The 60948-nt window shown below is 36.2% G+C and overlaps 2 protein-coding genes across 8 annotated transcripts; both read right to left on the bottom strand.

Annotated features, from left to right (window-relative positions):
- Nucleotides 1-34020: 34020 nt before the first annotated feature.
- Nucleotides 34021-42018, bottom strand: LOC113763253 (uncharacterized membrane protein C776.05-like). 7 transcript variants are annotated; one of them, XM_027307009.1, is made up of 12 exons: nucleotides 41597-42018; nucleotides 41385-41504; nucleotides 41127-41184; nucleotides 40905-41005; nucleotides 40556-40651; nucleotides 40374-40467; nucleotides 40061-40281; nucleotides 37192-37679; nucleotides 35728-35858; nucleotides 35269-35479; nucleotides 34897-35128; nucleotides 34021-34327 (listed from the first exon to the last, which is right to left on the bottom strand). In XM_027307009.1, the coding sequence occupies exons 1-7, from the start codon at nucleotides 41633-41635 to the stop codon at nucleotides 40181-40183; spliced, it is 609 nt and encodes a 202-aa protein (XP_027162810.1). In that variant the 5' UTR covers nucleotides 41636-42018; the 3' UTR covers nucleotides 34021-34327; nucleotides 34897-35128; nucleotides 35269-35479; nucleotides 35728-35858; nucleotides 37192-37679; nucleotides 40061-40180. The 7 variants fall into 7 exon arrangements, 2 of the variants coding, with proteins under 2 accessions (XP_027162810.1, XP_027162811.1); XR_003467318.1 differs by lacking the exons at nucleotides 40374-40467; nucleotides 40556-40651; nucleotides 40905-41005; ... (1 more) ...; nucleotides 41385-41504; nucleotides 41597-42018 and adding an exon at nucleotides 36878-36986 and having other exon boundaries at nucleotides 37192-37297; nucleotides 37591-37679; nucleotides 40061-40167; XM_027307010.1 differs by lacking the exons at nucleotides 34021-34327; nucleotides 34897-35128; nucleotides 35269-35479; nucleotides 35728-35858; nucleotides 37192-37679 and adding an exon at nucleotides 36968-36986.
- Nucleotides 42019-43104: 1086 nt separating this feature from the next.
- LOC113762004 (uridine 5'-monophosphate synthase) lies at nucleotides 43105-49473 on the bottom strand. The gene is made up of 7 exons (XM_027305233.1): nucleotides 48893-49473; nucleotides 48213-48549; nucleotides 46354-46437; nucleotides 44893-44975; nucleotides 44717-44804; nucleotides 44378-44632; nucleotides 43105-43474 (listed from the first exon to the last, which is right to left on the bottom strand). The coding sequence occupies exons 1-7, from the start codon at nucleotides 49363-49365 to the stop codon at nucleotides 43346-43348; spliced, it is 1449 nt and encodes a 482-aa protein (XP_027161034.1). The 5' UTR covers nucleotides 49366-49473; the 3' UTR covers nucleotides 43105-43345.
- Nucleotides 49474-60948: the final 11475 nt, after the last annotated feature.

Genomic DNA, 60948 nt, shown 5'->3' on the forward strand with positions numbered 1-60948 from the left:
ATGCATTCAGAGTAGAATATAATGGCCACAAGCAGAAAGCATTTTGCAGGTACAAGTGCATGCCAGGTAAAAACAGTTTCGTTACGATAACGATCGCTACTTCGGACTTTTCCTATATATATATATAATTCGTTGGGCCATTATGTGTGTGTGTGTGTCAAATTGGCTTTATGTTATTCTTACTCCATGATCGCTAATCACCTTTCACGTACCAAGTGAAATTGGAGAGATGAGCACAGAAACAATTGAATGGTGCATCAATATGAAGCCGAACTCTTGTTTCGAAAAGTAAAACGAGAAATACAGGACCTACACACATATAATCGGCCACCATTTATGATGCTTGAGCGGGTGTCCACTAATTTCTTGAATCATCTGTTGCCCAAGAGTTCTGTGGATACATGGCTTTCTCAGCCTCTTTACCGCTTAATCTCTGATCCCGTTTCAGCTCCTCACCAGCTGGTGACAACCGCCACTCCTCCACGTCCTCCGGCAGCAAGAAGAGGCATCAAGGCACCAAGTGTTGGGGGATCTTGCGACAATGTGGAAGAAGAAAGTCCTATACTGTTGGGAAAGGGGTACCAGTATAGGCACAAAATATCAGAGTTAGCCCAGGATAAATTTCTCTTTCCCCAAGTACCAGTCAAAATAGGAATAAACCAAATCACCAAGTAATAATACCAGCAGTGATAATAAAATGCAAGGAAAAATAAAAGGCACAGGACACCAAGATTTTTACGTGGAAAACCCAAATTGGGAAAAACCACGGAACCTAATCCAGTCAAAAATCTCCACTATCACAGTAATGGGAATACACAGGTCTATCCGAAATATTCGGATGACAATAATATCACCAATACCAACCAAGCCAATCTGCTACAAAATCACCCCCCAAAAACTACAACAGTCAAAGAAGTGGGTTTGGAAAGGTGTTACCAAACGAAGAGGAAATCTGAAATCTGAACCGATAGATGAGTAGAGCTTGTCGAGAGGATCACGTGTGTAAAATTTCGTCTCAATCGGGTTTCGAATCGCCCTCCAATCAAGACCTTGAAGTCTCTCTCTCTCTCTCTAGCCTTTCTCTCTCTTCGTCTCACTCAAAAAAAGAATGCCGGCTGGCTCTTTTTCTTTTTGTTGCACAAGCACTGAAGAAAGCATTACATCTTGCGGCTGCCGTTTTCTCTTTTTAAGCTTGAGAAACCCTCAAGCTTTGTACATGTGGGTTGGCCCACAAATGGGCTGGCCCACCCAACAATCTCCCTCTCCAGCTCATTTGGGGGGCTCCACCAAACCTGCTTCTTGTCTACAAAATAAAAGTTTCTCCTTAGGTAATGCCTTGGTAAACATGTCAGCACCATTATCATCTGTATGCACTTTCTCAAGTGTCAACAACTTGGAATCCAGTACTTCCCGAATCCAATGATATCTCACATCAATATGTTTGGATCGAGAGTGAAATGTGGAGTTCTTACACAAATGAATAGCGCTCTGACTGTCACAGTAAAGACTATACTTGTCTTGTTTCATACCCAATTCCTGAAGGAATTTTTGCAACCAAAGAGTCTCCTTGCATGCTTCAGTGGTTGCAATATACTCTGCCTCCGTACTAGAAAGAGCGATACACTTCTGTAGCTTACTTTGCCATGACACTGCTCCTCCTGCAAAAATCATCAAATACCCAGATGTGGACTTCCTATTATCAAGATCACCTGCCATGTCTGCATCTGTGTATCCATCTAGTATAGTTTTACCATTGTCGAAACATAGACACAATCTAGGAATTCCCTTGAGATACCTAAGAATCCATTTGACATCATTCCAATGCTCCTTACCAGGATTAGAGAGATACCGACTGACTACTCCAACTGCGTGAGCAATATCTGGCCTGGTGCAAACCATAGCATACATCAAGCTACCAACGGCCGAAGCATAAGGAACCTTTTTCATGTCTTCTTTATCTTTCTCACTTGTAGGACACTACTTGATATTCAATTTAAAGTGACCTGCAAGTGGAGTTGAGACTTCCTTAGCATTGCTCATGTTAAAACTGTTGGGAATATTAGAAAATGGATTGGTCAAAGTATTTTTCAACATTTTGCTAATGACACCAGAGCTGATATATTATGGAAAAGGCTTGAGAGTATGTATGAAAGAAAGACAGGTTTGAATAAGGCTAGTTGTCTGAAGCAGATTACTCCAATGAGATATAAGGATGGGGAAGATATGACTGGACACTTGAGTAATTTTTAGGGATTGATAAACCAGGCAACTACATTAAATTTGAATCTGGATGATGAAGTGCAGGCTTTATTATTATTCAGTTCACTACCGGATAATTGGGAAACCATGGTGGTCTCCATCAGTAATTCAGCTCCGAATGGTGTGTTGACCATGGCTATTGCAAAAAAGGCCGTGATGAATGAAGAGTTCAGGAGGAAGGAACAAGGAATTGTCTATGAGTCCCAGGCCCTGGTAACAGAAAAGAAAGAAAGAAGAGGAAGAAGTAAAAGTAGAGGATTCCATAACAGCAATGACAAATTCAGAGGCAGATCTGAGTCGCGAAAAAATGTTGCATGCTATTACTGTAAAAAGAATGGGCATTATATGAAGGAGTGCAGAATCCTAAAATGGGATCAGGCTGAGAAAAAGGGTAAGGCGAAGGAAAAAGATGATGAGGACACTACAGCAGTTGTGGCAGCTCATGATGACATGTTTGTGTTCTGTGATGATGGTCAGGTGAATATTATCCAAGTCACGCCTTACCACTCCCACTGGCTTTTTATCCTGGAGTCACTGCCCAACTGAACCATCGGCTCTGATACCACTTGTTGGGCTCTGAGAGAGCCAAACTCGGGGAGAATTTAACCATGAGCTAGAATGGGAACCACAACCATAAGTTTGACACCACATCCAACCCAAAACCTTAAGGCATTGGGTCTATGGATCATTCCCAGTTATATGTTCCTTATTCTACTCATCTCTTTCCGATGTGGGATATTGATTCACATTTGATATCCCAACAATCTCCCCCTCAATTGTGAATCTCTTCCACATCGGACCTCTCTCCCTAGCCCATCCACTCCATCAAGCCCACTTCAATCTGGAGTGTACGATTCTTGCTCAGAGCCCAATAAACTTGTAGCATCATTCCGTTACTTTCTTCATCCAATAAACTTGACACTTCAGTTGGCCATCTCAGTACATACAAGGGTGTACGATTCATGCGAAGTGTAACAGAATTGGTAGGAGACGGTTATGGGAGGCTCTGGAGCAATTTTCCACGTCTATTACTCTTCAATGGATTGCCGTAAGAATGATCCTTCACTTTGACGCTTATATACAATAAATTGGACTTTGTTAGTGTTATAGAAAGAGTAAAACACTTGATTCTCTCTCTTAGTGGGGTCAACTGACATTTGATTTACGTGTTTGCCCCCCGTTTTTATTATTTCAGGGGAGGGGCAGGTCTTGAAACATAGATGAAATTCCACATAACTTGAAAGCTATTTTTAAAAGTTGAGGAGAGGCAATTGCCCACCTTCATTTACATGTAGCTCTATCCTGGGCGACATGAATATAAATGCATCAGGTTGAATCAACCTATGGTTAATGTTGATAGACTCGAATCGGACCGATCGATCCAATCGTGAACCAACCTTCTTTCCGAACTGGTTAATAGCATAAAATCGCTTTGGTCAAACACCAGTCCAAATCATAAACAACCGGCCAAACTAGTGACTGGGTTCTCAAACTTTCTATGTTTTCTTGAAATATAATTTGAGTTATCTAAATTGTAAACCTTTCATTTATTAATAAGAATAGGAATACACCATCTACTTAGTGTCAACATTAAAATCACTCACTTACCTAAATAATCTGTAAATAAAAGTGTTCTAATCCCTATCATCTTATCAATATATCATCAGTGATTCCAACTTACATTATAAACACATATTCCCAACAAAAAGATCTCGAATTAGGTATAATTTATTTTAATTTAGTTTTTCAGGTAATTTTGAAGAATTGACATATTTTAGACATGAATTAACATTTTTATATATAATTTTTAAGTATATATAAAGTCTAATTTTTTTAACATTTTGTACGGTTGGTCGAATATAACCAAGAATTTAATTGCAATATTTGTGAAACTACTAAAAATAAAAAATAATGATGACATCATGCTGATGTTAGTGGGTTTTTGAGAATGGTTCATCCGATCCGACCAATTGACCCTTGACACATTAATTTAGTCAAGCCGCTATTAGATTCGAGTTTAACAATATTGCCTATGGATTGACACACTAACTCGACAAAGTGGCTAATTTATAATATTTAAACATTAGAAGAGGCTATTTTAAGTAAGTAATTACATCTGATAATGATCAAATTTAGCTTGAAGATTTCAATTAGGATTTTTAAACACTCATTCATTTTATACCCTATCATATGGCATTATTAGGCTGTGTATCTATCAAATAGTCAAGATTAGGCTGGAAACTAGTATCTTGCAAGCGTTCAAGATCAAGATATGGCATTGTCAAATCCAATGATCAGGAGGTGACTGATTCAGCAAAGAGAAAATTAGACATTGATCAATTTGGAAGCACTAATAATTTGAGAACTAACCCTACTGATTCATCTGACGTGCAGGAATTGATTATATCAGACTCTAGTGCTAACGATTGCTTTGATTGGAGTACTAGTATGGTACTCAGTACTAGTACTCCACCTGCACCATTAAACATGAACAACGAGGAGCTAGATATTGCCGGCAACAGTGGAACTGTTGTTGATGCAGCCCTTGGAGATATTGTGTATGACCCTTCCAGTTTTAATGTTTTACCAGTTGAAGACGATCCTAATGGTTGGATCACCATGGATGAACTGGATCATACACTAGCGAATGACGGTTCTGCAATAGATGGAGAACAAATTAATGGACCAATCCAGGAAATTGCAACAAGTGTTACAAGTGCAACAAATTTTCCACGTGGCGAATCCTTGATTGCTCCTGAACCTGAAGTATCAAGTTTATTGGATGAAGAAAGTAACGAAATGATGCTACAAAGTATAACAGAATCGTACTGAGATGGCCAATGAATCACACGCACAAATGATACAAAAACAAACATTTATCAGTACTATTATTATTTGATGTTTTTTCTTACATTTCAAATAGCTCCGTGTAGATTTTGTCTTAACACCCATATATTATCTCTAGTCTCTTTTTGGTAAAAATTTGGGATGGAGCTATTTATTTATATATACTCTATATATATATCTATATATATATATATATATATATATATATAAAGAGTCATATCTGTTGTAAACCTATTGAAGGTTTAATCCTACTCTCTCTTTAGAAAGTTAACACAAATTATCAACCAATCAGTTACATGAACTTTTGTATATCCATATGCAATAGCACTATCACTAGTTTTACTATTTTATTCTTGTTGGATCGACAAAGATTTGGATATTTATTTGAATAAGTATAAAATGTCTTTTCTACAAATGATATTTGATTAAACTTGAATATGCATTATAATTCTCAAACATTCTTATATAAGCAACAAATATAGTTGAGGCTTGTTAGGGCATCCTTCAAGTCTTGAAAGTATTGATATTTAATTATTATTCCTTTTTCTTAATTCTCATTAGTAGTTTTGAAAAACATTTCATAGGGATTGCATAAGAACAATGTGTCCTCACAAGAATCTCTATGATCTTTTATCTCACCCTTGAGATCTCATTTTTGAAAAGACCATATTTAATATTCTTTAAAAAGCTTCATACTTTTGCTTCTTTGCGAGTGTGTAACAATGATTCTAGAAAATTGTGTATCATGCTAGCAAATTATGGATTGACATAGTTTTACAGATCTGTAACCATATTTGTGGCGTTATATCCTATGAAGTAATTTGAATAGATCAAAGAATTAGTCGTTTGAAAAATAATAGATTTTCCAATTAGCAAAGTACTTGTATTACGATGAGTGCAAGAGTCATAGTTGCTATTATGGTGTTTGGTTGTAAGCTATGGTGGAAGTTACAGAAGAGGGACTCGATATGGGGAGACTTTATGCATTCCAAATACATAAAGGGTGTGCACCCCATGGTGGTTCAGGTTTGTAGACCGCCGTTATCCTGGCGGCGGCTGGAGAAGGTTCGTGAGGTCGCCGAGAGTAAAATTAGACGGTGTTTGGGTAAGGGGTTCATGGACTTTTGGTTTGATCATTGGTTATCAGATCGGCCTCTTGCTGAAGTTGTGGCTCTAACAGATCCTCCACATATGTTGCTAGCAGAATTCTACAGAGATGAAGGGTGGATTCAAGAGCTGCTATCATGTTGGTTGCCTCCCCATTTGGTTCCGCAAGTCCAACAAGTTCAGTTGTTCCCCGACCAAGAAGATTGTATGGTCTGGGGAGATTCGTCGTCTGGTGAATTTTCAATCAAAGCAGCTTGGACTGCTATTCGGTAGAGGAGGAACAAGTCAGTAGTGGATAACTTTACTTGGAATGCGACTGTTCCCTTGAAAATTTCCTTTTTTTATGGAAGGTCCTACGGTGCATGGTCCCAATGGACTCAGTTTTGCAGCATCGCGGTCTTAGTCTAGCTTCTTGTTGCTCATGCTGCTCCGCCCAGGGGAAACGTTGCTGCATCTTTTCCTCGATGGTCCTGTTGCCGTACAGGTGTGGAATCATTTCAAGAAGAGATTTGGAATATTGAGCTCTAGCTCTCAATTGGTTTCGGCTATGTGCTTGGCATGGTTTTACTCGTCATCGTTTGTGTTGCGGGATCATATTAGGGTGGCGCTTCCTTGCTTAATTTTGTGGTTCTTATGGAAAGGCCGCAATAAAGCAAGGTTCGAAGGTGTAGCCTTTGATGCTCAAGGTGTTATTTGCATGGTGGAGAGTTTTGTGGAACAGCTAGGACGGACGAAGGTTCTTAGGACAGCTCACTTCAGAGGGGATGTTGGTGATCCGTGGAGAGCACTGGCTACCCGGTGCCATAGAAAAGTTTGATACTTGGGAGTCTCATGGAAGAGGCCACCCTTTCAGTACGTGAAGCTGAACACGGACGTGAGTGTTGGCCATGGACAGGGAGCGGGGGGAGGCTTGCTCCGTCACCAGGAAGGGAAGATCATCTTTGCTTTCTATAAGGAGTTCGGGGAGGTAGATGTCCTAACAGCGGAGAGCCTGGCATTATTGCATGACCTCCAGTTGTGCTCAATGGATTTTCAGGGGAGACTGCTGGTAGAAGTGGACTTGGAATCCCCCGTCTCTTTGGTTAAGTCAAGGGGTACATCACAATGGCCTCTATGTAATTTTTTGCAATAGATCCGAGATTTGATTAAGACCTTGTCCGCTTCTGTACTTCACATCTTTAGGGAGGCAAACAGCCTAGCTGATATGTTAGCTGGGTCTAAATTGAGGAGGGAGTGGATCACTACATCCTTTGCTAGCCTCCCAGGGAGAGTAAGGGTAGTAGTTTTACTTCTTTTTTTTTTTTTTTTTTTTCGACGGAGTGGGTGTCCGGATCAAGTCCTTAAAGGCGGCCCGACTAATCCCACTTCGGCCCGGATCTAGTAGTTTTACTAGATAGTAGAGAATTCTCAAATGTACGGATTTAGCTCTTCAGGGAGTAGTATCACTATGCTCTAGCCTCTGGTTTTCTTTAGCTCCACGTAATCTTGACAGCTTGTTTTGAATAAAATTGGGGTTGGCATCCCCACCCCAATGACGGGGTTTTGCCAAAAAAAAAAAAAAATAGTTTGCTACTATATTGAAGATAGTATCTCATCTTTATTTATCATTTATTACCACTTTAAACTTAAATGTATGTATGTTCATTCAAATTTTCTAATCCAACACATACAAAATAACTAACTTACTACTCTTAGTTTACATTCTTGAAAGGTTTTGTTGTGAATTTGCAAATTAAATTTATGGGGTGATTTGGAGAACTATTGTTTTTATTAGACATCAAATGAATTTATGCTTTCTTTATATGTGGTGCTTTTCCATCTTCATATTTGGTGAAATGGGAAACTGTTGTTGGCATGTTTCATTGCCTAATTAAGTAGATATTAAGGACAACTATGCATTTATTTGATTGATGATTTGTGTCATATATATATATATATATATATATATATATATATATATTCTAGCATATGTGATTAAGTTCAATTTTAATATGATTATGTGTAAAAGTTGTCAAAATTATAGTTTTTGTTAGGTTTTTTGTGTTATAAGTATGGTTTGAAGTTAAAGTGTAAAAATAATAACTTAAAGTGGTGTTTAAACTTGTTTTGATAGATTTTGGAGCAAGCAATTAGTTCATACTTAAAAGTACTTAAAGAGCTATTAAATGAAGGTTCTTAGGGGGAAGGGATGGGTTGGGTGGTAAGGGGAGAGGACATCTAAGTGGGAGGTTTCGGGTTCGACATTTGAGCAGTTTAAAGGAAGAAGGTAATCAAATTGAAACCACCTTGAAAAAATTAAGAAAGTTAGTTTCTAAATCCAACTAAGATTCTAGAATGACAATTTTTTGTAATTTGACTATAATTGAGCTATAGACCTCGTATTGAGGTAATTCTTGACATGTTCTAAAGTTAAAATCAAGGGTTATAATTGCACAAATCTAAGTGAAATTGTTAGTTCTTGGTTAAGTTTAGCTTTAATTAATTACTGTTCTTTATTTGATATCTTCATATGATTGTGTAGTCTAAATGATAAAAAAAAGTTTGATAAACATTGGTAATCAATGCATCTTCTCTATAAAATAGGACACTCGAACACTCTTCCTGCCTATGTGTGATCCATGTACTTGGATTTGATTTAACTTCTCATTTGGAACTTGATTTGAAGTGAGTTTTTTGACATGTTGCTTACTTATGGTTGATAAATTTGACATTCTTGATATATAAAGGTCAAGTTGTGGGATTTCTATTTTTTTTTTATTTCTTTTTCTTGTCAGTTACCTACTTAAGTAGTTTATCTCTTATTAGTTTGTTTACTATGTTTTAGATTATAACTAATGATTCCACGAAGTTATTTTTCTTGTTGATCTTTTGTAGGTAGCCAAATTGCAAGCTAAGCACCAACTTATGAGCCTCGCTTTGATTGGACCATGCTTCTAAGCAAGGAAAATATTAGTTTCTATCTTTTATCTATTTCACATTGAGAACAATATTTACTTTAAGTGTAGGGCACTAGCGAACCCAAGAATTGGAGTTTGGGGGCAAGGCACAAATGACAAGTATAGGAACATGTCGAATGAAAATTTCAGTTACTAGTTAAAGGAATTTAGTACAATGCAACATGTGTAATGGACAAATTCTCAAATATTAACCAAATATAGCATAAATACTCAAAATCAAAAAGTGAAACCTAACAAAATAGGTTTCAACTTACTTTATTTATGAAATTTAGGCATTCTCGGTATGCACATTCTTCTTTCACAAATGATAAGCATCAACTGATACTTGTATAGAAACTTTTTCATGATATTCTTTCCTACATAAATTATCAAAGCACTTGCATGAAATTCATCTACCATTTTATTATTTTATTTCATAATAGAGTCTTAATGAATTTTTTTGGAGAGAATGCACAATCTATAAAAAAAAAAAAAAAAAAGCCATACTTTGATACACAATCCCATAGAGCAGTTGCAAAATCAAACTCGTAGATATAACATCAGTATGGCCCCATGCCACTAGTGAATAAATGATTAAGAAATAAGAATCTTTAATGAATCAATAATTAAAAAATTAAAAAGATGATATTTCTCTAATATAATCTCTAAAAACTATTTCTAAATATCATTTCTATCACTCTTTCTTGATCTAAGACAAAAAGAAGAAAAATAAATGCTTTTTTTCTCAGGCAAAGTTTAGGGGGTTAAGTCCAATTAACCCTCTTATTTAATCAATCAAGATATGATGAAATTCAAGTTGAAGTGATTTACGAAAAAAATTAAAAAGAGATAACTAACCAGAGATAAAGAAATTCATGTTCTTGAGTTTGTGGTAAATTTTCTTGTCTTGAGCAATAAACTAATCTCAATTCTTATAGAGCAACGTCGTCATTTGCATTTCTTATTGGATAAACGCCACACTTCTGAGATTCTATATAGTATACTAGTGCATATCTTCCATCTTCTAAGTAAAAAGGAGAAACTTCTATATTTATATTTAATTTTAAAGTTGATACCATTATATGAATATCACTAAGTTCTAAAGGGGGTTTTATTTTTTTTAAAAAAAAAATTGTAGGAGAGGGAGCAAAAACTTAAATAAAAAAAACCCCAAACTCTAAATACCTATAGAATCCAAATAATTTTAGAGTTCTTGAAGGACAATTGCCTCTCCTTGTCCCTCTATAGTTCTATTGGTGATGTGGGGGAGTGGACTTTATGTTTGATATTGACACTTTCTTTGCTATGATTATTGTGTGTGAGACTTATGTCATTGTGTATGATTGTGCTTTATTTAAAACTAGTTACTGGATCTCACGTCAAGATATGATGATGCCCAACTAGAGTTTGAAATTGCGCATAGATATATACCACTGAATTATATAAACACATAATAAAAACGGGATTGTGTAAGGTCACAGCTTCCCCATTCGAGTTTGCCAAAATGCTATATTGCAGCTTCCCCATTATGTAGCACAAGAGATACATATAATTCACGTGGGAAACAACAAGTACACAAGCAAAAAAATCAATAATATTTTACATAGCCAAAACTACAAGCAAAACCAAAAGGGTATTTATCTTGTTAAATTATTGAAAAGCTCTAGTGCTAAGGAACTTTTATGTTCTATTTTAAACGAAATATGAATCATAGCAGAGTTGATCAAGAGGACCAATTCCAACTTGTGTCTCCTAATCATGAGATGATATGTATAGCTGAGTTAAAAAGAGATAATACTCCTAAATTTTATATGGTGGCTAGTGGTGTTCATGGACCGAATAACCAATTCAATTGCAATTTCGCTGACCCTAACTGCAAGTAGTGGTTCAGCAAAATTGTATTACATACTCTAACCCTATTCAATCGGTTAATCGCCAGCTTGTAAAATGGGGTCGGGTATACAAACTAACCTAACTCTCTTGTACTTGTAGGAAGATAGAAAAACAGAATTGAATTAATGAAAATAACAATACAATAGTTGTCCAAATTAATAAAAGTGTTTAATCCTACAACTCTAAAAAAATCACTAAGAAAATAAAAAGTCAAAACACAATAGATAATTAAAACATAAAATATTCCAAATATTTATTTTCATTTTTTCTACTTCTTGAAATCTTTTAATTCATTTTTCATTGAGGATGACAAGTTGCTTTACAACAAAAAATGTAAGCTCTAAAAATTAAAAATAAAATAAACAGAATGGTGAAGTGGATAGAAATTATGAAAAAGAAAAAAGAACTTTGAAGACAGAAAAAAAAGAGTAGTAGAATAAATGAAAATAGTGGCAACAAAGATAGGAAATGGAAGATAAGGTTAAATATACATGTTTATAAGTTGTGGAAAATAACATGTATAATGGCATGGGGTTCATAACTTAAATTATTACTAAATAACTAAATAATTATGGATTGAGATTTGCCTATTAGTTATCTTAACTAACCTTACATATATGCCGCTAGGTTCAGGTAACTGTGGTTTTTGAAAATTGAAAAACTATAACCTAATCTAATTTTTCAAATAGTTTCGGGTAACCTAACCATTTTAAAAATTACAAATTGGTTACCCTACTTTTCAATTTGGACCAATTCGATTTTCTTGGTTACCTACTTTTTCATTTATTTTTGAACACCCCTAATGGTGGCATAAAATATGCTAAAAATATATTCTTCCAAGATGTTGTTTCCTTGCCAGGTGCTCAAACTCAACTCTAAAACTCCATACAAACCCAAAATAATATTGCATACAGCATTCTTCCCTTTGAGTGCCCAGCCTTAATAGATATATATATTTATGATTTCTCCTTCTCCTTTGATCTATGTAAATAATGCCAGGATCCTTGTCAATCTCCTCGTCTTGGTCATCCATTTTGGAGAGAGAAAGTCTAAAAAGCACAATGGAAAAATCCTCAAAATAAAGAGGAAACTATCTGCCTAACCCCTAAACTATTCCCATAACACTCTTGTAGTCCCTCAACAATATATTATCACAAACAAACCCTCTCAATATAAAAAAGGTGTCACGTTGAAGGACTCCCAACAAATTTAGCCATTAGTGTTGAATGAATGAGAGGTAAAATTGACTAAACATAAGAATTTCTTAACAATAAAGTACCTACAAAGTTCTTAAACTATTCCCTTTTATCAAGTTTTTGCCTCAAATTTATTTTGTATTTCCGAGTAACCCTTGAACAATTAAAAGTATATACTTTCAACTCTGCTGGCCACTTGAGTCATAAGTACAACCAAAATCAAAGGACATTTATGTCTAACAACTTAATATAACCATCGAGACCATAATCAAAAGGGTTAAGAAGAAAAATACACTTCATTTTACTATCATTAGATTCAGCCTTTTGTAACACTAAATAATAAAGCATATTCTTCATTTTTAACTCTTCTGATTCTAGTCCCAATGTTTATATTAAGTGATTGAACAAAAATATCTTTTGGCTCCAGCTGTATTTATGACTAAAATGGCGAGAAGGGCTAAAAGTATACACTTTTAATTGTTCAAGGGGCCAAAACTTGACAATGAAAATATTTTAAGAGCTTTTACCCCTTGTTCTGTCAGCACTAATAGCTAAATTTGACAGAAGTCCTTAAACATGACCCTTTTTTGTTGAAGGGCTTGTTTGTCATAATATATTGTTGATGGGCCAAAATAATGCAAAGGAAATAGTTTAGGGGTTGAGCGAATAGTTTTCTTCAAAATAAATATGTAGCAGAAACTTATCAATGCATGTGACATGATTGATTAATGAGCAAAGTTGTTTACAACATTTTCAAACATTTTCAAGTGTTTTATGTAATTGGGCTTTGCAAATCTTAATTAAGTTGAATTTTAAAATAGCAACAGTATATTAAATATTTTAGTTCTCATCTCCCAAAAAACAAAAGGAAGTAATCCAAAGGTATGGAACCATATGCTGGTTGATAAGTTTGAAGCACTAAATGGATTTTTTCAAACAAAGTACATAAAAAGTTGTGTCTCAAAATCACCCACATAAATAGCAAATGAACTTTCCCTTGTGCTATATGATATAACTTCAACAAGTATTCATATTTCTAGCACAGTATAAAATGCCAATCTTATTGTTAGTAATACTATTACATGTAACCTATTAATTTAAGTTTCACATGATTCACCTTATTAAAAGCAAGTTTTAAACAAAATAGGGTAACATTATCCAATTATGAGATATAATCCATACCGAAAAATTAACATTAATTCAATCAATCTTTGAAAAGACAGTTGAAAATTCCTATCTGTGTCTATAATATCGAATTGAACCATACACGGACTACAATAGGAGAAACATTAATGACAAGATTGATATCCGTGGATAGATAGAAAACTAATGCAGTAGAAAATCTCCTAGAACCAATCCACCTGACTTTATTAGGAGCATAAGCACAAGAATTCATCCATCGTTCCTTATTAAAAAAATCAATTAATTTTCTTTTAACAAAGAGAATAAAAAAAGCAATAAAAAAAATAGCACCAAATTATGGATGTTATCTAGGCTAAGAGGATATTTACTCTCACGGGTATTAATCTTTGCAAATTCATTTATTTTAAATCAGATCAAATCAAAAAAAAAAAGAAAAGAAGAAAGAATTTACCACTTTAGCTACATTAACTTTTACCTTGAAGTGTAAAGAGAAAGTAAAAAAGAGAGGTAAGTAAAAAGTAAAAGTAAAAGAATATAGCTAGGTGGAGGCCATGCAAGAGGGTTAAGTGTGATGGATAGGCATTAGATAAGTGTCCTCATTTTTTGTTGACACCACAACACTTGATAGATGAGGTGGTAGGACACTTGCTGATTTGGGAGATTTTTGGAGAAAATCTAAAAACAAAAAGAAAGAAAACAAAGGGGAGGCTTGGCGGCTGGGGGTTGAAAGAGGAAGCTACGGGAATCAAGAGGAAAAAAGGGGAAGCAAGAAAGGGAAAAAAAGTAGCTACGGGCTGAGGGAGAGAAGAGGACTGAAAAAAAAGAAACAAGGAAAAGCTACGGGCAAGGGGAGACGAAAAACTAAGAGAGCTGAAGGAAAAACGCTGGTGAGGGCTTCGAGAAAGAGCCGAGAGGAAGAAAAGGGAGAAGGGTTTCGGGAAAGCAAGAAACGGAGCAAGGAAAAAGAGGAAAACAAAGCAAGGAAAGAAGAGAGGGGCGGAGGATGAAGAGAAAACAGAGGAGCTGAGTGAGGGTAGGAAACCAGAGAAAAAGGCAAGAAAGAAAGAAGGAAAGGGTTTCGGCTGAGGAAAGAAAAAACGAAAACTGAGAGCAAGAAAAGAGAGAGTAGGAAGAGGAGAAACTACGAGGAGAAACTGAGAGGAGAAAGGAGGAACTTCACGAGGGAACAAGAAGTTGTCACCATCTCACCGAAATCCATCATCATCGCCGTCAATCATCGCCGGAAAAGCACTGTAATGCTTTCTTTCTCCTGTTTCTTTAGCTTTCACTGGTGAATGTATGGGAATGGGGGTTATTGACCTGTTTGTTTCTCTCCCGTTTCTTTTAGTAAAATTTCTTAGCTCTTTCTGATGTTATGCATTCATGTTGGGATGTAATGTCTGCTGTTGGTGAGGAAGTTTGTTGGGTTGCTGTAAATTTTAGGTTTGCTGTTAGGAATCGGTCTAGTGAAGTTCTGTGTGTATGTGAGAAGAGCTCCGACCAGTCCAAAGCTGGTCGAAGCCCATGAGTGTAGCCGGAAATTGGGAGAGACAGTTTACTTTTTGCTGTTTCCTTGCCTTTTTACTTGCATTTTTACAGTCCAAAGCTGTTTCCTTTTGCTATTTATTTGCATTTTAGGTACGTCAGTGTCTACTGGTTCTTTCTTTTCTTACCATCTTGTTCTTACAATCTGTTTTTTCTCCCTAAAAGCGAGGAACCTGTCTGATGTTGGGTGTTTTGGCTGTGAGAATGAAAATGAATGTTTGCATGGGTTTTGGTTTCAAACAATGTTTTGGTTCCTCCCTGTTTTGATGACCTGCTATGCTTAAGACAAAAACCAATGAAGTTGCAGCAAAGCCTCGACTAGGCTGCATGAAAGTTTTGGGAAAATGCATATTTTTGGCCCTTCTCTACTCTAGATTTCCCTTGTTGCATGTTCAACCGTGTGTTCATGATGGTTTTGTGGAAGCTAATTGATGTGTGCATGGACCTTGGCCCACGCAATGATCCAGTCCGAGTACCATTAGGCCCAGTTACTCGTGCGCAGGCTAAGCAATTCAAAGAGTCACTCCAGACCTTTGTACGAAATGTCCAAGACCAGCAAGGAATCCATAGGGACATTGAGGGCCTGGAAGGGAATGATCAAGTGGTCTACACGATGATCCAAACCCATGAAGAGTTAAGTGGGCCTCCAAGTGGGGTGGCCGACTAGGCCTTAGGGCTTTAGTGCTAGGTTTCAATTGTTAGAGTTAGACTAGATTGTTTAGTTAGTCATGGACCGGCCCACCTTGCCTTGTAGTGGCCGAACCTTTTTCCCTTTCCCTCTAGGTTTTCATTAGCCCTTAGTCAATTTCAAGACTCACTTTGTACGAATTAAGGGTTACACATTTTATCAATAAAAGTTACTTTATTTCGGTTCTTCTTGTTGTGAGAGAGTCGGCCTTTACTTGCTTCTTCGCAAGGGTTTGTGAGCAATCTCGTGTGGTCCTTGATTGTTCATCCGACCTATCCTTTGAGTATTCACCTCAACTGGAGGCATCGTTCTACCACATTCAATCAAATCGTGTCATCCGTTTTGATTTTAGGTTCCGCAATCCAAGCGTTGGACAACCTCGCTAGATCCTTGGGCAAACGTGCTACGTGTCTCGAAATGTGTTGATCGAGGACCGTATCAGTTGGCTTCAGAGCCTAGGTGGAGGTATCTTCTGTTATATCCGTAGTTTTGTCTTTGATTTCTTTATTCCGCTGCCTTGTTTTACAAAAAAATAATAATTATGTCCACGTCGTATTGTTGCTTTCTCGTGGAAATTCTGTCCGCCGTTTGTGTCTCCATCGTGCGTGGGTTGTTGTTCATCAAATCTGTCCGCGACTTGTTGTTGTTGCCGGGATGTTTGAAGTTCATCAAATCTGTCCGCACTTGGTTCTTGGTATTGAGTCGTTAGTTATCTTCAATTTTGTCCGAAGTCTTGCTCATTGTTTTGTGTCAAATCTGTCCATGCATGTGTGGCTATTGCCGTTACAAATCTGACCGTGTCTTGTGTCCCTTGTTACATCAAAATTCTATCCAAGTCGTGCGTGTAGTAGTTAGCCCCAATCTGTCTGTGGTCATCATAGAAACAAAAGAAAGTTCTAGGGGCAGCGGCTAGGGTTTCTACTTGCGGCTAGGGTTCCACCTGCGCTAGGGTTTCTTGTTTCTAAATCTGTCCAAGTTGGTTGTTGAGTCATCCAAGTTGTTTTCTTAATTTTCTAATCTGATTTTGGCTAAACTAGTTGGTGTTTGTGAGATCTTGAAGAGAACCTACAAGATTCTAGGGTTTCTTGGATTTCTTGATTTCTATCTTGAAGTCCTTGAAATCCTTGATAATTTTCTTGGAAGTTCTTGAAGGAACTCGGTTGTGTTTGGGATGTGTGTGTGGCGAAATCCAAATCTGGAAATTTCCCTCATTCAGCTAAGAGTTCTTGTTATTTGTTGAGTTTTAAAGAAAAAAAAAACAGAAACGGAAAGGAAAGGAAAGAACAAGATTCGGGTGGCAAGAAAAACAAAACAAGGAACCGCACTTTTATTGCCAAATCAGTTTGAATACACCTTGTCTCTACCCAAAACAGAAAGTTAAACAAAGGAAAGTTTTGATCTACCACTTCTTGAAGTTCTTGAACTACTTGTTTCTTGGGAATTTGACTCACCTTTCTCTTAAACATCTTCTTGTACGTTCTAGCGTCGGTGAAGGGTTTCCTTGGTTTTGGTGTAAATTTCTTGGGTACATCTTGAGTAACCCGTTAGGGGGGAACTCGAGTAGGCTTGTCTACACCTTTTTGTGGAGAAACCATTGTTGCACCAAGAAATCGAAATTGCCCTGTTCTTGAAAGAAGGGAGAGAAATCGAACAGCCTTGTGTCTTGAACAAAAAAAAATTTTGGAAGTCCGAAACTGATTTGTGCATGAAAGTGCGGCTGTGAGGAAGGGTTTATAGAGTCCCAACCGACCTTGGTGAGGGAGTTTAGGAAGGAGAAAATCTCAAATTTCGGTTTGAAGAGGTAGAAACCAAATCTGATTTACAAGTCTTCTTGGAAAGGAGTTTGGAAGTTTCTAAAGTTGTTCAAGAAAGGTTTTCTAAGGAATTTCCAAAACTAATTTGTTTTCCAAAGTCAATTAGGAAACTAAGTAAAGCACTTGGGTAACTCTTCTACTTCCATTTGGGCACACTTCTACATTTTAGGAAGTTAGGATCTCCTTAGATTCCATTCACACTAGCACCTCTCCAAATCTTACCACCACTTCATTCTTTTCAAACCGTGTCTCATTCCACCTCCTTTGCATTCTATTTGTGTCTTGTTTTGTAAATACTCTTGTGAAAAAAGTTGGTGGTACTCTATTGGACTTGTACGAAATTTCTCAACTACCTAATCTAACAGGTAAAGGTATTCGGTAAGATCATTAGAGTGCTTTGAGTGGCAAAAAAAATACAAAAAAAATACAAAAAAGACGAGAGTGAGAGAAAACACTAAGGGAGTGTAGTGAGGTTATATTTGTTCTATATTCTTGTGCACTAAACTTTTGCAGGATTAAGCGAAAGACATGGAGCAAGGGCAACAAACTACTGACTATTCATTGCTGTTCACCGCCATGAAGCATGAGCTCAAGCGCATTAGTGACCAACAAATGGAGGAGTTGCACAACCGGTTTGACGAACTCTCCAAGAGTCTCATGCGAGGCTCTCGTTTGAGATCACACAACCGGAGTAGTCATGGCACCAAAGGAGCAAATAGCGAGGACTACTCCGCTAGTGAGGATGAGGAACGACCCGAGAAGCCTAGAAGGGACACGTCTAAGAACGAACTCAAGGGACTTAAAATTCAAGTCCCGCGTTCAAAGGTAAAAGTGACCTTGAAACTTACTTGAAATGGGAAGACCGTATTGAGATGGTCTTCGACTGCTACGACTATAACAAGGAACAAAAGGTGAAGGTTGCCGCCGTTGAATTCACCGACTATGCCCTAGTTTGGTGGGACCAAGTAAGGACCAATCGAAGGAGAATGGGAGAACCACGAGTCCGGATTTGGCGAGAACTCAAGGCACTGATGCGCAAACGATTTGTTCCTAACTACTACAATCACGATCTCCACTCTAAACTTCAAACCCTCACTCAAGGTAACATGAGTGTGGAGGACTACTACAAAGAGATCGATATGGCCATGATGAGGGCCAACATTCAAGAGGACAATGAGGCCACGATGGCAAGGTTCCTTAGAAGTCTCAACCCTGACCTCCAAGAGGCCTTGGAGCTCCAACCTTACTTGGACATGCATGATCTTTTGGAGCTAGCCATCAAGGCTGAGAGGGGAAAGGAATTGAGGCGAGGGACCCGTACCTTTCCAAACTTTCAACTCGCCTTCATGGAAGGGAAATCAACCACGGAGGACAATCCACGAAGCTGGAAATTCGGCTACGCCCACCTCTTCTAGCCGAATTCAAAGTAATACTCCTAACCGAGATTTTCGTTTTACCCCTAACAAAGTTGTTGATACATCCAGATCCACTTCTAAGGTACCTCATGAGACTCCTAAGACTAGGAGTAGGGATATCAAATACTTCAAGTGCCAAGGGTTTGGACACATCCAATCCCAATGTCCAAACCAAAGAGTCATGTTAGTCACTCATAATGGCGAAATCGTGTCCGATGAAGACGACTGTGAGGAGATGCCTGAATTGGACAAGACTGATTGCTTGGAGGATGACTTGACTGGAGAAGAATGCTATCCTACACAAGGAGAAATCAGTTGTTTGGTGGCACAACGAGTGCTCACCGCCAGAGTCAAGGAGGACGAGCAATTGCAAACGGAAAACTTATTTTACACTCGTTGTAAAGTAGGTGACAAGATGTGTAGCCTCATCATTGATGGTGGGAGTTGCACAGATGTGACTAGCCTACTTATGGTCGAAAACTTGGGCTTTCCTACCACTAGACATCCACATTCATACCGCCTCCAATGGCTAAGTGAAGAAGGTGAGGTACGTGTGTACAAACAGGTACGTATTCCTTTTTCAATTAGCAACTACATTGATGAAGTCGTATGTGATATTGTCCCCATGCGTGCGACCCATGATATCTTAGGAAGACCTTAGCAATTTGATAAACACGTCACATTTGATGATAGGGCAAACAAGTACACTTTCTTGCACAATAGTAAACGCCTGGTCCTCACACCACTCACACCTACACAAGTGTATGAGGATCAACTTAAGTTACAAAGAGAGTGTGAATTGGACCGTCAAAAGAGAAAATAAAGGGCGGCCGACCCTAGCAAGTGCTCCACTTCTACAAGTGAGCATTCGACCAAAGGTCAAATGAGCATACCTAGTGTCACCCATGATCATGCCTTAACTAAACCCAGCACTAGGAAGCAAAACATGATAATCAAGGGTAAGGATGTTCGAAAACTTGTAAATGCTGACCAGCCTGTATTACTCATGATTTGTAAACATGTGCTACTGAATGTTGACAAGCTCGATAAGGCATTGCCTTCGAGTGTAGTTGTTCTCTTGCAGGAATTTGAGGACGTATTCCCTGATGAAATCCCTGATGGCTTACCACTCATTCGAGGGATCAAGCACCAAATAGACTTGATTCCTGGAGTACCACTACCCAACAAACCAGCCTACCGCATGGGCCCTGAGGAGACAAAGGAGTTTCAAAGGCAAGTTGATGGACTACTAGGTAAGGGTTGAGTAAAGGAAAGCTTGAGTCCTTGTGCTGTACCTATGATACTTGTCCCTAAAAAGGATGGTACTTGGCGCATGTACACTGACTGCCGAGCCGTTAATGCTATTACTATTAAATATCGCCATCCTATTCCTAAACTAGATGATATACTTGACGAACTTGATGGTGCTGTCATATTCACTAAAATTAATTTGAGGAGTGGTTGTCATCAGATTAGAATGAAGGAAGGTGATGAATGAAAAATGGCATTTAATACTAAACATGGTCTTTATGAGTGGCTAGTCATGCCCTTTGGGTTGACTAACGCCCCTAGTACTTTCATGCGATTAATGAACTATGTATTGAGACAATTCATTGGTAAATTTGTTACTGTCTACTTTGATGATATTTTGATATATAGTGGTAACGAGCATGAGCACATGGAGCATTTGAGATTAGTTCTTGACATACTTTGTATGGCGCGTCTATACACTAACCTTAAGAAGTGCACCTTTTGTACTAATGAACTTGTGTTTTTAGACTATGTTGTGAATTCACAGGGCATCAAAGTAGATGAATCCAAGATTGAGGCCATCAAGCAATGGCCAATACCGAGATCCGTCCCTGAGGTGCGCAGTTTCCATGGATTGACGGGCTTCTATCGGTAATTTGTCAAAAACTTCAGCACCATTGCTGCCCCATTAACTGCCGTGACAAAGAAGAATGATACATTCCATTGGGGAGAAACCCAAGAACAAGCATTCCTCACCCTCAAAGACAAACTCACACATGCGCTTGTCTTAGCATTACCAAATTTTAACAAGACTTTTGAGATTGAGTGTGATGCTTTTGGTGTAGGTATTGGAGCTGTTCTCATGCAAGACAAGAGGCCGTGTGCATTCTTTAGCGAGAAACTGGGAGGAGCTGCTTTGAATTATCCCACATATGACAAGGAGCTGTACGTACTCGTGAGAGCCTTGAAAACTTGGCAACACTACCTTCGTCCACGGGAATTCGTGACAACCAAAGTTGAGCAAGCGACATGCCAAATGGGTAAGTTTCATTGACACCTTCTCTTCTGTCATTAAGTACAAAATTGGTAAAACAAATGTGGTAGCTGATACTTTATCTCGTAGACATTCTTTACTTGCTGTTCTTGATGCTAAGTTGTTAGGGTTTGAGATGCTCAAAGAACTATTTGCCCACGATCATGACTTTGGTGAAATCTATGCATCTTGCATTAAGAGTCCACATGAAAAATATTTCTTGCATAATGGGTTTTTGTTCTATGTGGATAAGTTGTGCGTGCCTAACTCTTCCATTCATGATCTTTTGATTCGAGAGGCACATAGTGGTGGTCTCATGGGCCATTTTGGCATTGTTAAGACCTTAGCAATGTTGCAAGAGCATTTTTACTGGTCTCATATGCGTAGGGATGTTGAACGCATGGTTGGTAGATATGCCACTTGCCACAAAGTCAAGTCTAAAACAAATCTATATGGCTTGTATACCCCATTACCTATTCCACATCATTCTTGGGTAGACTTGTCCATGAACTTTGTCTTGGGACTACCTAGGTCACCAAGGGGTAATGATTCCATCTATGTCGTTGTTGATAAATTTTCTAAGATGGCTCATTTCATCCCTTGTCACAAAACTAATGATGCATCCGACATTGCTAAGTTGTTCTTTAATGAAATTGTCCGTCTGCATGGTATGCCTCAAACCATTGTTAGCGATAGAGATGTGAAGTTTTTAAGTTATTTTGGAAGACTTTGTGGTCTAAACTTGGCACTAGATTATTGTTCTCAACCACAAGTCACCCACAAAGCGATGGACAAACTGAGGTTGTCAATCGCACACTTGATAGCTTACTCAGGGTTTTGATAAAAAAGAATCTTAAATCTTGGGAAGAGTGTTTGCCACATGTGAAATTTGCTTGCAATAGAACTGTTCATAGTGCAACACACTACTCACCATTTGAGATCGTATATGGCTTTAACCCCCTGACCCCCCTTGATTTGGTACCCTTACCTTCCTCTGAGCACACAAGTTTAGATGGGAAAAAGAAATCTGATTTTGTGTGCAGGTTACATGAAGCCGTTCAAGCCAACATTGAGAGGCGTACTCAGCAATACATCCAGCAAGCCAACAAGCACCGTCGCAAGATGACCTTTGAACCTGGAGATTGGGTCTGGCTACACTTGAGGAAAGAAAGATTCCCCAAGCAACGCCAAAGTAAGTTGTCCCCAATGGGTGATGGACCTTTCCGCGTGCTCCAACGCATCAATGACAATGCCTACAAATTGGAGCTACCTGTCGAGTACAACGTAAGTGCGACTTTCATTGTCACTGATTTGAGTCCACTCTTTGACGAGGAGGATCCAGATTTGAGGACAAATCCTTCTCAAGTGGAGGGGACTGATGTGTGCATGGACCTTGGCCCACGCAATGATCCAGTCCGAGTGCCATTGGGCCCAATTACTCGTGAGCGGGCTAAGCAATTCAAAGAGTCACTCCAAACCTTGTGCGAAATGTCCAAGACCAATAAGGAATCCATAGGGAAATTGAGGGCCTGGAAGGGAATGATCAAATGGTCTACACAATGATCCAAATCCATGAAGAGTTAAGTGGGCCTCCAAGTGGGGTGGCCGACTAGGCCTTAAGGCTTTAGTGCTAGGTTTCAATTGTTAGAGTTAGACTAGATTGTTTAGTTAGTCATGGGCCGGCCCACCTTGCCTTGAAGTGGCTGAACCTTTTTCCCTTTCCCTCTAGGTTTTCATTAGCCCTTAGTCTATTTAAAGACTCACTTTGTACGAATTAAGGGTTACACATTTTATCAATAAAAGTTACTTTATTTCGGTTCTTCTTGTTGTGAAAGAGTCAGCCTTTACTTGCTTCTTGGCAAGGATTTGTGAGCAATCTCGTGTGGTCCTTGATTGTTCATCCGACCTATCCTTTGAGTATTCACCTCAACTGAAGGCGTCATTCTACCACCTTCAATCAAATCGTGTCGTCCGTTTTGATTTTAGATTCCGCAATCCAAGCGTTGGACAATCTCGCTAGATCCTTGGACAAACGTATTACGTCTCGAAACGTGTTGATCGAGGACCGTATCACTAATGAATGTTGGGTTTCGAAGCTATGTTTAAAGCCATTGCAAACTTCCTGGGGTTGCTAGTAAGCTGCAAAAATTGCAGAAATAAAGAAACCAGCGAGGAAGACGAAGGCTTTCGAACCATTTGCATGAAAAAATTTTAAAATTGCAACTTAACCCCTATATTTTCATTTCATCCCACTATAGCCCAGAAATATGGAAAAAGTAATCAATTTCACTCTTTTGAATTTCATTCGTTCCTTTTATGTTTTAACCATGTTTTAAGTAGGTTTATTTTCTGGTTTTAGGAGATAATTAGTAGAACTCCACTAGTTTTTAAACCTTTATTTTGGACTTCCAATCTTAGCAATAATAATAATTTGACCCTTGCAACTTCTTTAATTCTTTCAATTGGGTCCTTGTTTGTTTTAAATTATTGGATATGAGTTGTTTACTTTCATTTGAATGCTTTGATTGATTCAATTTCGTATTTATTTTCATTTCTTGTGATTATTTGTTAATTAAAGTGATGCCTTGACCTTTTTCTTTGATTTGGAGGGTAAATAAGAAAAATTTCATTTCATTAGGTCACCAATTCAAGGGAAGTACATCTACTCCTTTATTTTGATTTTACTTGATACTATGTGCTCCTATGTGACTTTATGTGTGTAATTTGCATGTTTTTTGAATGTTTTTGTTTCATTTATTTATTTATTCACTTTACTTGTTTTAATTTTGCATATTAGTTTAATTTAATGTTTGATTATTTAAGAAGCATTTAAATGCCGAATTGTAATAGTTAGGAGTTTCAAGACATGTATTTAGATGAAATATTTAATAGTTAGGTATTTATTTTATTCCTTCCCCCTTTAGATTGTAGCTAGGGCCCCAAATGTAATAGTTAGATTTTTATTTGCTTTATTTGCTTTGTGTGTTTTGCATGCTTGTGTGTTTACGTGTTATTCGTTTTCTTAGGGCATTGCATCTAGATATCATACTTATGTGCTATGTGTTTTATGTGATATTATGTGTTTACTTGATTTTATTATATTTTATATAATTTATTTGATTATGATAAATGTATGACGTCACCACACTAATTCAATACTAGTTGTGGCCTTTTTTCCTGTTTTTTCGCTAGTTCAACGCTAGTGGAAACTTATAGACATGGACTAGTCCCACGCTAGACCCTTAAGAACCATCCACGCGCTAGATCATATTTGTGTGACAATCACTACATTTTCATGCATATTTTCTACTTTTTAGGATTTTTTACCATTTTGCATAATATTTCCCCCTATATACATATCCCTTATGCCCATGTGCGAAACATGACATGTAGACTTGTATTCCATTTACGAAAATTAGAAATAGGTTAGTACATTTGTTTGATTAGATTATGGAGTACCTCTTGAATATGGGATATGGACGAGTATGATTTTCTAGTTTTAGCACGTTCGTATTCCCTCTATTAAAGGAAAAATCGAAGTCACAAATGATAGTCTCCGCACCCATTATGATGCATTCTCTTAGGTCATGTATATTTGTATATTATTATTTTCTTTCTTTTCAAGTCTCATTTGTTGCAAACTTCGTGACCTCTTCAAGGAGTCACTTGTGGGCGTCGCAATTAATGCGATTTGCACCAATCAAGTTTTGAAGAGACATCTTGACCCTCTTGATAGCCATTAGGTCTAGGTTGGCATTCATATAATGACATCCAAATGTGATAAATTTTAAAATTAAAATAAGAAAAAATTTTTAACTAAATCACGCAACTAATTTTGGTTAGGTTGAAAGGGTGTCTTGGATTTTATCCTTGCCTTCCCTTTCTTCAATCGTGACTCCCGACCCCTTTTCTCTTGACTTTCGCAGATTTGGAGTCGTTTAAAAAGGGTTTTCTCTACTTTTTATTTAAAAATTTATTTTTAGGTGATTTGGTACACCTTAACTCAATACCAAGTGACGACTCCTATTTTTCATTAAAAATCCTTTTTATACTATTATTTTGGGTCAAAACCATCGCACTTTTTAAAGTCCCATTTAGACCCATTTTCTTTATTTATTTTCTAAAAAATCAAAAACTCACATTTTTACTCAAAATTAATCAAAAATTTATTTTTTATAAACCTGTAAATTTTATTTTATTTTTCTTTTAAAAATGGTGCGCGACATTCCCCGAATAATCTTAATTTTCTCCAAAGTTCTTTCTACCAAATCGGGGCTAGTGATCAGCTTTTCACCTACTACATCCCAATATAAGGGGGATCTACACTTTCATCCATACAACGTTTTAAACGGTGTCATACCTGTACCGCTGTGATAGCTATTATTGTACGAAAACTGCATTAGTTTCACCAACCTATCCCAACTATCCGAGAAGTCTAGAGTACTAGCTCTGAGCATGTCTTCCAGTGTCTGTATGGTCCTTTTTGATTGTTCATCCGTTTGAGGGAAGAAGGCGGTACTTAATCTCAGGGTAGTCCCCATACCTTCTTGATAGGTCGACCAAAATTTAGACGTGAATCTAAGGTCTCGATCAAACACTATACTTACTGGAACACCATGAAGACATACGATTTCCTCCATATACATCTCTACCAACCTCTCCATTGTTACCCCATTCGACATTGGTAGAAAGTGGGCAGATTTGGTTAGCTGATCGACTATAACCCAAATGGCATCATTATTCCTAATTGTTCGGGGCAATCCTACCACAAAATCCATTGTCGCATGTTCCCACTTCCATTGGAAAATTTTCAAGGGTTGCAATAAGCCGGCAAGTCTTTGATGCTCGGCCTTTACTTGTTGCATACCAGACACCTCGCTACATATTCTACTATTTCTCGTTTCATCCCATTCCACCAATAATTCCTCTCCAAATCTTGGTACATTTTAGTTCCACCAGGGTAAATTGAGAATTTCGAATTGTGTGCCTCCTTTAGCAATTCCTGTTTCAATCCTTCATCCCTTGGCACACATAATCTACCATCTTTCCACAAACTTCCATTGTCTTTCAATTCAAACCCATCGACCGGTTCCACTCTAAGTTTTTCCTTAATCTTTGCAAACCCGTTATCAAAATGTTGTGCTTCTTTAATCCTATCTATTAAAGTAGGTGCGACCACTAAGGCAGCTAGCATTTGAGCCGTGGAATCCACCATTTTCACTTCAAAATTCTCCATCTGATCCTTTGTCGTGGGTTCTCTTAATACCCTTGACTTCCTACTGAGAGCGTCCGCTACCTTATTTCCATCTGATCCTTTGTCGTGGGTTCTCTTAATACCCTTGACTTCCTACTGAGAGCGTCCGCTACCTTATTTGCCTTGCCCGAATGGTAACTGAATCACAATTCTTAATTAATTCTAACCACCTTCTCTGCCTCACGTTCAATTCCCTTTGAGTAAATAGATACTTGAGACTCTTGTGATTGGTGAAAATCTCACATTGCACACCATATAAGTAATGCCTCCATATTTTCAATGCAAATACTACTGCTGCCAATTCCAAATTACGTGTTGAATAATTCTACTCTTACAGTTTTAGTTGGCTAGAAGCATAAGCAATTACTCTCCCATTTTGCATCAAAATGCATTCTAAACCATTTTTAGAGGCATTACTATAAATCACAAATCCTTCCATTCTAGAGGGTAGGGTAAGTATTGGGACTGACACTAGTTTCTCCTTTAACCTCTGGAAACTCGTTTCATATTTATCTGTCTATTCAAATTTTGCTCTCTTTTGAGTCAACCAAGTAAGAGGCATAGCAATAGTAGAGAATCATTTCACAAATTTTTGATAATAACCGGGCAACCCTAAGAAACTCCTCACTTCGGTTACATTAGTGGGCCATGGCCAGTTTACAATTACCTCCACCTTTTTTGGATGAACAGACACCCCTTGAGCTAATATCCATATGTCCTAAGAATGCCACACTCTTCAACCAAAATTCACATTTACTAAATTTAGCATACAATTTCTCTCTTCTTAGTATCTCTAAGACTTCCCTAAGGTGAGCAGCATGAGTTTCTTTATTTGGGGAGTATACTAAAATGTCATCAATAAACACCACCATAAAGCGGTCTAGTTGCGATTTGATTACCCGATTCATCAGATCCATAAAGGCTGTCGGAACATTGGTTAATCCAAAGGACATTACCGAAAACTCATAGTGCCCGTACCTTGTACGGCGGAGCACTTTTCTGGACGTCTTCAGATTTAATCTTCAATTGATGGTATCCTGATCTCAAATCTATTTTAGAGAATACTTTAGCTCCCTTCAATTGGTCAAAAAGATCATTTATCCTCAGAAGAGGGTATTTGTTCTTTATTGTAATTCTATTCAACTCCCTATAATCGATACACGAGCTCAGGCTACCATCCTTCTTCTTTACAAAGAGTACTAGTACACCTTAAGGAGAAACACTAGGTCTAATGAACTTCTTATCTAGTAGTTTCTGTAATTGCTCCTTAAGTTCCTTTAATTCTGCGGGCTCCATTCTATAGGGAGCCTTAGATATGGGAGTCGCCTCAAGTATAACATTTATTTCAAACTCTATTTCTCTATTCAGAGGTAGACTGGGAAGGTCTTTTGGAAACACATCAGAAAAATGCTTCACCACCGGAATCTTTTTTAGAAGCGTCTCCTCTTTCTCCATATCTACAACATAAGCCAAATATGTCTCACATCCTTTTATTATTGTCCTATACATCTGCATAGCAAATAGAAGAGGTAACTTACGAATTTTCCTATCACCAATATTTCCTTGATAAGAGAAATCCTTCTCGTTCGATTTCATGAATAACACCCTCTTCTTCCTACAATCAATTTGTGCAAAGTGTCTAACTAGCTAATCCATTCTTAAGATAACATCAAAATCACTCATATTTATTAGTACTAGGTCTACTTCTAATCTCTTATCCTCCAATTCCACACTACAATTTGGGCACCTAGTATGAGACACTAGGATTTTATTTTTTGGAGCAGTCACTCGGTAGGGGTGGTCCGTCCATTCAGGAGACATGCACAAGTACTTTGTAAATTTTTTAGTAACAAAAGACTGACTAGCTCCACAATCAAATAGTATGTAAGCAAGCACATAATTAATTAGAAGAGTACCTGTGACCACATCGCCTGACACCTCCGCCTCAACGTCGGTCATGGCATGCACCTTCGCGTTAACCTTTGACTTCTTATCAGTGAGATTGTCACTCTTATCTCCTTCTACCTTCCTATTTGCACAATTCATAGTTCTATGCCCCTGCAGTCCACATTCAAAACAAGCTCCTATTCCAATTCGGCATTCCCCTCGGTGCATCCTCCCACAAGTTTTACACGTGGGGACAGTCGTCTTCAGCCGGCATTCTCCCCAATGCAGCTTTCCACAAGTTTTGCACACAGGGAAGGTGCTTCCTCCAGTTATCTTTGGTGGTGGCCCATGACTTTTCTTAATTAAACGGAACTGTCTGCCAAGTTTCAGTGTTTCCGACACTGCAAGTTCATTCCCTAGTCTAGGCCTTTTATTCCTACCCTCTTCATCTAACCTTTTGCAATTAGCCTTAGTTTTAACGCTGGCGTCCAACACATCATTAAACACAGGGGTGTAAGAGCTGTTCACCCTAGTTTGAATTCTACTCGACAACCACCGTATAAACTTATATTTTTTCAACTCCACATCTGCCATTATTGATGGAACAAACCTTCCTAACGCCGTGAATTTATTCAAATACCGCACCACAGACATCCCTGGAGTTTGTTTCAAATTTTCAAACTAATCTATTTTCTGCATTCTTACAGCCGGTGGGAAAAAATATTTCAGGAACTTGTCTCTAAATTTTGTCCAACTTACTGGTGGGGCGACGGTAGGTTCCAGAGTTGCCCATCACTTATTGGCTTCTCCTACCAAAAAGGGTTTGATGATTAGGTGTTTCATCTCCTCCGACACTTGCAAAAGTGCAAAATTATTTTCTATTTCATCTAACCACTTTTCTGCCAAATCCGGATCAGGAGTTCCGTCAAAGGTAGGGACATGGACCCTTTTCATTTTCTTATAATATGATTGAGTTCCCCCTTGTCCGTGATTTTGGGTTTGAACAGCTTGAATCTGTGCAAACTGTGTATGGGCTTGTAATGCTTGGGCTACCCCGGTTAGTGTAATCACTAATTCTATGGGTAACATCATGTAGGGTTAATGCTCACTTGATCCAACCCTTTGGTAACTCATATTCTAATTATTATTTCCTTGATATGGTTCTTGGTTGTGATAACCATGGTCGTTTTCACCAGTAGGGCTGCCATTATGATTTCCGCCACGCCTAGTGTTTGGTGCCATTTCTTAAATCAAACAGATAAGTTCCATACTAAATTAAGTATTTTATTCTTATTTATTATTATACATATATATATATATATATATGAATATATATTTTTAAGACGCCACAACTAAAGTTATCTACTTACATTTTTTATGCATACTACCCCAAAAATAAAATAGATGACTAAATAAAAATTTAAAGTAGAGATTTTATTCACTAACTCAAGATGAAAAGATCGACTTCTTACGCATCGAAGTCAATATCCTAACTTTTTCTAGAAATATCTAACGAATCTAGTGTCTAAACTGTCCAATAATCTACGATTGGATAGAAAAACTAATCAATGCAAACAATCACTAACCAACCTACTAATGTTATTGAAATAATATTCCATAACACTAATAAAATAGATGAATCATTAAATAGAATGTCTCTTAGACCAACTCTACTACTCATCTGCGGGTGGGTCTGCATCCACAACTGCTCCGTCTCCTACACCCCCTCAGCACCATCCTGGTCCTCAACTCCATTTTCCCCTAATGGTTATCTACGGGCATGTTCTCAGGATCCTCCTCGGGGTCGCTATCTAGTTCCGCGTCACTATCAGGTCACAGGTGATTCCACCCAGGCATTTGGGGTACAAGGGGTTAGTGGTCATCTATCCAGTTCATCACGCGCTGCCTCCTCTCTTCATATTTCACCACTAAAGTTTGGTACTCCGTATCTCGATCCTGGAATAGGGAAGTTACTTCTTCAAATCTTTCATTATACATATCAGTTTGTCCCTTCTAAACTTCCATTTCCGCTTTCAACTTATTGACCTCTTCTCTTAGACGAAGGGCCTCCTCATGCCAGCCTTCCATGTTCTGTCTCATGTGTTCCCTTGACACTATTAACATCGAGATCTCGTGCGTTTGGTCAGCTACTCGATCAGCCAACGCATGAACCTTCCTAACTCCGTCCGTGGCTCTCTCTAACTCCTCAAGGTACATGTCCCTATATAATCTTTGTCTCTTCCTAAGACGGGCCACATCGCATCCTATCACATGAACTGGGTAGTCGCAATCCTAGTGCTCCCTGTGTACCAGTTCGGCCATCTCCTACAATGCCAAATGGAATACTATTAGTCATGATTTCTTCCTCTCTAAGGTACACAAATCTTTTCAAGCTTAATTTACTAATCACCGCCATTCATTTCTTAAACCGTTCTATCTTATGGTGTTATTTCGAACCTAAACTCTGATACCACTAAAAATGTCATGCCCCGAGCCTGCACGCGCCTGTCACGTGACATCCGCTGTATTCTCAAGTCCCGCTCAAGAATACAAGACAACATTAAACTAGACTAAACTTTAAAAGTACTCAATAATATAACTAAATAAAGTACGAGACAAATCTCATATGAAGGATAGTCTATGAATATCCAATAAGTTCGTACATTTATTCTCTGGTTGAAACAGCAGAAAGAAAAGTAAATAAAACTAACAACTAGAAGTAGCTAGCTTACTAACTTCTGTTCACTTAAAAACTAATAAAAGTCATACTCAGGGTCTTCTACGTAAATCGACTCATACTCTTCAAAATCTGCAAAGATAGTAAAAATGTGGGCTGAGCGATAAGTCGCTCAGTAGGTAATATCTACTCTTCTGTTGGACCATGCACTCATAACTTTACATATACATACATATATAAATCAAATTATTTGCACATCATTCACATCCATAATCATGAAAATAATATTATGGGTAAAACAATTAGTAATAACGAGTGACAAAGCAATTTCAAAGCATCTTATTGGTAACCGTACATGAAAGTCATAAAATCATAGATCATTTTATATTAATTCATAAGTCTCTTCAGATCAGCTCATTACAAGTGCATGTAATGACCGGCTACTAAGTACTCAGCCTAGAGATTAAACCCCTTCTAAGTGGGCGACCAATATGTTTCATGACTACCGATTGGTCTCATTACATACATGGATCAATCGGTCGGACTTTATACCAGACTACCATGACTTTGTCAATCGGCCGGACTCTATACCAGGCTACCATGACCATTAGACAGGACTATAGCCCCTACCGTCTATTCCATGATTGTTTTGAGCTTTTCTTGATCTAAATTCACTTCACACGTCACATGCATAGTACTTGATTTCATAAAAGATACAGCTCATTCGGTATATAATAACATGTCAAGAGGTTTCAAATAAATCACATGGTCCATTTTTGCATAGTCAAAATAGAACTTGCTTAAATAGTCAAGTAAATCATTTAATCAAAAACAATTCAGATTAACACGTAAAAATATAATCAATGACAAAAATTTCACTTTAAACTTTTGAAATCTTAGAAGGGTAAGTACCACCTACCTTTGTCTGGCTACTCGAGTGGAACTGCTTTAGATTTTTTAAACTTGTGTCATACCTATCAAATGCATAGGTTTTCTAATTAGTTGATATTTCCTACAGATACATAAATATACAAACTCTGAGCAAGTTAAAGATTCTTGTCTAGACCATTATATGAACCCTAGTAGCATTTTCCCAAATTGGATGATTTCTATTTTTGGAAAGTTTCCTAAATTGGAGAGTTTCTATTTTTAGAAAATTCCTTAATTTGGAAGGTTCTCCTTTTTGTAAAGTTTCCTAATTTAGAAGAAAATAATTATTCATCATCATATTTATTATCTTGACTATTATCTTACTATACATATTTATGATTTATTATTATCCATTATGATTATCAGTGTTATCGTTAGTATTGTTATTATTGTTATTATGATTATAAGTGCTTCGTTTAACCATCTAGGACTTATCTTACATTGTATAAATTAATCTGATAAGGCTAGATTAAGATATTTTATATTTCTATCTAAGTATCCTAGACTTAATTAATTAAGTACAAGCTTAAATGACTAATCTTTAACTCCGAAAATTATCTGTAGATTGGATTTTGAAATTTAGTTCCTATGTTAGTCCATAAAAGATGGCCTAGTTATTTCTAAATTTATTTACTAAATATTCACTAAGCCCATGCTATCTTTCTAATCCAAATATACTTGCCATTATACATATATATATATATATATATGTTTATTTATTTAATATTATCATAACTATTGAAAAAAAAAATTCTATTGGCTTGCACTCCACTGGCGTTGCCAAAGCTTTTGCCAAGCCATTCTTGACTTCTACTTCTTTTTTTTGCTGGCCAACCTTGGCAATTTGGTTCCTCTGTTGCCAGCCATACGCTGGCGACTTTCTCCCTTCTTCTTCTTTTTTTTTTTTTCATTCAGTTGGCCGAAAGGTTAACCTTTTCATGTCGCCAGCCCTGTGCTGGCGGCTTTTCCTTTCCTCCTTTCTTTTTTTTTTCCCAGTTGTTGCGTTGCTAAGCTTTAGCAACGCACACAACAGTAGCGGCAGCCGCCGCTGCTCTTCCCCTCTTTCTCTTTCCTTTTTTTTTAAATAACCTTCCAACAATTTGGTAATCCTATTCATCCCATAATTAGAATTTAATACCCTAATCCTACTAATCCAAACCTAAATCTTCCTAAATTTGTCATACAGGCATAAATATATCTCAATGTACATGTACTCGAAATTTTCAAAATAATTCGTGGAACTAATAAAACTCAAGAGAAAAAGAATTTTAGCGTGCGTTCGGAACTTACAGGTCTAGGCGCTTAGTTGTCTGCTTGTTCGACGACAACGACGTCTTCTCTTTCTCCTCTATTCTTAGTGGATTCTTGCTCTAAGAGAGGCAGACAAGAGAAAGGTAAGAATGGTGTTAATTTTTTTCTCTCTATTGCTTTGATAAAATTCTAAATCCTAGCAACTACCCACTAGTAGGTGGTTTAGATATGAGTTTTACTTTATTATAAACTCTTATTCTATCTCATCTCCTAATTACTCCTCTACCCTATCCTACTAATAAATTTTATATTATTTTTTTTCACCCATAGTAATTTTGCCTTTTCAATTAATTGAGCAAAATAAACTAATAAAAAAAATGAGCCAGGACGTGAGTTTTACATGGGTTGGTTGCATCATGTTCGCTTTCACGAATAACTATTGAATTTAGTGCCACTATATATATAGGTATATTTAGGGGAAAAAAACCCAAATAATCACACCTTCAATTACAAATACTTTTGAATAGGTGACTACGCTTTTTGTTTGTGCGTGTGTGCGTCTGAGTTGATTTCTTGGCTGTTTGTATGTGTAAACTAGGCTTGCGTGGGAACTTTAGACCTGTTAGCAAGCTTCCTTACCATGGAAAAGTAGTATATATTAGTAAGGTGTCATTGAGTTTAAGCAATTCCTGATTTTCACTTTTCTGTTTGATGAGCAGAGGAGAACTGGTCTGAGTTTTTTATATAATTGATTACTGCTTGAAATTGTCATTGTACTGAGAAGTAATGAAGAGAAAACAAACTTGATTAAATATATAGAGAATTATGCAGGGGTGAGGGAAGGGAAAAAGTTGAAAGAGAAAAAGAAGCGAAAATAAGAAACAGATAATAGTAGCAATGCGGAAGTTGTATACACAATCTATAAGCGCAATAAGTGTCTTACAATGAATGAGCATGAGCAATTGCTTTCACTGCATGATGTTTTAGGCTCTGATATTAAGTGTGAGCAGAAATCAATAGAATGAGTTTCCTGTTAGAAAAGTTAAAGAACAATGTCCATGCTGCTATAAAAAAAAAAAAAGGCAATAACTGACACGCTAGTTCAGGCTTGTGTCGTGAACTATGTGTTACACATGAGCTCAAAATGCTTAGTCCATTCAAAGAGCTCCAGTTCTGATTTCCTTTCTGCAGCACCATGAATCTAGCAATTACAAAATTGTCCGTGAGCAAAGCTTGTAACAACTGAAAAAAATCCAACATAAAGCATTGTCAACGAAAACATTTTTTTTATTATATAATAAAAAGATCATGCATCTATTGTGACTAAATGTGAAATGAAAATGCTGCGTTTCTCAATCTTCATTACACAAGGAGGAAAGTTTTAGTCAAAGTAACAGCAGGGGAGTTGGTATGTGGAGAAGGTGCGAGTATAATAGCATAGAGGTAGTAATAGATGGGAAAACACTGAATATCCATTATGTTGATGTAATCTAAAATGGATGCAGCAGAAGAAATAAGAGTCTGTATACTTCTGATGTAGAGAAGAAAATGAAACAAGAAGATTAATACTTGAGTTATTGTACAGCATTAATGAGATTTTATGCTCACGATAAATCAGTGAATAGTGGCATCCAACATTCCTAATGCTCAAATTGCAAGCATCTTGCTCATAGTGTCCTGATGCTTATCCAGAATAAATTTTTCCAATTGCTGTCTGTTAAATAAGGTAAAAAAATCAGGGAATCACTGTTAAATGAGGCAAAAAACTACCTGAATGCATCAACAGGGGAATCGCTGGCACATCTGATGTCAAAGGCTCCAGCAATGATATGGCCTCGCTCAGACCAGTACCAGCACATGATATGCCAAACATAAGAACTGGACTTTGATGAACATGTGGATTATATGATTCAGAGAGCAGGGAGACGATTTGAGGAGTCTACATTTTAAGATTAGCAACTCAATTAGATGGATTGTTCAATATGTGCATTTTCATCGATCCCTGTAGAAGGTTAGAAAAAATTAAGAGCGAATACATCATATGAAAAGTTGTTCGGAGAAGTAAAGCCTTGGTGTCAAATTCTTATAGCCTAGAACATAAACCATATGCAAGTGCCAAACCTGAACGTAAGAGAAACTAACCCAGTGCTAAAACTGCAGTGTGCCTAACATTGTCACTCAATTCTGATGCAGCAAAATGCAGCAGCTGTCGAATGGCCTTGTTGTTTGCAGTTCTACTGTAAGCCAATGCAAATGCATACATTTATCCATAACGTAGTATGGGGTCTTGATCCCAAGTTATCTGCTCAATCAGTGTATCAGTTGCTTCTTCTGTTCCATAAACTGTCAAGAGCTATCCCCAATGCCAAATCGTTAGAAATGTCCAACTGACTTTTGATTTCTCTTTTTCAAAAGAGAGAATTCATTAAGCTTTTAATTTTAGAAATAGATTATAGACATTAAGCAGAGATGTTCAAGTAAAGGACATTCTTTAAGGTAGGTACTATGTTGAATAACTTGTAGGAGACAATTTTTAAAAAAGGCGGAAAAGTGCAAAGATAAAAATAGGTACTTTTTTACATAACACAACAAGGCAAATACCTCAGCATTAGTGCTTGTTAGACTATCACACAGGAACTGATTTATGCCTTCCCCATAGTAGACAATGCTTGTGTTTCTCGTAGTGCTGTTGTGTTAAACTTAGCCTAATTTATAGCCCTGGTGAGCCAGTTCTGAGAGTTTAAACAAATACGAAATGTTAGATAGAAATGACTACTTTTATCATTATGCAACATATAAAATGATGAGCAAAGCAGGTGCACAGTAAGGTGTTGACGGTTCTGACAGCATGCATAATGCTATTAGCGTATATAGTTGCATTATGACAAATACCATTTCTCATCTCAACAGATTGCTTTATTTTGTTGAGAATTAGGACATGCAATGTAATATGCAAAAAACCAAAAATTAGTAAAATACTTCAAAGAAATCCAGTAAACTGAGAAACTATCTTGGGAAGAGAAGAAAAGAAAATAGGGAAAATGCCTTAGTTATAATAACTCCATGAGAATTGCAATGTCAACTGTATGGAAGTCTCTCCAGACAGTATTCCTTTTATTTTTGATAACCTCTCAGCATAAACATGTTCCTTGAGACTGGAAAGTTGGTCCTTCATTTTCAAAAGAAAAGCTTGGTGTTCATTCTCTACAAGGTTAAATGCTATTTGAAATCCCAATAAAGCATCATTGTTGCTTTCTGTTCTTAAGAGTTTCTCAAATACAACAGCAATGTCCTCTGGTCTATCCAAAAACATGAGAAGCTGACATATGCTTAAATAATGAGCTGATGTCTGTTTTTAGAATACTCTAACAGGAAGATGCTGTATCTGCATTAAAGTAGTTGAGGGTCAAAATTTCTCAAATTTTGACATCTGATATATTTGGACTAATGTTCTCTAGAATTAGGAATAAGGTTAACAAGAATGAATTAGATAGATATAACCACTGTTCTGATATTTTCTAGAGCTGACAAAATTGTGAGAGACATGATTACAATAGTATAGGATTACTTGAATGTTGTCACTTCTTATAACTGCTTCCCCAATCTTATCCAATCTTTGGTATTTTATGGCTATTCTCACAGCTTATTGATGTTTTCTGTTAGTTATAAACCTACAGGGAGGTCCAAAAATGAGATAATGAGAAAAAGTTCAAATCTCTAGTGTAATCTAGCATTTCAGAAGTTTACATACTTATCAAGCATCCTTTCAACAATGGGTTTTGATCTTGAATCTATCTTTGCTGCTTTATTTGACTCAGCAGCCTTGGTCTTTAGGTCAAGACATTCGTCTATAGCTTTAGCTGAGACACAAAAGCATATAATAGAAAGATAAGTAAGAAGTGCATGCCATGGTTAAAAAGAAATGCATAGTTAAGTTATGTAGTACCAGTGCCACTTTATAGTCAAAAATCAGTATTTATCTAACCATGTATTATTTTCTTATAAATGCAATACATATAAATACTGAACAAATTTAGAAGGCAGAATTCAAGAATAACATCCTACCTATAATACTTCGGACATAATCTGAATCTTCTGATACATCGAATAGAAGGTCAGCTCCAAGGGCATACGACAATGAGTGATTTAGTTCATTCAAATAACAAATGACCTGAGAGGGGAGACAGAGATTTGTTATAAATAATGAATGCATACAAAAGCAAAAATAACTTATGCTTCCTCTTCTTGAGATGTATTTTACATAACCTGGTAAAATGTATGCTAACATATTAATCAAGAAGATGAGCACTCTGTAGAAGTAGGCTTTAAAACAAAAACTTCCAACAAAACTATTGTTTAGAAGGATTTCGAGTTTCTCTAATCATAAACTTCAAAGTAAGGTAGATGATTATTTCTATCATCCAATTTATTATATAAAACAGGCAAGAAGAGAATTAAAGATACAGGAAAAGCATGTTTGAATCTTTGAGGCCAGTAATGCAGCTAGTTGCCTCTGGGTCTCATCAAAGTCCTCATCTTCATATACACTCTCACTGCAAAACGATAAACACTCAGTAATCAATTTTCTGAACATACAAAAAGTTGTGTACATACAACTGCAAGAATGAGTAATAAGGGTAGCATCATGAGAGTTCAGCAATAACTAACATTTGCATAAAGCTTGTAATAAGGGCAGAAAAAAGGTATTTTCCCAGCAAAAGCAGTAATCAGTTGTATGAGCTTTAAGAAAAAGATCAAGCAAGAGGTTGGAATGACAAAAATGCCACCAAGGAGAGCAGATCAAATGTAATCAACAGTAACCTCTGTTCTTTGAACATTTCCTAAGGATATTTGTAAAAGTATAAGCTAGCTCAATAAATGAAGCAATGGTATGAGTTATTGACTCAGAAGGGCTAGTGGCTGAGATGAAAATTGACTCAAGAATTGAAGCAATGGTAGCTGGCAGCGAAGATGTAGAGATCGTAATGTTTCAGATGTTTGGATATCTATGGATATCCCTTTTCTGCCATAAATGATTATCTTTACGCCTGTCCCTTATGTTTAAAAGGGTATCAATGTCCAGTACGGGAAAATAAGTATTTTACTACAAGAAGGTTAAGCATGACAAAAAGATATAATAGTCGTTTGTAAAAAAATACATTCAGAAGAATTATATTGTACTTGTTCAAATTAAATTGATTAGCTACTCTACTCTACAAATTAATTAGCTAAAAATTAATTCCTTTTTCTTCTCTGTATTTATCAAGAAAGTGATTTAGAGGTATGGGTGAGCGATTGAAACAGAGGTGGATGGTATTGCAGAGAGGAAATGCATTAAGTAGTAGTAGTATGACTGTAGTTTGTGTTGCTGGCGGTTGGTTGTTGCAATAATTCCACCTATCTCAACGTTAGGTTAGGTGTTTTTTGTTCTATAATGCTGGCTGCTTGGCTCAATCTCAAAATGATCCAATTGCTAGAAAACATTACTTATTATTTTTAGCTTGAAAAATTTTTTTTACTAAAATATCTTACATAGAGAAGCAGTTTTGTAAATGAATTTTTTATTTGTTTGGGGTGTGAACAATAAGAAAAATGGCTTCATTATTTTGCAGTAGCAAAAGGTCTAACTTCTGAGGATATTAGCAGAAAGTATCATTGAATTGTACTAATATGTGGCTTGCTAAAGATTTTTTTTATTTTTTATTTTTGAAAGAATTAACTTCAATACAAAAGATGACAAATTTACACAAATGATAGCTCTTAGAAATTAAGATTGAGAGCCTTAGTTATGAGTTGGTTTTCCTTTAGATCCTTGAAACTTTCAATTTTCTACCAGTCTGCCATGCTGGATCTATTTCTTTCTGATAAGGAGGTTAAAGAATGGAAATGAAACATTGGTTTCCATATTTTGTATGATACCAGTCTCTCATGAGGGACTTGTTACGTTTACCAAAAGTCATTCCCAAGGTTACCTAGATTCTGAGCAGTTCCAGAACGAGGAACAATTGGGGATCATAGAATTCTACGCAATCTAAATGCAGAAGGCTGGGCGTAAGGTTCTTTGGGGTACTTAGAAGGGACAAAGTTCAATACTCATGAAATGGTTCTCTAGATCATATCAGAAAAATCGCTTTTTATGTAATTTTCTAGATAAACTATTCAAACATCAACATTTAGATAAATAATTATGTGAAATTGTCTGATAAGACACTAAAAAAAAAGAGCAGGTATTCTAGGAGCATAACTTGACTCCAACTTTCGACCTCCAAAAGTGGAATTCCAAATCGTCAATAATACTTATTAGAATTGCACTTATCGAATTCAAAGTTCATCAGGACTCAAGCAATTAATGGTAACACAGTAGTAAAACCTAGATGTGATTCCTACATTTCTTTTATTCCATTTCTATTTATTTTTAAGTCGGATTTGGTCTTCAAACTCATTAAGAAAAACTGCATCATTTTTTATATCATGGCTATCATAAAAGAAGGTAAAACAAAACTTAAACAAATAGATTTGGACTTGTCTCAACTTTTGAGACAACATAATGATTTGGAGCAAGGAAACATATTAGTTATTGATTATGTGCTTAAGTTTCTTGAGCTGTTTGTTCAACATTCAGTTGTTGCAAGTCCTCAAAAAACAATTAATACATAAAAGCTGGTCTGTAGTATGAAATTATAAAGCAGTTGCAGGAAAAGAAGTTTATATCAACTAAAGGATGCTTTTTGAGCAAAGCTGTCAAGGTAAATCAGTACTTGAGTCATGGGAGGTTGGAAATGAAGAAATTCAAGTGATAAAAAGAGCACTTAATGGACTCAGCTGAAGCTTTCCTATATTCTGAACTTGCAGAGACATAAAACATGAAACTTTCCCATGAGAGAAATTATACAAGTGCAAAAGACCATATAAAATGAAAGCTATATCCTCTCACCTCCTTGATTGGTCCAGAAAGGAGAGCTAAAGTTTCGGAATCTTCCTTGGTCTCCATCAATAGAGCTGCAAGCTTTGCCTCAGTGCGCTAACGAAGGAAAGTTCACTTCTCATCACGTGTCTATTGCACAATTTCCTTGCATAGGGCAATCTGAACATCAGATGTGGCAGGTATTTTGGCCACCGTATCAAGAATTCCACAGATAATTTTTGCAGCTTTTGCTTTGGGGATCAAGGAAAAGAAGGGCCGAAGTTGGATCAAAAGGTTCTTAAGTTCCTTTGTCTTATTTTGTAGAGAAGGATGTCCAACTTACCAGACAAAAGATGTATGAAGACGCTTACAATTTTGTCGAAAGAATTAAAGGCTAAGCTGCATCTCCACACAATCAGTGCCCAAGCCAGTGGACCCTGCAGTTATGTGAGGAGTCAAGACATAAAGAAGCAAATCTTAATGCTATTTAGATGAAAACAAGGCATCTCCAGATTGATTGCTTACCTCTGCAAAACAGAAGCAAATCATGAAAAACTTCTCATTTCTAGGAAAACAAAGAAGCATGACCAAGAATAGTGTGTTGGCGTAGTAGCAAAAGTCCTGAATGGCAAAAGAAGTACATAGTGACACAAGAGAAAGTACATTTTGTAGGAGATGAAGTCTACACTGAAACAGAAAAATTCACAGATAACATGTACCATCAGAATTCCAACTAAACATAAAGTGATTTTGTCTAATTAGGACTCTAGAACCTCTTCGACAAAACATCTAAATAACCGAGATACACAAAACAAAAAATATTCGTATAGTTAAATGGGCCAAAACAAGAAGTTGCAAAACAGGAAGAGCTTACCAAGAGATAATAATGCCATTTCTTGTATCGATATAAAATCCACCGTAGAGGAACAAATATGACAGAGAGCAAACAATATGCATAAGGGACATCTTGAGGCCCTGCGCCACAATAGAAAAGAACCGCAAAAGCAAATTAGCAAATGACAATCCACAAGGCCTAACTAATTATTCGAGGGATAAAGATAACTGAATTATCAAATCTTAAGAATGTAATACTCACTGGCACCCAACAGAAAGCAGAATGTTCCAAACCCAAGAACACTCAACAAATAAGTCACCTATCAACCCAAAAAGCTCCCAATCAGTGCAACCTAAAATCGACATCCCAGGTCACCAAACCATAAGCAAACATGCTAGTAAAAGTAAATAAACTATGAATCCCGGAAACAAATATGAGCTACAAAGTTGTTCTTTTAATAGCCACTGAGACCATCTGACAAACATATGGTGGGTTTTGGTCGGTCGGTTACTTGATTACCTTGTTGATGAATCTTTCGTGCTCTTCAGCCCGTTTGGCAATCTTGTCTGCATGTTTAGACAAGATCTGTTTGGTTTGACCTGCTTGCTTCGACAACATCTCTTTCGTTTTAGCCACTTTCTGCGCAACAAACAATTCCTAGATGACATAGAACTACCCAAATCGCATCACAAACTGCAAAACTAAATCAGATACGTGGGAAAAATTAATACCTCTGATCGATCTCTGAGCCTTTTCATTTGATTCGCCATTGGAGTCCTCCGGAGAAGAAGAGTCTCCGTTGCTATACATTTTCTTGCTCAAAGACTCTCCTGTGTTTTCCCGCAAGTATGAAAAGAAGAAAAAGGTGGTGGTGGTTTTCTGTGCCCCTCTCCTTCGCCTGTTATTTTTGTGGGTTTGAGTGACGTATATATAAAACTGGATAGTACTAAAAAAATGGCCTGCTCCTTTATTGTTAGGGCCTCTGGAGAAGATGAAGGAAGATGAAGGATTGGCAAATATCTGGTAATAGATAGAAATGGCCTCAAAAGGGCTAGTGGCTTCAGAAGCTTGTGTTATGTGAAGCAGCGGTAGCTGGCCGGGAAAACATAAAAGCAGATATGGAGTCAAATGAAAAACAATTTCCATAACAAAAGTAGAAGGCTATCGTGAAAACACAGAGAAAAGGGGATGAAGTGCAATGATTAAGTAAATTTCAGACTTTTAAGCACTTGCATAAGATGTTGTACATTGGAACTTTGTTTTTTTTTTTTTTTAGCTGTACATTGGAGCCTCTAAAGCTTTTATATGTAAATAATAATAACTACAACAACACAACTTAACCCACACGGCTAGAGCCTAAAAAAATAAAAAATAAGTGGTTAAAAATAAGTAAAATAAAAACATGAAATGTCTATTCATCTTCAAGGGGGAGAGAGAGGGAGAGGAGGAGGGAAAAAAAATTAAAGTGATTAAATACACGGATAGAGAATAAGAGTTGACTTTCCTCAACCATTCATGGACTCAAAAATATCAAATTGAAAATGGATTTGCGTATACTCCCTCCGTTCCACTTTGATAGTCCTGTTTCTTTTTTCACACAATTTAAGAAAAAATAGTTAACTTTATTGGAAAAGTAAATTTAGATTGCTATTTTTCTAAAATACCCTCACATTAAATAGAGTACAACTTTATGGGAACTTGAATTGATAGTTAAAAAAAAAATCAACTCTCATTAAATGGAGTAGATTTATAATTACAACAACTTACATTGAATAAGGGTATTTTAGAAAAATTAAAATACAACTACATTCTTGAATTGGAAAGTGGACTACAATTTGGAACAGATGAAAAAGGAAAACAGGACTATAGGGAGTAATTTTCAAGGGAAAAGACAGCATTCACAAATCTCAATTAGCGTACTTATAGCATAAGCCTTAAGGAATGTATTATTATAACTGAAATCTCAATTGGTAGACTTATAGCGTAAACCATAATGACCGTAATCTATTTCAGATAAACTACAAAAGATTGTTCATACATGAACCGCTCATACTTGATTGCTTATTAAGGCCTTCTTTTTTCTTTTTTTTCTTTTTTTGCTTTTTGGTCTGTGCATGTTGGACCGATTGACAAGGGTTTGCAACTAGTCAAAAAGAAGATGAACGGACGAGTTTTAAGATTCTCACTGGCTTCATCAGTACTTATTTGAAGCACATCAGTGAATCTCACGTCAGCTTGATGCAGTCAATAATCTGCTTCTGTCATGCTCTTGGTAACTAGAGGCCAATGACAATATTCAATCAAACACCATAGCCAGGCAACTTCATTGAATGAAATTGGCAGCCCCAAGCATTTATGCTAAAAATTGGCACACTAGCTCTGATTTTATTTGTGGAAACAATGCATTGAAGCCTTCAAAAAACCCGTCAAATCTTTGTAATAACAAGCCGAAAAGGAAACACACATCTGCATCCGCTTCTCTATTTGCAATGAAGTAAATACGCATCCCATCCTTGAAGCCTGTATTCCCGAGCTACCTCAGCAGGGTTAGCAACCTTTATAATTCCACGCCCAACAATTATTATGTCACTGCCTCTTTCAGAAATGACCTAAAAATACATGCTTATGTCAGATCATACGAGGGTTGTTATTACATAAGCATGTAAAATTTCCCTACGCTATCTAATTAGGAAATTCCTTAAAGAAAAAACATACAAATCCAGTCAGCGATCAAAAAAATCATAACCCTAAGTATTCTCTGCAGTCTATGCATGTGAGCAGTGTAAAACTAGCCAGCACATTGCACTGGTTCTCAACTTTTGCAGTTGGTTTCGCAGGGCACACAGACTAAAATGGTACACCCTCATTAAGTATGATTTCTGTGTTAATCAATTTTTACTTTTACAATGCCAAATTTGAGCCCACCCCAAAAATACTTCAAAATTTTAAACTGGACTCAACTGGAGAAAAACCTTGAAATTTGCCTAATCAAACGGATGAAATTGACTAGAGCTTGACCCCATGAACATTTGTTCAAACCCAATTCAAATAATAATCAAGCTACAGCCTACACCCAAATACGATTCAAAGTTGTGAAAAGCACCAAATTAAGCTTAAAGGTTGTAATTTTTATCACCATTATCCAAATAACGTGAAATTTCTTGTTACACATTGTAAAACTAGCCAGCACATTGCACTTGATCTCGATTTTTGCAGTTTTTTTTTTTTTTTTTGCAGGACAACGCAAGATTAAAATGGTAAACTCTCGTTAAGTATGATTTCTGTGTTAATCAATTTTTGCATTTACAATGCTCAATTTCAGCTCACAGCCCAAAAAGTTTTTGCCAACCTTGTGCCTAATGCACGAAAAGATGTCCAGAACTTCTAAAAACTAAATCCAACTAGGCCTCTTACCAATAGCAAAATTTGCACCAAAAGGAAGTAATCCCCTTAATCTTTTAGCTAGTGCATGGAACTACAAGGAAGACCTGATAAAAGAAAATTGAACTTACAGAAAATGGGGTGTTATATTGCTGGCCCAAAGCATCTCCACCTTTCGCCAATTGAACTCCAGGGGTTGCATGAATTAAGGCTGGATTTCCTGGTCCACTAGGCCATGATGCAGGATTAACAGAAATGAATCCAATAACAAAATCTGAATGGCCCTCAGCAATTTTGACAGCAGCAGCTGTGTAATCTCCTTTAGCGAAATTACCAGATGAACTCATTTCTGCTAGTAGCAACAAGCCCCTACCACGAGGCAAACCCTAATTACAGCATTCCAATCAAATGTAAGTATCTCTAGAAGCTCACCACCGAAAAAAAAATAAACATTAAGTACATATCCAAACCTTCAATTTCAACCCATCAACAATTCCCGGACCTGAAACAATGTGAGCGTTGACTATATCTGCCCAATCCAATATTTTAAAGATTCCCCTGCAGAAAATACAAGCAAATTTTTTGACACTTGATTGTAAATATCAAAGGATAAATGAACATATATTGCAGGGAGCTGTGGTCTCACCCTTCATATTGCATTGTCACAGTATTACCAATGTCAGCAAATTTACGATCTTCAAATATTAAGAAGTTGTGTTTTTCTGCAATCTTCAGAAATATTTCATGATCAGCTTTCATCCAGGAAACTCAGCTAATAAAAACCTCAATACACTGCAGAATCGTGTTATCAAAACATGTGATAGATTCTCATTGTTCTGCTTGTTTCCCAAAGACAAAAGCATGATGCAGGGTATTATAAAAAGCAAGAAACCAGTAAAATTAGGGTTGTTCAAATGGAAAGAGCAAATTTAAGTTCAAAATCAGTCAACTGGGAGACAAGACAGAAACATATGCAATCAGATTCAAGAAACTTATCCTGTGCTTCACAATTTTACCAAATATTGAACTGGCTAAAATTTCACTTTTAAGTACCTCAAGACAACCATGAAGCAGATAAAATGGGAAGAATTGTCAAAGTATAAATAATTTCTAAGTGAAGGATGCATTGTGAATAGAAGCACTATTAGGCAAAGCTATTTTAATAGCATAACAGCCTATAGATAGCTTTACTGCCTCCGTAAGAATAATCTAACACAACTGATTAAAGTGCTGATCTGTGAAAACTGTGGCAGTAGATAATTGAGATTTTTTATTCAACATTGGAATTGCAAGAAAACCCTCAAGTCTCAACTAGACAAGCATATTAATCTATGCAAGCTGAGAGTTCAATTGACAAGACATTAGTTAGCATTCTACACTATTTTTGATGGGAAAAAAATCTAAATTGCCACTGAAATGAATGGATACTTAGCATAATCCAGAAGAAATAGAATCAAATTACCAATCTCAGTCCATGAGCATTTCATTAAACAGACATTCTGCTACCATGTCTTATTGCTACAGGCGCCAAAGGTTGTTACCCAATTGGCATCTTTCAAACAAGGGGTAGGAAAAGTTATGCGTATCTAACTACCTAACTGGTTTTCTCTACATACATATCTTGATACTCAAAACCACTCTGTTCATCAGGCCAAGTGAACAGTACATACGCTATTGATGGCCTTTTAATAATTATCCCAAGCAAGAAAAATTATGAAGTGCATTCCTTAACAAAACAAAAGAAATAGAGGCAATACATTAGCAAGTTTTAGGAAATCTACAAGGATGAAGTCAAATAAACAGAAATCATTAAGCCTGGTTATATCATCTTAATATGTCTAAAATCTAAAGAATAACACCACTATTCACAAATATGAGCAAAGCACTGCCAGACTTTTTCTTTTTCCTTTTTGAAGTTTGTAAAGGGGTGGGGGCTTGCTTAAATGTGTCACAATATAAATGCAAAGGAAATCAATTCTCCAAGCCTTCCTCCCAAGTACCTAAAAGTTAGAACACAACAGCAAGACAGCAAATGTCCATTGTTTTGGCCAACACCTTTATTTGCATTCAAGTTGATCCTATAAAAAGCTGAAAGACCGAAATTTACCGAGCGAAGTTTAGAGCCAAAATCAGGGGTGAAATCAGGCAAGATATCCACATGGGTTTTCAGCATGCAGATTTCAGGTCCAACCTGCAAGAATATCCATAGGCATACAAGCAAAATAAGTTTTTCAGCACTGGTCATCCTCCATATGTTGTTCTCTTCTACTTACTAGTAACATGTTTTCTTTATTCAGGACAAAACCAGTGCAGTTGATTGAGAAATAAAGGAAATAATCTACCATAAAGCACAAACAAACGAAATATTTTGTTCAACATGATATAAACAAGTACCATATGGTAAGTACCAATACCATATGGCACTAATATACTTCTATTGGGCATATATGTACACCGCAATTGACGTCTGACTAGGATAGCTATTCTAACAGAGGTTTTGTCCAAGTCTCATCAACAAATGCAGCTATCATCTCTTCTCCTTAATCCCACCCACAACTTCACAGTGAAAAGGAATTTAACAGCAGTGCCTCCATCACGAATGTAGTATATAAGTGTATTTATGCTTTTAATGCTGGTCATAAGCAGAGAAAGAATAGTGAGGCAGCCTTGGAGGAGTGAAGCTGTTCAAGAATGAAGGAGGAAGAGGGTTCAATTATCAAACTCTGGAAAGTAAGAAGGCTTTCTCTGTGTGCGTGTGCATGAGAGAGAGAGAGCCTCCAGTTCACACTTTGGGTAAGACTTCTTTAATTCGCTAGAAAGTAAAATGTTCAATCTTCTGTAATTTTCATAAAAGCAGAAGGAAACATAACTAATAATTAAACGAGCCTCAAGATTTTGGTATCCCAGAAATTTTATGATAGAACGGAATGCAGAGAACCATATATTAATTTTATCTACACTTGCAAAGAAACATTGTAATTAGTAATGCAACGAACAACCTGCAACAACGCCTAGTGATTTGCACTGGCCTAACTATCCAAGACAGCATCCTGTTAATCTTCTTTCTATAGAGGACCTCTGATCCTTTGAATATAATAAGGTTTATTAAGAGGTACTAAAAGGGCCTAACCCACAGATTCAACCTGGTAATTATCTTCTAATATGATAAAAAATATCAACAGAAGTAATATTCTTCCATTAACATTCAAAAAAATCCTGTAAACTTTTAAATCATATTCGTTAAACCAATCGACAATCAAGCACTGTGCCTAGAATGTGTTATAATTTTGGGAAGAACCTAAAAGAAGCTGTCATACACAACTGTATACAAAAACCCCCAAAAAAAATGATTGTTTTAGAAAATTGTCAAGCACTGTCCCTCACACGTGTCATAATATGAGGAGAACCATAATAGCTTTCAATTTCAAAAGCAGCTTCTAATAAACAGGAAAAAAATTCTATCCAGCATTGTTTTTCATCCTTTCTCAAATCAAGCATTCTATCAAACAGTTCTTCATCCTAGTAATGATTTCCTTGTGACAGTTCTCAACCATTCGTTCATGTAAAAATTAAGAATAAAAACAACACCTTTTAGATTTCCCAAGTTCTCTTTCAAACATATAATTCCATTGAGATGGTAGGGAGTCAAAAAATATGACCATTTATAAGCAATAAAGATTTCTTTCTTATGGTTCCTTCTACCTCCAACTTTATATAAATCTTCAAGAACTATCTAATCTTTTTACACTTTAAATCCCCAATCTTAAACAGTGCACTTAACAAAGGAAAATGTTTTCCCATCCAGTACTGCCTGGCCCTCACAAAAATAAGGAAGATTGAAGAGCTATAGAGCATTCCATTAGGCGGAGTCACCCTCCCTAAAACAAAAGAAGTTCGAACAGTAAAGATATATTCCTGCACATTTGCCACTGTTCTTTTATTTAATTTTTTTCGCTTAAATCTCACCATGTCTGCTATATCAAGCAACTCAGCAGCAGTCGCAACATCAGCAGCCAAGCATAAGTTGGTCTCCTTTTGTATCATTATCTCAAACAGCTTTTTCCCTGTTGGATTCTTTGCCAGTCTCACCCTCTCGCCATATGGCAACCTAAACTTGACCTTTTCTGGAGCAGCCACGGGGACTGCCACCTTCCGATTCTCCTCCAAAAACTGCATCACCATCTTCTCTGTTTCCTCTGACACCCTTCCCTTTTCCTTCAGTATCCTCACCATCTCAGTCAACTTAACCATTGAATGCAATGTAATCCCATTTTCTGCCAAGTTCTCCCGCCCTCCTTGTTCCCTTTCACCCAAAAACGATTAAATCTTGTGAAAATAAAACATGGTGTTGATAATAAATTTGTTATTGAACTGAGTTGTTCCTCAGATACCAAATCAAATTTAATAGGATCAAAAGACCAGAAAATAGCACTTCACGAAAGCCTAACTGCAATCGCTCATTGCTATTCATCAAAAAAAAAAGACAAAAAAACATTCACAGTAGTGGTAAACAAGCAAAAGACAGTATCAAAGAAACAACTCAAATAAGGGGAAAAAAAAACATTTGTACTGATGCACGAATTTTTACACTAATTATCACAGGACAATTACATGTATAGGGTTCAAGAATTGATAGTTGGTAGTACCTATCGATCATAACAACGGCATCGGTGACTTTGAGTCCCGCATGGCGGAGGGGAGAGGCGGTTTCGAGAACCGATGCGCCGGAGGTGACGAGGTCCTCAATAATGAGACAAATTTGGTTAGGTTCAAAGGCGCCCTCAATGGTTTTGGCAGTGCCATAGTCTTTAACCTCTTTGCGTCGCATGAGCATGGGTATATTGTTGGCGACGGAGACACAGGTGGCAATGGGGAGGGCGGTGTATGGAACACCGCAAACGACGTCATACCTAGTGGAGGAAGGGAGAGTGGAAACGAGGGTTTGGGAGATTTGCCGGAGAAGTGTAGGGTAAGATACTATGAGACGCAGGTCTATGTAGATCGGAGAAGAGATGCCTGATTTTAACTTGAAATTGCCAAATTTTACGGCAGAGATGTCGTGGAGTTGCAGGATTAAGTTCTCCATGGTTGATGATACTGACGATGAAGATGATGACATTCCTCTTCAAACTAAAATAATTTTTTTTTCCTTGGAAACAAAGGGAAGAACAGCAAATGATTTGCCACAACCAATTTGTTTATAGGATTCTATTATACGGGTAGTGTGAATCACACCCTTTTATTTGCTATTTAAAGTAGCCTGGGCTTTCGGTGGATTTATACAGAACTTAATTTTGACTCTTAAGAGACTTTTTCGTATGATTTTTGACTCCAATGAGTAATACTTCGGGATTAAACCAATTTTAATAGGGAATCAATCTTTGTAAAATAAAAAAAAGGAGGGATTAAACTAAGTTTCTCGCAAATTGGGAGCGAATTTATAAGCAACATTGTCAAGTTTATTTTAACTATCAAGAGAATCCGCTCCAATAAACAATGCTCTGTATTTGTTTAGGAGGGTATTAATTTTTATCTAAAAAGAAGGAGGCAATTAAAGTGTTTTCCCAAAAGATTAAGAGAAAATCCTTAAGAAATTTGATCTAACTAAATAACTAAATATAAGACTAACTTTGGCTCTCCTTATTTAGGAGGGATTAAAAGTATTTTGACATCAGTAGGTAATCCTAAATATTTAGTGTAAACAAATATAGAAGGGAACTAAAGTAGTGGTTTTCTTCTAAAGAACATTTATTTTTGTTTGAAAATTTTAAACAAATTTTTCATTGGCCTTTACCTTTAACTTTTAGTTTTAATTTAGGAGAGAACTACTTAATATTCTTGGAAAATTCATGAGGGAGTCCAAAGAATTTGATCTATACAAATACAAGACCTTTGACTCCAATACAATATTTAGGAAATGAAAAATCGTTCAAAACATTTTTCAAATTTTACAAAATAAATTTTTTCGTTCATCACTTTTAAAAGTATAATTTTACATCCGTTACAAATTTACATTGATCAAATTTGGTCCCTACCTAGGTTTCCGATTAGTTTTTAATTGGAATCCACCACATGTCTTGCACGTGATAATTTTTAAATGGCAAAATTGTCAAATCAAATTTTATATAATCCGATTCATAGTCCATCATATTTCATAAAATATATTTTTCTATCTCTTACATTTTATAAAATGAATTTATTTTTTCATCCCTTATTGATCATATGCACGAATAGCTTTTTTTAAAATATATATATATATATATATATATATATATATTTGATTTCACTTGAATAGTACAAATAACATGTAATATATCTCTATTTTTTTTAGTGTAAGCGGGAGGGTTCGAATCTGAAACCTCTCACTTATACTAAGGATAACAACGGGGCGGGGTTGGAACGGGGGACAAGGGAGGGGTTGGGGCCAAATTCCCCCCGCCCCCCCGCCCCGTCCCCCGCTCCCCCCACTTCATCCCCACCCCGCCCTGCTTCCCCAGCGGGTGCCCCTGTGGGGCTAATAAAAATTTGTTATATATTTTTATTATAGTTAAATTTTAGCAAATAATCAACTACTAAAATATTAACACATCACCAAATTATTATTCATTGTAATTTCACAATTGAAACTTATAAAAACAATGAAACAAAAGTTATTTGAATACAATCCAACATGATGAAATAAATACAACTAAAATAGTCAAGTTTTCACTTTTTGCACAAATACAATCACTAATTCATTATTGTACTTGTGTTTTTTTTTTTTGAGAAAAAAATGTTATTGTATTAAGTGTAATTAGGATTTAGTATAAATGTATTAGTAAATTTAGTATAACCAATTAATAATTTGTATTAGTACACATATATAATTATTAGTATAATTGATAATATCAATTATATTACATATACTAATATACATTATATAATACATATAAAATATTATTATCATAAGTTTGTAACTAATTAAATTATATATTATATATGTAATTATATACGTATATTTTTTTTTAAACAGTTGGTGGGGCGGGGGTACACTCCCCTGCTCCCCCCCCGGGGTCCAGTTTCTAAGAGGAGAGAAAAAAAATTCCCCCCTCCCCGCCCCCGCCCCCGCCCCAACCCCCGTCCCATTGCCATCCTTACTTATACTCCCTCTCCTATACCACCCTATCAACTTGTTCAAATGAAATCTATTTTTTTTTTAGTATAAGCGAGAGGGTTCGAATCTGAGACCTCTCACTTACACTCCCTCTCCTGTACCATCCTATCAGCTTGTTCAAATGAAATCAAATAGAGATATATTACATGATATTTGTAGTGTTTAAATGAAATCAAATAGACATATGTATGAATTTTCATAAATAAGAAAAAAATTATTCGTACACATGTTATAAAATGAATTTTTTCATCCCTCATCGATCATTTGTTTGAATATTTTTTTAAACCCATATATATCTATTTGATTTCACCTGAACAGTATGAATAGCATGTAATATACTCTATTTGATTTTACCCATAACTACAATTAGCTTGTTGAGGTGAAATCAAGTAAAAATATATTACATGCTATTTGTATTGTTCAGGTGAAATCAAATAGACATATACATGGATTTTTAAGAATAAGAAAAAACTATTTGTACACATGATCAATGAGGGATGAAAATTTTTATTTTGTGAAATGTGAGCGACAAAAAAATTCATTTTATGAAATGCAAGGGATGAAAATATTCATTTTATGAAATACGAGGGACTGTGGATCAGATTATGTGAAATATAATCCGACAACTTTACCCCTAAAAAATGATCACGTGTAAGACACGTGATGGATTCCGATAAAAAACTATTCGAAAATCTAGATAGAGACCAAATTTGACTAATGTGAATTTCTAAGGGATGTAAAATAATACTTTTAAAAGTGAGGGATAAAAAAATTATTTTGCAAAATGTGAGAGACGTTTTGAATGATTTTTCCTTTAGGAAATGAATGAATTATTTTCATGGTAACTTTAGGTGGAAATCCCAAAAAATTGGTGCAAGTAAATATATGCGATAACCCAGCTACTACTTCAAAAAAATTGATTTTTGTTGAATTTTTTTATTTCATGGTAAATTTGAGAGAGACTCCAAATAAGTTGACTGTAAATAACTATTGGGTTCAATACTATATTTAGGGAAGAACTAAACAATTTCACGATAAATTTACGTTGAATTAAAAAATAATTTGGTTTAAATATGCAAGGAAAACCAATTAGTGTTTTATTAAAAATATATTAATTGTATCCAAAAAATTGGCATGAATTCTTAATTCTTAAAAGGCCTTTTCCTTTGACAGCTTTTATTCTGAAGCGAACTAAACTTTTCTAACTCTAAATTTAGGAGGGAGTCTAAGAAAATTTTACATAGATATAGGAGGAGACCAAATAGAGTTTTTTTTTAAAGTATATAATTTCGTTTGAAAACTTTGACGTAAATTTTGAAAGGAACCAGAAATATAAGAATAGTTAATAAAACTTATTGTTGATGTTATAAGCGTGTCGTGTTAGAAAGTGAGGATTAAAGTGTCAACTCTTAACTACTAATACGCACACTTGTCAACCACGGATCCTACTACTACCCATTTTGTATATGTGTCAAAATTGTGTTCACCTAATTGGGAAATAATATTTTTTAAAATCTTATTTCAATCAAGTTTTTATTAAGTGGCATTTGTGTGGTTCCATCGTGTCGAAATCAAAATTGCCACCCCTACTTTTTATTGTATTTGGGACTTTTTAGTGGGGTCAAGGAAAAATAAAGGAAAGTGAGGAAGTTAGAATTGGTTAATTAAACTATTTTTGAGAAAAGTAAGACAATGAAAGTTGTAAATGAATCTGTTTTAGGGAAACATGCTGTTTAATCTCGAATATTTAGCACCTATGCAGTATTCGTTCTTAAAGTTTCAACAAAAACAAATATGGTCCCTAACATTTAGCACCTATGCAATTTAAGTCTCTAGCAAGAACAAAGCTAGTCAACAATTTGTCCAATTTGAAGTAGATTTAGAATAATTGAAAATTTTTTCTCAATTACTAATATAACTTAGTCACATGCAGTGAAATGTCCATTAAAATGAATTAAAAAAAAACAAAATAGTGACTAATGAAAAGAATTTGTTTTACATAATTTAGTAGGTAATATGTGCTTGGTTTTGCGTGATTTTGAATTATTTATAAGTGTTTCAACTAGGGTTTTGTGTATATTAATGAAAGGGTTTGAGTTACATTATTGCAAACTTTGCAGGTTTATTGGCCAAATTATTCATGTATTGTAGGGACTTGGAGCATGAAGATCATTTGCAAGGAGAATTTGATGATACTTTCAAAGATTTTGAAGTGCGAACAAAGGGAATCAAGTCCAAGTGTAATTAGGGGTAGGGCAAAAAAATCTGAAAACCCGAAAACCCGAGATGCCCGACCCGACCCGCACCAAAAAATAGGATATCCAATCCGATTTCTATCAGCGGATCAGATAGGGTCGAGTACCCTAAAAATTCGGATACAGATACGGATCGTAAAAGTAAAAACCCGCGGGTACCCGACCCGGGGGTATAATATATAAATATTAAAAATATAGGGGCAATTGTATAATATTTTAAATTATTATTAACCCTAACCTAAATGAATCCATCGGTCTTCACTCTTCATTCTTTAGCCGACACTCCCTCAATTCTCCTCCTCCTCCTCCTCCTCCTCCTCCTCGACAGTCGACAACTTCTTTCTCCATCTCTTCAATTTTGTCAAGTTGAACTCAAGCCTGCAAGCCTCAAGCAGACGATTCAACAGAGACTTTCAATTTCGATTTCTCAAGCCAACGCTGACCTTCATCTGCACTGCAGGTTTGTTTTTTTTTTTGTTTTTTTGAGAATGCCGATTGAGCAAATATTGGAGCAACTAATAATTAGACATCTCTTTAGGGGAAAAAATTAGAATATTCAACCTAAAACAAGGTTGTAGGCAGATTACCGAATGTCTAAACTAAGAAAACCAATTTAGGTGATAAGGAAAAAATTAAGGTGAATTCGATTTCAAATAATCTAATACTTAGATATTAGCTACTGTTTTCAAGGTCCCTTTATTGTTGAAATAGTCAATGGAATAATTTATTTAGATGAATTACTTCGGACTGCATGATCACAAAACTCAGCAGTAGAGCCGATAGCGTAAATCATTGGTAAGTTCCTACTATTAGAAAATAAAAGGAAGCTACAATAGAATAGTTCACTTGAAAAGAAAAGGAAGCTACTATTAGAAAAGAAAAGGAAACTACAATAGAATAGTTCACTAAATCTGCAGTATACGTACAGTAAGAATCTTTTGTATCTCGTTGATAATGCACTTGATGTAGTATTTTAGATGACTATATTTGATACTTCTGAAAGTACCTTAGCTCATCATATATCGACCGAACTATGATGGTATTAATTCCCAAATCAACCTAAAAGAATGACCTTAGCTGTTACTTTATTCAGTACTGAGATTTTTGTTTCTATGTATGACCCTTTATTTTATGTATTTGATGAATCTGGACATGGTTTTATGGGAGTTTTTGAGCTATGTATTAGCTGCGCATATGGTAGAGAAGTGGGATTTTCATTTGATTTGTTGTTTGTTTAGTAATTCTTGGACTTTTTTGAAAACTCTTTTTCCCAAGCACTAATTCAAAGCTCTGTCATTTTTTTTCCTGTTTTCGTCCCATCTTGCAAAATTCAGGCTTTTTATAGGCGGAAATATCTTTTGCCAATTTTCTGAATCTCTCAGGTTAGTCCTCCGTTAAAGTTGCACTTTGTTCTTTTCTAACGTTCAAAGAATATAAAATGGATTTAAGAAAACTTATTTGTTTGGTTATTGATGATATTTATGCTATAAAACTGGTTCTGGAGAGTGATTTTCATCATAGATTTTCCTCATAGGGGTACATTATGAAATGGCAACATTTATTTTTTCTTTATTTAAAGTGTAATATCTGCTCTTGTTTGGGTGAAATATCTGCTCTTGTTTGGGTGAAATATCTGCTCTTGTTTTCAGATGTGTAGTAGTTAAAGCTTTTTGAATTTTTCAGATGTCAAGTACGGGGGATAAAACAGCTACTACAGCTGCAAGCCCAAGTGTTAATCATTCATCATCAATGGATCCAAAAATTGATGCTAGAGCCTCTGAAACTGAAACATGTCAAGTACCACCTCATCCAATATCCGAGACAAAAGTGTCTACCAAGAGCAGTAGGTCTTGGGTTTGGGAGCATTATGTAGTTGTTACAGGTACGGAAACAAAAGACAAGAAAGCTGCTTGTAAATATTGTGAACAATTGACTGCCTGTGCAAGCAAAAATGGTACTACTTCTTTGAGTAATCACCTTCATAGGTGTAAAAAATATCCGTATAATAACACGGATAAGAGGCAAAAGACACTGGAATTTAAACCAAAAGAGGGAGGGGGAAAAGCATTAACAATCCATATGTTTGATCAAGAATCGTGTAGGAGAATGTTGGCTAGGATGGTGATTATAGATGAGCTACCTTTTAAATTTGTGGAAAGGGAAGGATTTCAGGATTTTTGTCAAGTTATGCAGCCACGGTTTGAAATGCCATTATGAAGAACTTTAACTAGAGACTGCCATAAGCTTTTTTTAGATGAGAAGAAAAGTTTGAAGGCATACTTTGAAACTTTATCCTCATGCATATGTCTCACCACTGATGCTTGGACATCCATTCAAAATCTGAATTATTTATGTTTGACAGCTCATTTCATTGATGATAAATGAAAATTGCACAAAAAGATTTTAAGTTTGTCCTATTACAGGTCATGCGGGTAAAGTTATTGGTCGGACAGTAGAAAAATGCTTGCTTGATTGGAAAATTAGTAAAGTTTTGACTGTTACGGTAGATGATGCTAGCTCAAATGACACTTGTTTGCAATATTTGAGAAGAAGGCTTATTAATTGGAAAGGTACTGTCTTAAATGGAGAATACTTGCATATGAGATGTGCTGCCCATGTTTTGAATTTGACAGTTAAGGAGGAATTGAAAGACTTGGAAGACTCTATTGTTAGGATTCGATTAGCTGTGAGATATGTTAGGTCTTCACCTGCTAGAGCTCAAAGATTCAAATCTTGCATAGAAAAAGAAAGAATCGAAAGTAAAAGTCTTGTATGCCTTGATGTTAAAACTAGGTGGAATTTCACATTTTTAATGTTAGAGGCTGCTCTAAAATTTCAAAAGGCATTTGAATTGCTAGAAACTGTGGATAGCAAATATGTCGAAGAGTTAACTCCACAAAGTGAGAATGATACTCGTAGGAGTTCTAAGGTAAGAGGTGTGCCAACTGAAATGGATTGGGAGTATGCAGAAGATTTGTTGCCTTTTCTTCAAATTTTTTATGATTCTACTGTGAAAATGTCAGGCTCACGTTATGTGACTGGAAATGTATATATGAATGAAAGTTTTGGCATTGGTGGTCTTCTTAATTTATTTCAAGGAAGTGATGACTTTGGTTTGTCAACTATGGCTGGGAATATGAAGAAAAAATATGACAAATATTGGGGTAATGTTGAAAGGATTGACATTTTGATTCTGATTGCTGTTATTCTTGATCCCCGGCATAAACTAAGTTATGTTCAATGGACAATTGATGAGGCATATGATACTAAGAATGCTGAAATGTTAAAAGTTAAGGTGAAAAAGGTGTTACATTCCCTAATTGACTTTTATTCTGCTGAAAAATCATCTCATATGGAAGTAATAAGTCAAAATCAGTTTAGGGAAATGGATAAAATGGATGTTGATACAATTACAGTTAAAGGGGCATCAGATTACATGCATGCAAAGTATTCTAAAAAAGATGATACATTGGATAGCACTCACAATAAAACGGAATTGGATATCTATTTGATGGAAATGAAAGAAGATTTTCATTGTCCAAACTTTCACATATTGGATTGGTGGAAAGATAATGCTCATAGGTTCCAAGTTCTTGCTGCAATTGCTAGAGATGTATTAGCTATTCCGGTGTCTACTGTTGCCTTGGAGTCAGCTTTTAGTACGGGAGGCCGTGTTTTGGATTCTTTTCGAAACTCTTTAACTCCAAGAATGGTGGAGGCTATAATTTGTGGACAAGATTGGCTTCGTAAGGGTATTCAACCAATTGATTTGGAAGAAAATATAACTGAACTTGAAGAAATGGAATCGGGTAATACTTTTCATATCTTGTTATCATTGCATTGAAAATTTTCTTATTCATTTGAGTTTCAACTTGTGCTAATATGTTTTTTGGTTGCTTTAATTTTTGAAATTTTTTTTCAGGTTTGACAGAGGAGCATTCTATTATTAATATTGAAGATTGATGATTCTTGAAGATTGTGCTCCTTAATGTGTTGTAGAAAGTTGAGGATTTATGAAGACAGCTTCTTGATTTATGCCTAGTCAATGCGTTATGCCATGTTTGCTGGATTTGAGAATGTCTATATAGTGTACATTTTTCTCATTTATATGTCCTTTTTGGAAGTTATGTTTCGGTGTAGATATTTCTAACTTTATGGCTTGCTGTGGAACTACTGCTACTGATCACTTTTTGAGAATTGAATATGCTTTGCCTTTGTCTAGTTTGAATATTGCTATTGTTTTTGTTGAATGTCTTTGGCTGGAATGCTGCTATTGTCTTTGTTGAATGTCTTTGGCTGGACTTTGTTAAATGTCTTTGGCTGGACGTACAGGTACAACAGGTTCATCTTATGAATTTGTATTCATTAAATAGGGACGGGTACCCTATGAACCGCCCCTATTTTTCGGGTATCCGAGAATTGGGTACCCGAGGATAATCGGAGTGGATTAGGGTCAAAAAAATAGTGACTCGACATCTTAGGGTCGGGTCAGCCATTTGCTGACCCGTGCCCACCCCTAAGTGTAATGCAAAGTTAAATGATTCAAAAATGAAGGTCAGGGCTGGTTGAAATTTGTGCATGGCCAAACTTAGGACTGGCTGAGTTGCACAGTGAGCAAAAATAGAGAAAACAGGGTCGATTTCAAGTTGGACACCGCAAGTTAAATTTAAAGCATCACCAATTCTGGAGCTAGCAGTGATGTCGATCTAATATTAAAGAGAACTTTATTTTGGCCACCTCCAACCTCTCTATATATAGTTGCTTATCTGGGAAAGAGAGAGAGAGAGAGAGAGATTTTTGGAGAGAACATAAGTGAGAAAAATAAAGAGAAAACCCCTAATTCTTGAGAGAGCAAACTCTAGCCATCTTTCTTCTTTTTAGCAAGATCCAAGGAACCAACTCTTGAAATTTGGTTGAAGCTTTGGAGGCTTGCATCTTCACTTAGCTACAATCTTTGTGGAGTTGCTCTTACTCTTATAGAACTCGAATGAAGAACTTTGGTTGTATTATTATGTGTGTTTGTTTTATTAAGATGCAAGGCTAAACTCATTAATTTTAGGCTGACCTATGCACTTGTTATTGTGATGATGAATTAACTTTGGTGAGTAACTTTAGTACTTGTATACACTCCTTGTGAGATTGACTTGAAATTATTCTCTATTTCAAATTGAGCTATATACTTGCAGTGAAGAATAGTATTTGGGCAAATTTTGTGCTTATTGTATAAAGAGAAATTTTAACTTGAAGCCTAAACACTCATCAACCAACTTTAAACAACAAAATTAAAAGCTAATTACTCATATGCCCGCATGTGCTTAACTAATTAACCAGTACAAAAATTTTGTTAAGCTACAAAATTGAGACCAGTTAGAGTATCCAATTGATCATCAATCCAAACTCACACACTCTCTCTATACCTTTAGTGACCCCAAACCAAAGACCCCAACACTCAATTTTTGCATATAATTTAACAAAAATAATTTTTTCTTTTCTTGGTTAATAACTAATTCACTGGCCATGACTTAAATTATTCTTATTATTTAAAGTTAGCTACTATTTTGCTTCTTTGTTTATAAAATTAATAAAATGAACACATGGCTGAAGATGACTAGATTCTATTCGTAATTGTAAAAATCTATCTATTGTCCTAAAATTACTTAGAAACTTTAGGGACTAAAATAGCACAAGTGTCATGCATAAGGGACTAGATTTATTTTTGTCAAAAATTTTAGAACTAAAATTGCATAAGTGTCAAATATCATGAGCCAAATCAGCTTTTCTTCCTTTTTTTATTATGTCAAATGTTCTCCTACAACAAATATTAAGACTTTATAATACAAGAGCAAATACCTTTTTTAAAAGCAAATACTATTTGTGGCGAGGTTGCTACCCCTAAAGTTTTATTAATTTATAAAATAAATATACAAGAACAAGCATGTTAAATGACAAATCAATGAACTTCTGTCTTTTAAAACTTCCGAACAAGATGAAACTTATAAAGAGACCAAGAAGACGATCATCAAGCTACCAAGCACAATCCGAACATGATATTGCATGGTCCACAAGCAAGGAGAACTAAAAGTGGTATGAGGCACGTGAACATGTTGAATTGATCTATAAAATATATATGGTTCCGGAGTTAGATGTCATTTTCAAGATTATGGAGGCATTGCTAGTTTTGAATGGATACATATCCTTTCTTTCCCACTCTATGATGTGATACTCACTTGACACGATCTAGACAACGAATCACCGACGGTTTGGCAGCGAAAATTTGACCCAATCTAATCCCCGAAATAGCGAACAATATTGATACTATCTCAACCCACTACTTAACGAATTAGCGAACCAAACTATAGGTAGAGGAACGCCACAACCAAGGAGTTACTTGATTTATAAGTTCACTTGAATAACTCTACTTTGTTTAGGATGAAGTAGAGGAACGCCATCATTTTTTCTAACGATCTTAACTCTACTTTATTTTTTAGAGTTATTCAAGTGAACTTATCAATCAAGTAACTCATTGGTTGTGGCGTTTCTCTACCTATAGTTTGGTTCGCTAATTCGTTAAGTAGTGGGTTGAGATAGTATCAACATTGTTCGCTACTTCGGGGATTAGATTGAATCAAATTTTCGCTGCCAAACCGTTTGTGATTCGTTGTCTAGATCGCGTCAAGTGAGTATCACATCACCTTGGCTATATATAGCCATACAATTGATAACTTAAAGTGAATTGGATTCACTTGACTAAATCTAAAGTGAATTGGATTCACTTGAACTAAAAATACTTAAGCACATTCGGCTAGGCTAGGGCCTTTGGGCCGAGATAAGGACTAACAATGGCTATCTAATATTCAGCCAACTTGGAAGGTTTATGTGGCCGAATTTATTAAAAATTAAATAACGAAAATAATGATCAAATGATTAAAGTGACCTCGGCCTTCTAGGCAACTATCCTTCATTTGATTCTTCAACTTGGAGTAAGATGTATATTGTTGAATTTTTATTCTCCAAACTTTCAATGATTTTCAAATCATCTCCAACTCTGATGTGTGCATGGATGGCGGCCTTGATTCAAGACTTTCATAGAGACATTGAAGTTTTGAAGTGTGAGGACCCGAAAATTTCCTTAATTTAATATATTTTACTGGCTTAATTAATTATTTAATTCGATTATTTAAAATCCATTTATATGGAAAAACGCATCTCTTATGTTTTTAAAGCGTTTTATTAGAAAAAAATACTTTTCGAAAACTCGTTTAGTCCGGAATAATGAATACATATTTTTCGAGAC

The sequence above is a fragment of the Coffea eugenioides genome, chromosome 2, assembly GCF_003713205.1.
Source record: "Coffea eugenioides isolate CCC68of chromosome 2, Ceug_1.0, whole genome shotgun sequence".
Classification (NCBI taxonomy): Eukaryota; Viridiplantae; Streptophyta; class Magnoliopsida; order Gentianales; family Rubiaceae; genus Coffea; species Coffea eugenioides.

Coding starts and splice junctions, on each gene's coding strand:
- LOC113762004 (XM_027305233.1), bottom strand. CDS start 49,365: ATGTCATCATCTTCATCGTCAGTATCATCAACCATGGAGAACTTAATC. Junction 44,976..46,353: donor TTGGCTCTAAACTTCGCTCG/GTAAATTTCGGT, acceptor ATATTTCTGAAG/ATTGCAGAAAAACACAACTT. Junction 44,805..44,892: donor GTGACAATGCAATATGAAGG/GTGAGACCACAG, acceptor TATTTTCTGCAG/GGGAATCTTTAAAATATTGG.
- LOC113763253 (XM_027307009.1), bottom strand. CDS start 41,635: ATGGCGAATCAAATGAAAAGGCTCAGAGATCGATCAGAG. Junction 41,006..41,126: donor CTGCTTTCTGTTGGGTGCCA/GTGAGTATTACA, acceptor ATTGTGGCGCAG/GGCCTCAAGATGTCCCTTAT. Junction 40,468..40,555: donor TTTGCTTCTGTTTTGCAGAG/GTAAGCAATCAA, acceptor ACATAACTGCAG/GGTCCACTGGCTTGGGCACT.